Genomic DNA, 72,089 nt, shown 5'->3' with positions numbered 1-72,089 from the left:
AATTAACAAAATTGTAAGATATTTAAAGTTTACAACATGATGATTTGATGTACTTATACATTATGAAACCATATTAATGTATTTATCATCTCACATATTAACCTTTTTTGTGGGGACATTTAAGTTCTACTCTCTTTGCAAATTTCAATTATACAATATAATGTTATCAGCTATAGTCCAATAGCTTCTACTCTCTCTCATTTTCCTATGCCCTCGTTTCCTACCAGTCTATTTCCTACACAACTGCTAAAGGTCTCTCCAGAGTATGATTACATCACCCCCATGGTTATAACTCCTCAGTGGATTTTCCTTGCTATGAAAATCAGTATCATTACTCTGGTTTGCTGAGATCTTCCTCCTTTGGTTGTGCTCTGACTTGCCAGTCTCAGCTTGGGTCATTCTTCTTTTTCATCTTTGTCCTTAAGACTTCTTTGGGTTGCTTGAATAAGCCATACACTCTTTCACTTATGGATCTTTGTACATGCTCTTCCCTCTGCTTGGACCACTCTTGACTTATTTACTCATTCATTGAACAAATATTCATTAGATGCCTACTAGTTGCCAGGCACTATTCCAAGTATTGAGGATACACAAGTGAGTAAAATAAAGATTCCTGTGTTTGTGAAGTTACATTTTAGGAGGAGAGAGATGAAACATAATAACTACAATAAATAAATAAACAAACTGTCTAGTGTCTTAGAAAGTGATACTTGCTATGGGGGGAAAGAAGTAGAGAGCAGAGTAAATGTGATCAAGGGTGCAAGGAATGGTGAGTGAGTGGGTAGGTGAAATTTTTAATGGGGAGGGCAAGGTAAGGCCCATTGAAAGCCAAGGGTTTGTTGTTTTTCTATTTTGTTTTTAGTTAGATGCACCTCAACATAAAAGGGACTTTCTCAGTCTTCATTGCTTGAGTTCTCTATCCCTGAATGTCAACTAACAGACCCTAGGAGGGCTCCTTTTAGTCCTGAAATGTCTGGGTCTAATTTTCAATAGACCTTAAGGAATAAAGCTGATGGGTGTTTTAAAGTGGCCTGTTACTGTGAGTTCACACAAGTCCATCAGGCCCTTTGTCTCCACCTTCCCCAGCTTGCCTCTCTCATAGGCCTCCCAGCTCAAATTAAAAAACAAGTCCAATTTTCCAGTTTCTCATGCAAAAACTTTCCTCTCATATCCAACATCTAAATCATCAGCAAATCCTGTTGACTGTGCCTGCAACACATAGTTAGAACCTAACAACTTCTTAGATCTCTTCTGCTACTATTCTGATCTAAGTCACCATTATTTTTCTCCTTAATCATTGCATTGGCCTGCTGTTTGGTCTTTCTTCTTTCATCCTTGCCTTCCTTCAGCTAGTTTTTTTACATCCTCACTCAAAGATGTGTCTACTGATTTTAGAGAGGAAGGGGTAGAATGAGAGAGAGAGAGAGAGAAACATCCATGTGAAAGAGAAACATCAATCAATTGAACCTGCAACCTAGGTATGTGCCCTGACTGGGAATCAAGCCTGCAACCTTTTGGTGTACAGAACAATGCTCCAACCAGCTGAGCCACCTGGCCAGGGCCCTTCAGTTAATTTTAAACACAACAGCCACAGTGACACTCTTAAAATGTACTTCAGATCATGTCACTCCTCTTTTTATAACTCTCCAGTGGCTCCTCTCTTTTTCTGAGGATAAGGTAAAATCATGGCTCCCAAGTCCCTCTCTGATCTCATTATGTACTACTTTTCCTCTCCTTCTCTCAGTACCAGCCCATAAGCCTCCTTGCTCCTCCTTGAACATGATAGATAGGTTCTTACCACAGGTCCTTTGCACTTATTCTTCCCTCTGCACTTATCTCACATCTTTCTGCACTTATCTCACATCTTTCAGGTATTTACTTAAATATTTCCTTTTCAGTGAGCCCTTTTCTGGAAACTATTTATAAAATTTCAATTCACCCTCTAGTACCCCATCCCCCTGTCCTATTAATTTTCCTCCATAGCTCTATTCATCATCTCATATTATATGAGATCTGTCTGGAAAAAGTCCAGCCACTGTTAATATAACGAGAATGGTTTGCGCAACATCAACATAACCTGGCAACCAAGGAGAGTGGACTGGAATACGCATGAGTGAACAATGATGACTTTACTATACTAGTCAGTGGGGGTGGTAGGTGCCTTTGAGTGAGCATGTGTACTGTGTGGCCATTGCATTCAAAATGACTGAGCAAGTACAGCAACAAATCTGCATCAAATTTTGCATTAAGCTTGAACATTTTTCCAAGGAAACTATTTGGATGATTCAGAAGGCTTTCAGGGATGATACAATGAGAGCAGCACAAATAAAAGTGTGGCACAAATGCTTCAAAGATGGTTGAGAATCTGTTGAAAGTTATCCACATTCTGGGATGCCTGCAACAAGCAGAACACCTAAAAATGTTGAATGTGTGTGGGCTGCAATCAACAAAGATCCAGGACTCACAGTGCAATAACTAGAAACTGAACTGGGGATTCCAAAACCTACTGTGTCTGAGATTTTCATGCAGGATTTTGGCATGAAACATGTTGTGGCAAAATTCTGCAAATGAATTTTGCCACAACAAAGAGGAACACAAAAATGTTCTTCATCTTCTGTTACCAGAGCAGAAGGAACAGTGTGCTGCAGTTACTAATGACTTGATTCAAACCACTACCAATGAACCAGATTTCCTTAAGAAGGTCATAACTTTGAAGGGGATGAGGTGTCATTGTCATATGTACAATGTTTCTGTATCTTGTATCTTCTTCAATAAATGTCCCTATTTTTCATAGTACATGGCTGGATGCTTTATGGAAAGGCCTTTCATATACATTGTTAATTTTCTGCTTTGCTCCTCCAATGTAAATTTCAAAAGGGCAGAGATTTTTCTTTGTTTAATTCATTGATAAATCCCTCAGTGATTTAAACTGCCTGTCACATGTAAGTGCTAATAAATATCTGTTGGATGAATGAATAAATGTATTTTACATGTTTCCTACAACCCAGTCCCCCACAAACTATTCTATCACCGAATTCCAATCTCACAAACTTCCAACCTTCTCATTGAGACATGAGTTCACTTTGCATCTTAAAAATGATGTTCCAAAAGATTAGCCCCAGATGGACCTGGGTATGAATTCTAGCTCTGCCATTTGGTAGCTGTGTGTAAGATCCAAAACAAGTCACATCACTTCTGTGAGCCCCAGCTTCCCCTGTGGAGGGTGAGAATATTACCTGCAGTGCATAGCCCAAAGATGGGATCATACTACACACACTGTTCTGCAGATGTAGTACCTGCAGAAATTAGTTTTGTACCCACATCATTAACTCCCGGTCCTTAAATGTCTGTAGGATAGACTTTTAGAATTGAGTTGCTGGTACCAGTGGAATTTGATTTTTAAAAGTAAATAAATGGTGCCAGATTATTTTCCAGTGTTCTGACAGTTCATACTCCTACCAGCTATACCTGAGAATGCCTGTTTTCCCATACCCTTACTAGTACCAGATGCTATTAATGTTTTCATTTTTGCCTACCCATTGATTTCCATTTCCTTTATCACTTATAAAATTGAACATGTTTTCACTTATATATATATAACTTATTTGCATGCCCTCCTTTGTGATTGCCTTCCCTTTGTCAAATGGTCTTTTGAGTTTGTTTGTATTTTTCTTATCAATTTATAGTTTGGGGGTATGAACAGTGACTGCTAATAGGTACAAGTGTCTTTTTGGAGTAATGAAAATGTTCAAAAATTGGGTTACATGATAGTTCCACCACTCTATAAATATATTAAAAAGCTTCGGATATACACTTTAAACCAGTGAAATTTATGGTATATAAATTACATGTCAGTGAAGCTGTCAAAGATTAAAACATTTGAAAAGGTAATTTTAATGGCTGCATAAAATTGCCTTTTATGCAATTGTCATATTTTACTAATCACCTCCAATTGCTTCTAATTATTTCCAATATTTCATGCTTATAAAGATTGTGATAAAATCTTTGTACATAAATCTCTGCTTTGTCTCAAGATACATTATTAGATGGGAATTACTAGGGGAAAATACATTATTTTTCAGGGGGAAGTATGATTTCTAATAAAAATAGGAAAATAATTGACAGTGATTCCATCTGAACATTTTAGAGTTTTCTCATTAAGTTCAAACTCTCATATTCACTACCTCAAAACTGTTGTTGGCCTGCTCCTTTTCCTACTATGGTGACACCAAGCATCACCATAACTGGTGGAAGAGAATATTTCAGTTTTGCTCACACAAAAATGTGAAGTGTACTTATCTGTTTATCACCAGTTGTTTGTTACAGACGGATTGCTAGAAAAACAAGACGAGAAGCTAAATTGATTTTCCTGCTCAAATCTGTGGGGAATGGAATTTATATTAGTGTAATTTTTGAAAAAGCAGGAAGGAGTGCCTATCTGGTTTTTTAAAATATATTTTATTGATTATGCTATTACAGTTGTCCTATTCCCCCCTTCACTCCCCTCTACCCTGTACACCCTCTCCCGCCCACTTCCCCCCCTTTAGCTCATGTCCATGTGTCATAAGTTCTTTAGCTTCTACATTTCTCATACTATTCTTACCCTCCCTCTGTCTATTTTCTACCTATAATCTATGCTACTTTATTCTCTGTACCTTTCCCTCCTCTTTCTTCCTCCCACTCCCCTGTTGCTAACCCTCCATGTGATCTCCATTTCTGTGGTTCTGTTCCTGTCCTAGTTGTTTGCTTAGTTTCTTTTGGTTTTGCTTTAGGTGTGGTTGTTAATAATTGTGAGTTTCTTGTCCTTTTACTATACATGCTTTTTTATCTTCTTTTCTTAAATAAGTCCCTTTAACATTTCATATAATAAGGGCTTGGTGATGATGAACTCCTTGAACTTGACCTTATCTGAGAAGCACTTTATCTGCCCTTCCATTCTAAATGAAAGTTTTGCTGGATAGAGTAATCTGGGATATAGGTCCTTGTCTTTCATGACTTGGAATACTTCTTTCCAGTCCCTTCTTGCCTGTAAGGTCTCTTTTGAGAAATCAGCTGACAGTCTGATGGGAAGTCCTTTGTAGATTACTGTCCCCTTATCTCTTGCTGCTTCTAGGATTCTCTCCTTCATTTTTACCTTGGCTAATGTAATGATGATGTGCCTTGGTGTGTTCCTCCTTGGGTCCAACTTCTTTGGGACTCTCTGAGCTTCCTGGACTTCCTGGAAGTCTATTTCCTTTGCCAGAATGGGGAAGTTCTCCTTTATTATTTGTTCAAATATGTTTTCAATCTGTTGCTCTACCTCTTCTCCTTCTGGTACCCCTATAATTTGGATGTTGGACTGTTTAAAGATGTTGTGGAGGTTCCTAAGCTTCTCCTCGTTTTTTTTGAATTCTTGTTTCTTCATTCTTTTCTGGTTGGTTGTTTCTTTCTTCCTTCTGGTCCACTGTATTGTTTTGATTCCCAGTTTCCTTCCCATCACTATTGGTTCCCTGTGCATTTTCCTTTATTTCTTTTATGGTAATCTGCATTTGTTCATCTAATTTGCGACCAAAATCAACCAATTCTGTGAGCTTCCTGATCACCGGTGTTTTGAACTGTGCATCTGATAGGTTAGCTATCTCTTAGTCGCTCAAGAGGATGAGTTCTGGGGCACTAATTTGTTCTTCTGTTTGAGCCATCTCTCTCTCTCTCTCTTTTTTTTTTTATCTGGTCGCTCCTGTTATGGTGAGGGGCGGAGCCTTAGGTGTTCACCAGGACTGGGCACCCCAGTCGCTAGATTGTGACGTTGTATGTGAGGGCGGGGTCGAGAGGGAACAATGGTGGTAGCTCCGTTCTCCGAGGGACCTCAGTTCCTTCCCTGGGATCCTGGGTTGCACTCTCTGCCCTGCTCCACAATCGCCGCCTCACTGGGTCTGCCAGCTGCCGCTTGCGTACTCAGGGTCTACCCTCTGTGATCTTGCACACCCCAGATGCCTTACGCGCTCCCAGTTGCCTTAAGCGCCCAATTCTCCCTGTTCTCCACACTGGGACCCACGCCAGGCTGCTTGTCTCCGCCCCTCCTACCGGTCTGGATGAATGGGTCTATTTCAACTTCTTGGCTGTCCGACTTCCATTCAGACAAATTTTCTGTATGTTCTGGGTGTTATTGTGCCTCTAAATTGTTGTTGTTCCAATCTTGGTTGTGCGTGGAGGTACGGTGCATCCACCTATGCCTCCAACTTGGCCAGAAGTCCCCTATCTGATTTTATCTGCTGTTTTATACCACCTTCACATCCTTCCAACATATGCTGTAGAAAATGCAATAAAATAAGAGTAATAAGAATAATGATTGATACTATTGACTAGTAACCATAAGGTCTTTCTCTGGACAGAAAAGAACTTATCTTCTTGTTTAATTGTGATAAATGCTAAGAAAGAAATTCATCCAGAAAGATCGTGAAGAAAAGAGTTTTTATTTCCTTTTTGTTCCCTGACCCACTCTCAACCTAAGTCCTCCCTACCCCATCAAATCTTTAGCTTTGTCTGGGAAAATTGATTGATGGTGGTTGATTTATTGATTTCCAGGACATTAGCAATGCTTAAGAGAAGAGGCTTCATGCTATAGTGGGAAGTTTACTGGGCTAGCAACAAGAATGCTGGATTTTAATCTTGACTCTGCTATTTATCTGTTATATGACTTTAGGAGAAATCATATGCCTTATGTGGCTCTTAGTTGTCCATCTCTAGGTAATTTCTAGGGGCCCTTCTAATCCCAATATGCTATGGTTTTAAGAAACAATAAAATGAGGAGTCTTCCACTAAAGACTAGGGCAGGGAACAGATTTACAAGACGAGGTCAGAATAGAGAAACTAAGTAATACCAGAAATCTATTATGATCTAGGATATTTTAAATTATATTCTTAAGGTCATCGTTAAAAAATACACTTGAGTTTGCATGACTCTATGCACTTACTAAAAATCAGAAACTATATGCATTCGGTGCTGGATTTTGTAATATGTAAACTATACCTTGGTAAAGACTTAAAAACATACATTTGATTGTCATTTCATCTCCAAAAAATCATAAGTATGGTGTATAAAATCATGTGAATTGAGATTCTGCTCATTTACTCGAGTGCATGAAAATGGGTTGAGAGCAAAGAGACAACTTAATAATCCTGGGAGTTTTGTTGGCTCCCCAGACTTCAGACTCTGGGGAGATTGATGGAGCTAAAATGTCATTGTCACAAGGGAGGCAACTATGATTTCACTGACAAACCCTGTGATTATGGAACACAATGCTTAGTTACATTAATTAGAAGGGAGTGAAAGAGTGGAGCTGGGGCCCTGCTGGCAGGAGAGAGAAAGAGTGCAGGTCAATCCTTTCTAAAGTGCACTGGAGCATGCATGAAATGGAGAGAGGAGAAGCTGAAAAGTAGGTTGGAGGCAAAAACCAGTTTGAAGGCCTCTAGTGGTATGAGATTCATTGTACATTAAATAAAATTTTATACACACACACACACACACACACTTTAGCACTTTAGCGTTGGCTGGTGTGGCTCAGTAGATTGAGTACTGGCCTGTGAATTGAAAGGTTGCTGGTTCAATTCCCAGTCAGGGCACTTGCCTGGGTTAGGGCCAGGTCCCCACTGGAGGTATGTGAGAGGCAACCACACATTGATGTTTCTCTCCCTCTTTCTCCCTCCTTTCCCCTCTCTGTAAAAATAAATAAATAAATAATTTAAAAATACTTTAAAAACTATAAACACTATATAACTAAAAAATTTTGACAGACAATACAGGCACATAGTGAAAATTCAGATGGCATAAAGAAATGGTATAAAGAGATAGACAGTAAAAAGTCAGTCTCCTTCCCACCATTGTCACCCATTTGTCCTTCCCAGAAGCATCCACTATTATAATTTTTGTCTATCTTTCTGAAGATATTGTATTATCCTATATGTATACAAATACATATGTGTGTGTAATCTCACAAATGATAGGATACTATTACACTAATTTTTGTCTGTAATTGTTTTCACTTAAAAACAAACCTTGAAAATCACTCCTTATATTTATTTACTTGATTCTTTTTAAACATCTATATAATGTTTCTTTGTACTGCAATTTAACCAGCCCCCTTTGAATGACATTAAGTTTGTGTCAATGATTTATCTTCTTAAATTGAATTCACCACTCAGCAGCAAAACCTGCCCCCAACATGGTGTTACTGATGAAGGTTTTAGATTTTTTTGTTTAATATGCCAATTTATTTTTATTTGTATTTTTTCACTAAGAGTAACAATCTCAGTGTCCTCAAGACATTAAAAAAACTACGTATTTTAATGATGCAACAAAGAGGTGCAGGTAAAACCAAGTACAAATCACTTCTTTTTTCAATCATTTTTTAAAATTGTCATTCTACTACAGTTGTCCCAATTTTGCCCCCTTTGTCCTCTTCTGCCCAGCCCAGCCCCCACTCCCACAGTCAATCCCCACACTGTTGTCTATGTCCGTGGGTCATTCATACATGTTCTTTGACTAGTCCCTTCCCTTTCTTTCCACCATTATCCTCTTTCCTCTCCCCTCTGGCCACTGTCAGTTTGTTCCATGCTTCCATGCCTGTGGTTCTAATTTGTTCATTAGTTTATTGTTCATTAGATTCCCCTTAAAGGTGAGATCATGTGGTATTTGTTTTTCACCAACTGGCTTATTTCACTTAGCATAATATTCTACAGTTAAGGAGCTGAGTTGGGCTGGCCAGATAGCGTCTGCCAATATATAGCGTCTTCTGGGCAGAAGTTGCTATATATTCAGGTTCCAGTTTGTAAAAGGAGCTCAAGCCTTCAAGAACACTTCAGAGAAAAAGTGCAATGGCATGGAAAGACTTCAGGGTCTAGACTAGAATACTTGTGTTCCAACCCCAGTTTTGTCACTAACTAGCTGTGTGACCTTGAGTAAGTAATACTCTTACAGGTTCAGTTTTTCCTTGTGATTTTAAATAAAGGTACATAAACATCACACTCTTTTTAAAAAATATTTTATTGTTGTTCAATTATAGTTGTCTGTATTTTCCCCCCACCACTCCTCCAACCCCAGCCAAACCCCTCTCCCTCCCTTGCTTCCACCCTCCCCCTTGGTTTTGTCTATGTGTCCTTTATAATAGTTCCTGAAAACCTTTCTCCCCACTGTCCCCTCCCACCTCCCTTTGGTTACTGTCAGATTGTTCTTACTTTCAATGTCTCTGGATATATATATATATATATATATATATATATATATATATATATATATTTGCTTGTTTTTTCTTTTGTTGATTATGTTTCAGTTAAAGGTGAGATCATATGGTATTTGTCCCTCACAGAAATATCACACTCTTAATGCTATTGTAAGGATTAGATAAATTAGTAGAATTTCATAAAGTGCTCTAAGAAACAGACATAATGCCAGGTTAGCCAGAGCTTCAGGTAGATTAATATACATATGTACACAAATTGTAACCCAAAAGCTAAAAGATGGGCTGAGAAAGAATTTGCCTCTTCTTGGCTAGATAGACAAGTATATTAATTCAGAACTTAACAAAGAGCTTTTTTCTTTTTGAAAAAGCTCCTATAACTCTACAATTGCAATGTCCATCCTTGTCATGAACTGTTGGAAAACATACTACTACTTTCTTTAAAGAAATATTTTCCTTTTTTCCCCCTTCATAACTCTATATTACAACCCACTGACCAAGGATATAAGTTCATTGCTATCAGTGAGAATGAAGGACAGGATTTACATTTTAAGGGGGAAATGCTCTCTACTCACATATGCCAGTGCTACAGAGAAACTCTGCAGATGATTTTTAAAAAGAATTATACTATTTGGCATTTCATTGGAATGAGACCTAGAAATAATACTAGGAAAGAAAAACCAACCAGCACCCTGTAAGAAAAGGAGAGGGAGAGAGAGGAAAAGGAGAGAGGGAGAGAGGAAGAGGGGGAGGGGGAGAGGGGCAGAGGGGGAGAGGGGAGAGAGAGAGAGAGAGAGAGAGAGAGAGAGAGAGAGAGAGAGAGAGAGCCTAGAATGTAAGTTGATATAATATTTTTAGAGGGTAATTTGGCAATATACATGTTAAAATTAACACATATAGCCTGTCCTCCCTTTCCTTCCTGAAAAATTCCATTGTAAACCCATTAGGTGAGGCAGAGCAAGGTAGGCATCCTTGCCTACCTTAGTGGGGAATGTGGGGGGGGGCCTAGATTGGGGTATCAAAGACCAATCAGAGTGAAGAGGGTATCCCTGTGGAGGGCAGCCTGGTACTAGGGATCAGAATGCAAGCAGCTTGATGAAAGAGTCTCCTGGATGGGCAACCTAGTGTGGGAAGTCAGAGACTGAGGGGTTGACAAGGACATTCCCTGATGGAGTAGCATGGTGGTGGTATCAGAGCCTGAGCAGGATAAAAAGAGAGTCTGTGTTGGGGGGCGACCGGTAGTGAGGAATGAGTGGCCCCAAGCACGGAGAACTGGCATAGTGTCAGGAAGAATGTCAATAGAAGTAGGGGATTGGTTACTGTATTACTTATATATTTTCTGTGTAATAATTTACTGCACAACTCAGTGGCTTAGAACAACACTTATTACCTCAGTTTTTGTGTGTCAGGAGTCTGGGCACAGCCAGTCTGGCTCAGAGTCTCTCACACATTACAACCTGAAGACTCAGCTGAGAGTCTCTGCTTCCAAGCACATTCATTTGCTTGTTAAAAGAATTCAGGTCCTAGCCCTGGCTGGCGTAGCTCAATGGATTGAGTGCGGGCTACGAACCAAAGCATCACAGGTTCGATTCCCAGTCAGGGCACATGCCTGGGTTGCAGGCCACGGCCCCCAGCAACTGCACATTGATCTTTCTCTCTCTCTCTCCCTCTGTCCCTCTCTCTCTCTCTCTCTCTCTCTCTCTCTCTCTCTCTCTCTCTCTCTCTCTCTCTCTCTCTCTCCCTCCCTTCCCTCTCTAAAAGTAAATAAATAAAATCTTTAAAAAAAGAAAATATGCACAAAGTTAAAAAAAAAAAGAATTCAGGTCCTCACAGGCTGTGAGAATGTTGGCTGAGGGCCTCAGTTTCTCCAAGACTGTTGGCCAGAAGCATCCCTCAGCTCCTTTCCACATGGGCCTTTCCACAGGACAGGTAGAGAGAGAGAGAGAGAGAGAGAGAGAGAGAGAGAGAGAGAGAGAACTAGACAAAAGCCAGAGTCTTCTTGTAACCTAATATTGGAATTGACATCATACAACTTTTGCCAAATTTTGTCATTAGAACTGATTTAGTAGATCTAATTCACACTCAAGGAAAGGTGATTTATACAAGTGGATTAATACCACTAGGCATGGATCATTGAGGGCCACCTTACGAAAATGTCCATACTACCCAAAGTGATTTATAGATTCAATGCAATCCCTATGAAAATCTTAATGTTTTTTTTACCAAAATAGAAAAAAACTATTCTCAAATTCATATGAAAACACAACAGACCCCAAATAGCCAGAACAATTTTGAGAAAGAATAAAAAAGTTGGAGGTATGACACTTACTGATTTCAAAATATATTACCAAGTGACAGTAATTAAAATAGTATGACACTGGTATAAAAACAGACATATAGACCAATGGAACAGATTAGAAAACCCAGAAATAAACCCACAAATGTACAGTCCACAAGAGTGCCAAGAATACATAATGAGGAAAGAATAGCCTCTTTATCTATTGGTGCTGGGAAAAGTAGATATCTACATACAAAAGAATTAAATTGGACTCATATAATACACAAAAACCAACACAAAATAGATTAGAAATTTAAACATAAGACCAGAGACAATACATTGAAAGCATTTATTTGCAAAGATATGTGCAGCCCTGTTTATTGCATCACTATTCATGGAGGCCAAGAATAGAAACCACTGAATTGTCCTTTGCTACATAATTGTATAAAGAAGAGGCAGTACATACATACAACAGAATACTTACTCCTCAGCCATAAGATGAAATACTGTCATTTGTGACAACATGGATGGATCTTGAGAATACCATGCTAACAGAAATGTCAGAGAGAAAAATTATGAACTTTATGATTTTACTCATATGTGGGATTTAAAACTAAAAGTAACAAGTAAACAAACAAGAAAAACCAAAACCTCGTAGACACAGACAACAGTATCATGGTTAACAAAGGGAAGGCAGTGAGAGTAGAAGTGGGTATGGGGGGATAAGTAGTGATAGGAGGAGACTTGACTTTGGGTGGTGGGCACAACAAGGCAATATACAGATGATGTATTATAGAATTGTACACCTGAAAACTATATGATCTTATTGACCAGAGTCCTCTCAATATATTTAATTAAAAATTTTTAATCTAAAATTTTAAAATAAGAAAATATTGCCTTTATTCATAAAAAAGAGCAGCTTGTTAACCCTTTGATATATGGCCATCCAATCTATTGTATACAATATCTGCTAGTCTAGTTGAGATTGTATTATACATATAATTTAGTATTCTGTTTTTCTTCCTTTCCACATGTCATTTTCCTTTTAAAACATCTTTTCTCAACTCCTTTTAGAGCTAGCCCCAGATTAATTTTAGAGAAGAAGCAGAGTCATAAAACCCTTGGAAAAGAAAAGTGTGGGGAAAAAAAGATTGGAAGAGGAAAGTATGGATCTGCAATTACTAATAAATGGCTTACATTTACTTACTTAAAACTCTGAAAATCTAAAGTCTATTTTTTCATGTTTTCTGTATCTGTATTATATTTGTCCCTATTCATATTTGGACAGTTTTGTTGGGGTCAGTATGCTTAAGTGACTGTGTCTGGGGAACAGTGGGACATTTGGGAAAATTTTCCAAAAACCCTATTTTAGGGAAACCAAAAGAAAATTATTGCTGTTTTAAGTTACTAAAAAAGGATATAATAAGGTTGAGTAGAGTATTAGAATGTTAAACCCAAAGTATAGATTATGTGGCCTAAATCCTCTTAATTTTATGGATGGAGAAACTGAGCCCCAGAGAAGTAAAATAAATCACTGTAAGCCACACAGCTTTTGATGACAGAATGTGGACTAAATGTAGGTTTCCCAATTCCTAGATCACTCCTTTATAAAACTTCTGAAACCTTTTAAATCAATTAATTAATCCCCATAAAATTGAGTGAAGTAGGTTAATGTTATTTATTCTGACTTTAGAGCCATTTACTGAGAAAGTGATTAAATATCTGTAAGCCAAAATCATTCTATTGCAACTAATTATGTTTTTAATCACTTCAAAAAGCACAGACTTTTAATTGGGCTTATCATCTTAGGAATCAGCTTTCAGTTTCTTGGTAACCAGTTTAAAGATCACCACTTCTACCGTGGATGGTGTGGCTCAGTGGGTTGAGTGGTGGCCTGTGAACCAAAGGGTTGCCAGTTCGATTCCCAGTCAGGGCACATGCCTGGATTTCGAGCCAAGCTCCCAGCTGGGGACATGTGAGAGGCAACTAATCAATTATTCTCTCACACACTGATGTTCTCTCCCTCTCTTTCTCCCTCCCTTTCCTCTTCTCTAAAAGTAAATAAATAAAACCTTAAAAAAAGATCACCACTTATCACCTGGCATCTTAAATCCCTTTTATATTAGGCACAAGCCAGTATTTACTTACTAAAATAAAGCAAATACAGAGTCATTGTATTAGCTATCTCTCAGTACTCCTCCAAACAAATGAGTGAGAATGGGGAGTGTCACCACTGGAGTTGCATAAATTATTAGAATGCATCCATTTTCCTGTTTGTTTTCCTTCCAAATAACTTCCATAGGCTGCAGTTTTGTTTTTTCTTTTAAATTATATTTTATTAATTATGGTGTCATACTTGTTCCAATTTTTCCCCTTTGCCCCCCTCCACCCAGCACCCCCAGTCCCTCAGGCAATCTCCCCACCATTGTTCATGTTCATGGGTCATGTATATAAGTTCTTTGGCTACTCCATTTCCTGTACTGTATTTTACTTCCCCATGGCTGTTCTACAACTATTTGTACTTCTTTTTAAAATATATTTTATTGATTGTGCTATTACAGTTGTCCCATTTCCTCCTGCTTCACTCCCCTCCACCCTGCACACACTCTCACACCCACATTCCCCCCCTTTAGTTCATGTCCATGTGTCATAAGTGCTTTAGCTTCTACATTTCCCATACTATTCTTGCCCTCCCCCTGTCTATTTTCTACCTACCATCTACGCTACTTATTCTCTGTACCTTTTCCCCTCTCTCCTCCTCCCACTCCCCTGTTGCTAACCCTCCATGTGATCTCCATTTCTGTGGTTCTGTTCCTGTTCTAGATGTTTGCTTAGTTTCTTTTGGTTTTGCTTTAGGTGTGGTTGTTAATAATTGTGAGTGTCCTGTCCTTTAACTATATATGTTTTTTTATCTTCTTTTTCTTAAATAAGTCCCTTTAACATTTCATATAATAAGGGCTTGGTGATGATGAACTCCTTGAACTTGTCCTTATCTGAGAAGCACTTTATCTGCCCTTCCATTCTAAATGAAAGTTTTGCTGGATAGGGCAATCTTGGATGTAGGTCCTTGCCTTTCATGGCTTGGAATACTTCTTTCCAGCCCCTCCTTGCCTGTAAGGTCTCTTTTGAGAAATCAGCTGACAGTCTGATGGGAAGTCCTTTGTAGATTACTGTCCCCTTATCTCTTGCTGCTTCTAGGATTCTCTCCTTCATTTTTACCTTGGCTAATGTAATTATGATGTGCCTTGGTGTGTTCCTCCTTGGGTCCAACTTCTTTGGGACTCTCTGAGCTTCCTGGACTTCCTGGAAGTCTATTTCCTTTGCCAGATTGGGGAAGTTCTCCTTTATTATTTGTTCAAATAACTTTTCCACTTGTTACTCTTTCTCTTCCCCTTCTGGTACTCCTATAATTTGGATGTTGGAACATTTAAAGATGTTGTGGAGGTTCCTAAGCTACTCCTTATTTTTTAAAATTCTATCTCTGCATTCTTTTCTGTTTGATTGTTTCTTTCTTCCTTCTGGTCCACTCTATTGATTTGAGTCCCAGTTTCCTTCCCATCACTATTGGTTCCCTGTGCATTTTTCTTCATTTAACTTATCATAGCCTTCATTTTTCTTTCATGTAATTTGTGACCAAATTCAACCAATTCTGTGAGCATCCTGATTACCAGTGCTTTGAACTGAGCATCTGATAGGTTGGCTATCTCTTAGTCGCTTAGTTGTATTTGCTGTGGAGCTGTGATTTGCTCTTCCGTTAGGGCCATTTTTTTTTTCCTTGTAGTGCCTGTCACATATGAGGGGCGGAGCCTTAGTTGTTCACTGGGGCGGGTTTAGCCAGTCACTGGGTTTGACGCTATATGTGGGGGCGGGGTCCAAGAAGGAACAATGGCGCCTGTTCCTCTCCCCGTCAGATTTCAGTCCCTTCCACCACTTCCCCCAAGCTAACTGGGCCTTTCTGGTGCTGATTTCCACGTGGGTGGGCTTCTGCACATTCTAGGACCCCGTGCGTCTCTCCAATGAACTCTCCTGTGAGGCTGGGAGTCTCTCCCTGTGGCTCAACCCCCACAGCTGTTTTCAATCAGTGTCCCGAGGTTCTATTTCCCGGCACTAGGACCCTGGGTTGTGTGGTCTGTTTCATTGCCCAATTTCACCTGGTTTATCTGTGCGAGAACGTGGGATCGCCCGTACAGCCAGCCACCTTGCGTGCAGTGTTCGCTTCATAGTCGCCACCTCCCTGGGTCTGCCAGCCGCTCGCATGGCCAGGGTCCGTCCACTGTGGTCTTGTGCTCAGGATGCCTTACACGCCCTGGATGCTTTATGCGTTTGGTGCCACCATTTTTGTGTTGTGTGTGACCCCTCTCTGCCTGGCAGCCCAACTCTGCCACTCCTACAGGTCAGGATGAATGTGTCTATTTTAACTCCTTGGTTGTCCAACTACCATACAGTTCAATTTTCTGTCAGATCTGGTTGTTATCTTGTTTCTAACTTGTTAATGACCTTATTTTGGTTGTGCAAGGAGGCACAGTGTGGCTACCTACACCTCCATCCTGGCCAGAAGTATTTGTACTTCTTAATCCCCTCACCTCTTCACTCATTCCCCCAACCCCTCCCATATGATAACCATCAAAACTCTCTCTGTATCCATGATTCTATCTCTTTTTTTTCCAAAAACAACTTTAGTCATGAGACATATTTTTAAAAAACTCCCACCTGCTGAAAAAGAGCTAACAAAATAAACAAAATACACCTCCCACCTCCCTGTGTTCACTTTCTCCCATTCCCTCCAAATAAAAGGGGGGAAAGACAAAAAAACCCCTGAAAAACAAAAAAAGTGCCCCCAACCCCCATTCTGCAGACAAGGTAGTGCATTCCTCCAGGGGGTAGGGGAATTTACACTGGAGCAGCTGGGAGCAGAATGGAGATCTTCCAGCTACAGAAACCTGCAAAAAAGACACTCAACACAGAAAAAGACACACAAAAGGAAACAAAATAGATCACCAGGCAACCTGGAGGAACAAGGAGCCAGAAAAGAGGGGTGGGCTGGGTGGTTTGACCTGGCAGGACAGGAGCAGGCAGGAGGGCACTGTGAACATGAAGGAGAAGATGGAAGAAAAAACAAAAACAAAAACAAAAACAAAAACAAAAGCCCTCCTACCATCCATGCCTACCCATCCTTGAGCAGCCCCCAAGGGGGTGCAGTGGGAGCAGCTTGCACAGTAGAGTTGAGCCCATGGCGAATCCTCAGAGTGAATGAGCAGTCTCCTACCCCAATCCCTGGGCCTTCCCCTACTCCCCAAAGCAGGTCCCTCCTCAGCAATTAGTTATAGGATTCTCCCTGCTTCCACAGTATATCTTTTAAAAATATATTTTTTCCATCAAGGTCATCTTCTGTTTTTCTTTTTTTAAAAAATTATTTGTTCCCTTCTTTCCTCTTTTTTTCTTCTCCTAATACACATTTTTTTTTTCCACATTAGAAAGAGCTGCTTTGACTCCCTGTCTTGGTAGTGTGGTCTAATGTAGTAGGTGTCTTGTAAGGTCCAGTGGCACAGCCCCCCCATCACCCAAGCTGGGTACTTGAGGTGTACCCTTTGTGTGGGCTGAGTACACCCTCCCCATGTATTTCAGCCTTAGTTGCTGTTGGCAAATCAATGGGAGGGATTTACCCAGGTGAGTCAGCTGCAAGGATTGGTTATGATCGCTGACCACCAACCTCCACCCTTCATGGATGATCAGCTGTTCAGGGGCAAAGTGGTGGTGCTCTAATATAGTCTATAGCTGCCCACTGGGTGCACAGACCCTGGGGTTTCCCATCTGGTGCAGGACAGGGTCAGCCCTGACCTGTGTTCCACCAAGGGCCACCCAGCATGAGCTACAAAGCAATCTGCAGATGGCTGCTACTTGTGTTGGGTCTGGAGGTTCCCAGGCAAAGCCAAATGTGATACAAAGCTGGCTGCTGCTAGTCTGGGCCCGGGGCCACTTAGCCAGAAATACGGGGGCTGGAAGTTCACTGAGACTGGTTGTTGCTTGTTTGAGAGGACTTAGGAAGATATGAAGCCTAATCGGAGACCAGCTATTCCTATGGAAAAGCCATTGTTACCAATTTGAGTAGGCTGTAAATTGGGTGGGGCAGAGCCTTAAGGATTCCCCAGGGTGGGGCAAAAAATGTGAGCCAGGTTGATGGAGTCTCAGATATGCCACCCACCTCCTGCCTCTGTGGCTCTACTGGAGGAAGGGTTAGAAAAGGAACAATGGCCTCTTCCCAGCTCTTTCCCTGATGCCAGACACTTCCTTTCTTCCCCTTATGCTACTGGTTCCTTTCAAGCCGGTATCCCAGTGCTAGAGCTCAGAGAGAGTGCATCTGAGTAAGTCCATGTGTAGGTTCTTTAAGAGGAACTGCTTGGGACTTCAGTAGTTCCTTTCACCAAATCAAAGCTCACAGGTTTTTACAGCCAGAAGTTATGGGGGTTTATCTTCCTGACACTGGAACCCTGTGCTGGGGGGCCTGATATGGGGCTGGGTCCCCTAGTTCCTGAGATATCCCTCTCTTATTTTTATTCACCACACACGGGTGTGGGACTAGCTTGTTCTGTGTCTCTGTGTCTCCTACCAGTCTGGATGGATGTGGTTTTTTAGTTCTGTATTTGTTAGACTTCCATTAAACTTGATTTTGGAAGGTTCTGAGTGATGGTTGTTCTGTAGTTTCTTTGTAATTTGATGTGTTTGTGCAAGTGTGGCAGGAAAAGAAAGTAGAAAGTCTCATAAAGGGTCTTTCTGCTCTTTGTAACACCTGCAAGTTTTGTTGGGACAAAAGCTGAGCAAAAGTTATTTTTAGGTAAGGAGCCGGCTAAAAGACGTTGCTAACGCTATCTCAAGGCCGAAAAGCTGACCTTCGTTCCGCTTCTGCCTCTGTATGCTCCCTTGTTTTAGCAGATGAATCCCCCTCCCCTCTTTGCTCTGTAACAAGTATTTAAAGGAACTGTGACGAGTCTGGATTTGGGCTCAGGATTTGGAATTAACCCCTGAAGCCCCCCGGGTAATAAAGTTTGTGCTTCGTTATCTCCTGAGTGTGGGCAGATTTTCCACAACACAAGGAGGTGAGCTGTGTTTACCTACACCTCCATCTTGACCAGAAGTCTGGCCTGCAATTTCTTATCTACCTTTTTGCTATTTGGAATAAGCAGGGTGCACAATAGATTTCCTCATGTAATTTTTTGTGGTTAATTATTGTCTGAATATGATAAAATACTTTGTCAAAGCAGATTTTAATTAAAATGTGCATAGAAGATTCTTTAATCATTAAAGCAAATGAGTTGGAATTTTTAGTTCAAAATTTGAATTTAAGTGATTGCACTATAGACATAGGGAATTGGCAAGTTTGGAGTTCAGGGCTTCTTGCATTTCCTCTCTTGAATTTTCTTCCTTCTAGCATTCACTGCTATCATGCTGTCTGCTTTGGCATCAAAAAGAACTCATCTATTCCAAAAAGGACCTATACTGCCCAAATTAGTTCCTGCTACCATGAAAATGCCCGGATCCCCAGTGCCCTGGTCTCAGCGAGCAAGAGTAGAGGGACTGTAGACAGACCATATCATTTGATTTTATTGACAGGGAAACTGAGGCCTAGACTGGCATGGTCACTTGCTCAAGGTTAATGACAGAGTTGGAATTCAAGTATCCTGAGTAATGGTTTAACCTACATGAGTCTTAGCTTTTTCCCCTGGAAATGGAAATCAAGATACACATTCAAGTTATTATGAGGATCAAATATGACAAAAAGAAGTGAAAACACTTTGAAAACTGAAACTTGGTACAGGTACCTTCAATTTTTTTTATTAATGTATGCTGCTTCCCTTATGCAAAATGTTAATAACCAGTAAATGTTAACATGTGGCTCTTCCAAGTGACATTTTTTAAAATTTATTTTTGTTTTACAGTTAACATAGAAAATTATATTAGTTTCAGGTGTACAACATAGTGATTAGGCATTTATATAACTTACAAAGTGATCACCTCAATAAACATAGTACTCACATGACACCGTACATAGTTATTACAATATTATTGACTATATTCCCTGTGCTGCAATTTGCATCCTTGTGACTATTTTTATAACTGTGCAATTTATACTTCTTAATCCCTGTCACCTTTTTCACTCACCACCCCTCTCAGCCCCCATCCCATCTGGCGACAATAAATTTGTTTTCTGTATCTATGAGTTTGTTTCTGTTTTGCCTGTTTGTTTATTTTGTGTTTTCTAGATTCAACATAGAAGTGAAATCCTATAGCATTTGTCTTTCTCTGACTTATTTCACTTAACGTAATACCCTCTAGGTCCATCCCTGTTGTCACAAATGGCAAGATTACATTCTTTTCTGTGGCTGAGTAATATTTTATTGTACATATGTACTACATCTTCTTTATCTAATCATCTACTAATGAGCACTTTGGGTTGCTTCCAGATATTAGCTATTGTAAATTGCACTGCAATGAACATAGGGTTGTGTGTGTCTTTTTGAATTAGTGGTTTGGATTTCTTTGGATGAACACACAGAATTGAATTTCTGAGCCACATGGTAGTTCTTTTTTTATTGTTTTTTTCCTTCTTTTTTTAGTTCTTATTTCTTCATTCTGTTCTGGTTGAATGTTTCTTTCTTTCTTCTGCTCCAAACCATTGATTAGAGTCCCGGTTTCCTTCCCATCACTGTGGGTTCCTTGTAGATTTTTCTTATTTCACATAATGCAGCCTTCATTGCTTCCTGGGCCTTTTTTATGCTGTTGAAGTACCCAGTGAGCTTCTGGAGCATCTTGATTACCAGTGTTTTGAACTGTGCATCTGATAGGTTGGCTACCTCTTCATCGCTTAGTTGTATTTTTTTTCTGGAGCTTTGATTTGTTCTTTCATTTGGGCCATTTTTTTTTGTCTCAGTGCTCCTGTTATGTAGTAAGGGGTGGAGCCTTAAGTGTTCACTAGGGCAGGGCAACTCATGTTGCTGCCTTGTGACCCTCTCTGTGAGGGAGGGATCTGAGAGGGAACAGTGTCACTGCTCCGCTGTCTGCCGGTTTTCTGTCACTTCCCTGGCTACCCACAAACAAATTGGGCCTTTCTGGTGCTGATTCCCAGGTGGGTGGGTTTGTGCACATTCTGGGACCTTATGGGTCTCTCCAAGGAACTCTCCTGTGAGGCTGGGAGTTTCTCCCACTGCCGCTTCAACCCCCACAGGTGTTTTCAGTCAGAGGTTTCGAAACTTTATTTCCCCCACGCTGGAACCCTGGATTGTGTGGTCTCTCTTGCTCCTCAGTAGTTCCTACCAGTTTATCTGCATGCAAATGTGGGACCTCCCAGTCTGCAAGCCACCGCCTTGCCCATCCGCCAGCCGCCACCTTGGCACGAGTCCTCTCCACCCAGTTGCCTATCTCTGCCTCTCCTACCAGTCTGGATGAATGTTCCTTCTTTAATTCTTTGGTTGTCAGACTTCCATACAGCTCAATTTTCTGTCAGTTCTGGTTGTTTTTTGTTTTTAAATTTGTTAATGTCCTTCTTTTGGTTGTGCGAGGAGGCACAGTGTGTCTACCTATGCCTATATCTTGGCTGGAAGTGTATTGTTTTTTTTTTGTTGTTGTTGTTGTTTTTGAGGAACTTTTATTCTGTTTTCAACAGTGGCTGCAATTTACAATCCCACCAACAGTGCACAAGGGTTCTGTTTTCTCCACATCCTCACCAACACTTGTAGTTTGTTGATTTATTGATAATAGCCATTCTAACAGGTGTGAAGTGATATATCATCATGGTTTTAATTTTTTTTGGTGAATTTATTTGAGTGATATTGTTTAATAAAATATATAGGTTCAAGTATACAATTCTGTAATGCATCATCTATAAATTGTATTCTGTGTTCACAATCCAAAGTCAAGTCTCCTTCTGTCACCACTTACCTCCCCTTTACCCTCTTCCACCTACCCCCACTTTCCTTTCCCTCTGGTTATCACCATACTGTTGTCTGTGTCTATGAGCTGGGTTTTTTTTTTCTTAATCCTCCCAATGCTCCTCTCCTCTGACAGCTATCACTTTTTTTTTGTATCTATGAGCCTGTTTCTATTTTCTTTGTTTATTTTGTTCATTAGATTCCACATACAAGTGAAATCATATGGTACAATATTTGTCTTTCTCTGACTGGCTTATTTCAGTTAGTATAATACTCTCCAGATCCATCCATGCTGTCACAAAAGGTACAATTTTCTTCTTTTTATGGCTGAGTAATATTCCATTGTGTAAATGGACCACAGCATTTTATCCACTCATCTACTGATGGACACTGGGGCTGCATCCAAATCTTGGCTATTGTAAATAATGCTGCAATAAACATGGAGGTGCATATATTCTTTCAAATCAGTGTTTTGAGTTTCTTTAGGTATATTCCCAAAAGTGGAATTGCTAGGTCATAAGGCAGTTTCATTTTTAAGTTTTTGAGGAAATTCCATACTGTTTTCCACAGTGGCTGCACCAGTCTGCATTCCCACCAACAGTGCATGAGGGTTTCCTTTTCCCCACATCCTCTCCAACACTTGCTGTTTGTTGATATATTGATGGTAACCATTCTGACGGGCATGAGATGGTATCTCATTGTGGTTTTAATTTGCATTTCTCTGATGATTAGTGATGTAGAGTATTTTTTTATATGTCTATTGGCCATCTGCATATTCTCTTTGGAGAAATGTCTATTCAGGCGCTCTGCTCATTTTTAAATTGGATTGCTTTTGGGTTTTTTTGGTGTTCAGTTGTATGAGTTTTTCCTATAGTTTGGATATTAACCCCTTATTAGATGTATCATTGGTGAATATTTTCCCGCAATTGGAAGGGTATCTTTTCATTGTTGATGGTTTCCTTTGATGTGCAAAAACTTTTTAGTTTGATGTAGTCCCATTTTTTTTCTTTTTTTTTCCCATTGCCTAAGGAGACATATACAAAATAATATTGCTAAGAGAGATGTCAAAGAGTTTACTGCCTATGTTTCATGCATTTTCATTTTGAAAGAGGAGATCCTAAAGACACATTTAACCCTAGAGGAAAGAAAATGTAGGGATGGCTGGGTTGGGAAGGAGTGGTGGGGGGAAATGGAGACAAATGTATCTGAACAACAATAAAACATAATTTCAAAAAATGGGCAAAGACTCATTCTGGCTACCCCTTAAATCACTTAGCCATGTAGAGCTATATATCTTAACAGTAAGAACAAAGTCTTCTTTCAGAGACCAGTGAGCTAAAAACATTGTGAAGAGCCTGAAAAACTTCCCATACAGTAGTTCTAAGCATTTGGGGTAGGGTTTCATTAAATAAACCTTAAATCCCTTTTAACAATGAAGTCCTGTCATCGTGTCATTCCAATTGCATGAACACATACAGTTCTGTTCATGTGTTTTCTCTTCAGATCCCAGAACTATAAATGCCGTAATATGCTACAAATTTCTATCCTGATCTTATTGTTTATAATATATTTTTGTTGAGATATAATTGACATATAACACTATGTAAGTTTGAGGTGTACAATGTGTTGGTTTGATTTATCCTGATCTTAAAAAGAAAAGTAAAAAGGAAAGAGAACCTAACACACTCACAAAATAAGGACGTACTCTCACATATGCAGAACACTTTGACAAGTTGGGTTTTAATAACTTAAAGTAAATGTGAAGGAAAATAGTCATAACTTTTAGCCTTCAAATAGCCAAACTTGATGGAATGGGTCTGAATATTATTTAATGATACTTGTACAGAAGAGAAAACATTAATTTTCCTTCTACCTTTCTAAGTTTCTTTGGCTGCTATAATAATTAAATTAATTTGAGGCAGATTAGCATAAGAGAATAATCAAATTTATTACATATGTACATATGTGGCTTTCCTAACAATAAGGGACCCCAGGACAAAACAGGCAGTTGAGGCTTATATGCCATTCCGGACTAAAGAAGATGCAGGGGTTTGGGACTTCGAAGGGAAAGCAGGCAATTCATAGGTACATGAGAAGGAGCAATCATTTGGTAAACATTCTTGCCCAGAATCCAGAAACAGTGGGACAAACTTTGTTTGTAGATTCCCTCATGTGTCTGCCACACTTAGTTTATATTATGCTTACATGATAATTCCCTTCCTTTAAGTAGGTTTTTCTATCTGAATTTCTTTAGGCAGATAAGTGTGAGGTAAAAGGCTCTTCTGGAGTCTTTTGTTTCTTAAAATAACCAGATTAAAATAATCAGTATGCTAAAAAGGCATATTTTGGGGTGGCAAACTCTGCTTCTCTTCACCTGACAAGGAAGAAAATTCCAGTGTCAGTTCCCCCAATTCTTTAGTTATTTGGATGAATCTGATGTCCAAACTGATCATTCCAATTGGCTGCCTGATATCTCTGTGGCAATGGGAATGGAAGCAGAATTATTACACTCTACTTGGATGAAAGGACCAAATCAAAAATTTAAAAATCACATTTTTATACCTCCAGTACTTGATGCATAGTGGGTGTTAAGTTAGATGTGTTCAATGACTAAATAAAATACATGACTGTTGTAGGTCAGGACTAGGAGGGTAAGGAGCAGCTTACTCCATCATTTCAAAGGCTTAGAAGTGTGGGAGACCATGGCTCATTTGAGAAACAACAGGAACATTAGCTGACCTGAAGAATAGAGTGGACTGTGGTGGATGTGTAACAGCTAGAAATGAGGCTGAGCAGGTGAAACCAGATCACGAAGAGTTTTATATTCCATGCCATGGGTTTGGGATCTTATCCTGAAAGCAAAGGAGGAAGGGATGAAAGAAGGGATGAATAGAAAAGGCTTGGAAGCTGGGGTTGGCTCTTTAGTTGGAGCATGATGAAATGATTATATTTGTGTTTTAGAGATGACTCTGACTTCTGATGTAACATGGATGAGGAGAGGAGCATTGGGAAGCCAGCCAGGAGGGTACAAACAAGATGAGGACCTGAGCAAGGCAGTGGTAGCAAGCAGAGATGGAAAGATATTTAGGACAGAATGAGGGGCAAAAAGGTGCTGGAAGGCAAAAGCTACCACCTTGACAGAAGAGAGTGAAATTAACACCCCTCATACAGATAAAACCCAATGACATTTGCCACTAACCAAGTAAAAAACAGCCCTGTGATAGCAGCAGTGGTGAGAAAAAGCCCAGAGGTGAGTTGACAGTAAATCTGTGTCAGCCACATGATATGGTAGTCAAGAAAGCAAATGTCATCTTAAGGAGCTCAAGTAGAAAAGTCTAGTGTCTAGACAAGGGAAGTGCCAGTCCTGTATGCTCTGTACAGAGGGCCTTTGCCCTGGGGTTGGGAGCCTGGGGAGGGGGTAGGATAGACTAATTTTCCACCTTTCATTTTCTGGTTGTAAACTCAAAGAAGAAACTTGAACCCATGTCTTTGGAGCAACACATTTCTCAACCATCCTGCCTCAGGGATGAGGTGAACAACAGTACCTCTCTGTTAGCTTTCTTTAAAAAAAGAAAGATTTTATTTATTTATTTTTAGAGAGAGGGGAAGGGAAGGAGAGAGGGAGAGAAACATCATTGTGTGGTTGCCTCTCGCGCATCCGGCTGGGAATCGAAGGGAGACCCTTTGGTTCGCAGGCCCAAGCTCAATCCACTGAGTTACACCAGGGCTCTGCTTTTTTATATTCATTTATTCAAAGGTAATAGGTCGCCCTGGCTGGCATAGCTCAGTGGATTGAGCGCGGGCTGGGAACCAAAGTGTCCCAGGTTCGATTCCCAGCCAGGGTACATTCCTGGGTTGCAGGCCAGAACCCCCAGCAACCACACATTGATGTTTCTCTCTCTCTCCCCCCTCCCTTCCCTCTCTAAAAATAAATAAATAAAATCTTTAAAAAACAACAACAAAGGTAATAGGTCGTGTGGAGGTCCACGGGCTAGGTATGTTGCAGCCTCTGAATGACTGTTACTTTCTGCTAGGGTTAGGGATGGGAGGAGCCCAGACAAACTCTGGCCATCACCAGGAGCAACCACGCAGTAGGATAAACTTTGGCTCCGGCTTTGCTGCACGATGGGGGCGGGGCTACTTGAATGGTGTCTCTGGAGAAGGCGATTGGCCCCTTGGGAAATCGAAGGGGCGGGACTAGTCCATTGTTGCCATTGGTTCTTAGAGCAAGTTGAAGGTTGGCAGCGAGGGGGAGCAGCCTGTGCGGGCCCTCAGCTGGGTGAGGGGTGCACAGGGCGTTGGCACCAGGGTGCGCGCTTGCGTTGCTGACTTGGATGCAACGGAAACGTTTGTGTCATTCAACAGCTCGCCTCACTGGCCACAGTCTCATCGAGCAGCGGGGAGCATTGCCGGTGCAACTGCGGTGACCGGAAAGGGGCGGCGGCAAACCTGCTACCCCAGTGGCAACCTGAGCGGAGACGCAGTGGCTTCTGAGGCTCCCGGTAAATGCCTTCAGCTCTGCTTGCAGAGAAAGCGGCCACTTCCCGCTCCGGCCGGCCACCCTGGCCTACCGGAGCTGTGGGGCCTTGCAGACAGGGCTATCCTAGACCTTTCGGTGGGGATTAGGAAGGAGATGCGCAGGAGACCCGGGCTACCCTGCCTGCCCCTGCAGAGTCAGGTTCTCCAGAGATGTGGCCAGGCTCTTTCCCTGGTCCTCTCCCTTCACCCTAGACCTTGCCTCACCTCCTCTGGCCCTGGTGCTGTACTAGGGGGTGCTTAGGCTGCTGCTCTAGCCGAGGTCACTCAGGGCACCCACCTGGGGTACACTGGCAGTGGTATGCCCTTTGTGGGAACTGAAGGTGCCCTCTCCGGTTTGATCCACAAGCCAGAGATGGGGGTGGGGGGATGCGCTCTGCTAGGGGGACCTTGACTACAGCAACGTGTCAAGAGTCTCAGCTTGAGGTTTCCTGTACAGGTGCAATCAGACCTTTTCCCATCTGATTAAGGGAGCACGTTTCACCCACGACCTGGGGTCCTGACCTGGGTTGCGGGTGGGCAGTGGAGCTAGGGGAAGAAGCAAGTTGGAGAGGCCCACACTGTAGGAGAAACTGCCATCCCTGCAAGCGGAGGAATCGTGGAGTACTTGGGGCACGCATCTTCTTTACATTTGGGCTACTGCTTTTTGCAGTTTTATTTAAAGCCCACAACTACGGGAGAACTTTGCAATGCTGCTAATTCCAAGAAGTGACGTGTATTGGAAGACCGGGTTCTAGCATGAGAGACTGGTTACCCTTTGGGCCTTTTCATTTTCTCTTTCTTTTTCAGATTGGGAATGAGGTCTCAACTATCATGTTCATTTTGTACTGTTTTCCTGACTACCTCTGATCTAACTTTGTAATTTTATGCTGTTGACACTGTGTAAATTTATACAGCACAGCAGGTAGAGAAAACCACTCCATAGGACAACATAGTTGGCCCTCTCAATTTCTTTTTTTTTTGTTTGCTTTTAAAAGAATAAGGCATTCCAGTAGTCACACTTTTTTCCTGTGCTTTGTTTGGGAGGGAGGGAATCACTCAAAACATGGGGTAACTTGAAGCAGGGAGTAACTTGCATGAAGGTATTTTTACTCTGATTGTTGTTAAGCACAGAGAAGACGTGACAAGGGGAATAGGGATGCTGGCACTGGTGCCCAAAGGATCCCAGCTGTGCCTATCAGATGATGGGTGGGGCTGACTTGAGGTGGAGTTAACATTTGGGGGACTGTGCCAGCAGAGTCCATCTTAGCTCTGGTGGGTCATGCACTTTCCATATAGTCCAAGCCAAAGATCACACCTGCAGCTGGCCCATTTATCTGCATTCCCTATCATACACTTGTGTGAAGAGAGTGACCTTTTACTGGTTTCATGTGTCATTTCCAGCATCAGAAGGAAAGGTGAGTCACAGAGGTTTGGAAATGTGGAGATAATGGTGGTGGTGGTGGTGGTGGTGGTGTGTGGGAGGGAGGGAGGGAGAGAGAGAAAGAGATTCCCTTCAAATGCTGAAGTAGCTCTTTGCCACAGACATTTGCCACATGTTTATCTTCCCAGCATGCATTCCTGCCTTTGCTAGGAAGAGGGACTTTTGCTGAGTTGTTTCAGAGGCAGGGTGGTGGTATGTGTGCAACTCTGATTTAGTGTCCACTTGGGTCTATATGAGTACTATGTTATATCCAACGTGCTCCTGGAACTTTAAGAAGCTTTAAAGCCAAGCTGGGGGCTGATGTAGACTACTGCCTGGGGCCCAGTCTGAGCAAACATGGACTGCATGGAATCCAGTCATGCTTTGCTCAGAAAAGACAGTAAAGGGCTGACCCACTTACAGGAGGAAAGAAAACTCAACCGGAGTAATAACAAAGCTCACATTAATTGAACACTTATTGGGGATTAAGTACTTTACTTGCATCATTTCCCTTAAATCCTCAAAAATTGTATAAGGTAGGCCCTATTATCATCTTCTGAAGCTCAAAGAAGTTAGATAAATCACCTTGCTAGTCAATGGCAGAGGTGGGACTTGAACCTAGACTAGATCTGCTTGACATCAGCTCTTGAACTCGAAAGCATTTTGCTATTTACTGTTGCAGAGAAGGTTTCATAAAAGAGGTGGGAGGGGCCCTGAATCAAGTTCAGCCTTGGATGAGTGTGCTTCAGCCTGCACAGTGTTTTAAAAAGACATTCAATTAGGGGTCAACATTGAAAAACCAAAAGACACTCGTTTTAAAAAATCAGGATTTCCACCTTCTCTTGAAGTGCCAGAAGGCCTGGTTTGTATTTCACCTGAGGAAAGTAGAGCTGTGTACTATTGACCCTATTTAGTTAGTGTCTGAGCTAAGGTCATGGCCCCACAGTCTTGAGACCTACCTGACCCTGTAGGCTCCAGACCCCTACTCTAGGGAAACAAGGCCCCACTTGCAAGGATTCTAATTCAGGATTAGCTTCTTGTCTTACTTTGTAATTAGGGAATTGTTGGAAATGTGGTAGAACTGACTCTGAAATGTGAATAATCTTTGCACAAGATGCTGTGGATATCACTTGGGAAGGGCTGATGGCCAAGGACTGAGCATTATCCATAAGTAGTACCTGTCCTCTGTGCTGGGGTTTTGAAGCCTGCTGTGCTTGGGTCCCAAAGAGGCTCTCTGGCAAGCTTTGCTGTTCTCCTTTAACCTTCATTTGGACTCAGTTTTGCTTTCTGCTGAATACTTGGTGTGTATAGTATATGGGTCAAAATGGTAACAGTTCAGAGAAAGAAAACAACTTAGAAATGACTACCTAAAAAGTAGCCTGTTAAAAAAGGTTAATCTGGAAGTTTCTCCATATGTTCTAGATGGACAGGGAAAAGGAATTTCTGTATTGGTCTTTGGGGTGGAGTTCTTCATCATGCAGATGTGACCTGTGATATAGGTCATTTAGCATCTCTGGCCATCTGCCCACCAAATGGCAGCAATACCCCCCTACACCAGTTATTGCGACAATTACAACCAGCTCTCTTTGTGCATGTCCGCAGACTCTTGAAGGAGCACTACTGGCACATTGAAAACTACTGAAGCATAGTCCCAAAAATTCCAGTACTCTTTTCATGTGGAGTGTTAAAATCATTATCAATTTTCTATGGCTCACAGTATCCTATGCTTCTGATGGCATTCGCCATTTATTTCCTCAGATTCCAGTTAATTGTCTTAATTTCTTTCTCTTTCTGGTCTCAGTTCTTTGAGAGTGACTCATCATTGTACCCCCTGAAGAGTCTTACACTGAGTAGATGCTTAGTATGTACACCTGATTGATCTACAAATCCACTGATCAATGTTGATAGCTCTAGGAGCCTGAAAGGACAAAGAAGCCTGCATTGGCATTGTACAATTCATCTTTATGTTCTTTATTACTATTTTCACTACTATGTTCTAGGTTCTGAAGATAAAACGGTAAACCAGGCAGATGCAGTCCCTGCCCTGATGGAATTTGCAGGCTGGAGGTAGAGAGGATAAAGATAAAAAGACATTAACCAGTACCCATGTTAATTTGATCATTTCATTGTTATGGTGAAAGTGAAATGGGCTGATATGCCACAACGTACAACATGGCAAGGGTGGAAGCAGTGCTGTTTAAGAGAGTGTTCAGGGAAGACTTCTCTGGGCCACGTGTGAAACATGAGAAGGAACCAGCCATGAGAAAATCTTGAAGGAGAGAGCGCTTCAGCTGGAAGGAACCACAAGTGCAAAGGCCCTGAGGAGTGATGCCTTTAAAGAACAGTAAAAAGGCCAGTATGACGGGGATGGACAGAATAGGGCAGTAGGGAGCAAAATGAGTTGAAAGAGATGGGTGGGGGACCACATTTTGAGGATAAGCAGTTTAGATTTTGTTCAAAGCATGGTGGGAAGCCACTGGAGGATTTTGAACAGAGAAGTGACACAATCTGAATTAAGGCTTAAAAAAAAAAGCATTTTAGCTGTTGTGTAGCATGGATTCTCTGGGGGCAAGGATGGAACAAGAAAGAGTAGTGTGGGAAGCTGTTGCAGTAATCCAGGTTAGAGATGATGGTGGCTTAGAGCCAGAGAGTAGCAGTGAAGATGGAGGTGGATTTGGAATGTGTTGTAAAGGTGGAGTCAAATGGACTTGCTGAAGGATTGAAACTCGGGGAAGGGAGCAAAACTACTGGCTTTAAGCTCGAGCACATGGGTGGAGGGTGGGTGGGTCTGTTGGGGAGATGGGAATCACTGGGTGACTTCCAAGAGTTCTGTTGCATTTGTTAGGTTGAGGTGTGAATGAAACATTCTGCGGTGACGTTGAAGAAGCAGTTGAATATCAATGTAATGGTTGTCTGGAACTTCACCCTATATGAAAATTAAGTGCAAATTAAAGTCACTTTAAGTTACCATTATGTACGAATAAAAGTAGCAGAAATAGAAATGATAGTGATCCAATGTCAGCAGGGCTGCACGGGCTGCATGGGCATCGGGCATGTTAATACTGCTGATACCGTGAGAAGTTGACTGAATCCTTCAGGAGAATAATTTGATAATATGTAATAAGCCATATGAACTTATTCCTACCCTTTAACGTGGTAATATATGTTGACATGGAAATCATTATTTAATCTTCACCCAGGGATATGTTTATTGATTTTAGAGAGAAAGGAAGAGGAGAGAGAAACAGACAGAGATATCGATCAGTTTTTTCCTGTATGCATCCTGACCTGGGATTGAACCTGCAACCTAAGTATGTGTCCTAACTGGGAATTGAATCACAACCTCATGACCTTTTGGTGAATCACAAGGTGATTCTCCAACTAACTAAGCCACCCAACAGGGGCTAGAAATTGTTTTTGTTTTTGTTTTAAATCTGGACAAAGATTTTCATAGTGGTACCCTTTCTTTTACTAGGATAGAGCAGTAGTGGTACTCTTTTGGAAAGAGTAGTGCTCTTTCAAAATAAAGAATTGGAGCCCTGGTCAGCATGGCTCTGTTGATTGGAGCATCCTCCCACAGTATCTGAAAGGGTCGGTGGTTCAATTCCCAGTCAGGGCACATGCCCAGGTTGTGAGCTCAATCCCCTTTTGGAACACATGCGTTGGTATTTCTCTCTCTCTCCCCCTTCTCCTCTCTCTTGAATGAGAATAAAATAAACCTTTAAAAAGTAATCAGAAAATGCAAATTCCCATGAAGATGGAATATCTAGCCAAGTATAAAGTAACTCTACAGAGTTTCTGCAGCATTCTCTCTCTATAGAATTTCTACAGAAATTTGTTACAGTCATGAAAAATGAGAAATGTATTCATGATATCAATATCTGAATTTATCAAACAGGTGCAAAACCAAATCATGATCTATAACTACACTGTATAAATCTCAATGCTGTTCATACAGAAAAATTATAAATATACAGTTGTCTTATTTTTTAAACCACTTCACCCACTGTTTTTTAAACACATCAAAACAATACAATATTTATTTACCATCTCCAGCAACAAAGCTTTGAAACTAGGAAACAACCCTTTTGTAGAAAGCACTCTCCTTCCCACCCGCACCTCGTTATTGTTCACAAATACAAAGTACACCGAACATCTGCTTTATGTGAACAAATTTTAAAGCATAGAGATATACTCTATTCTGTAAAGAATTTTAGTCAGTTAAGAAGGCTTGTACCATCAGGCCTGTTAAATAAGATTTTTCCTGTATTATCTTTTGGATAAACTGCCGATATCTATCTATATGTATAAAAATCCCCTCCTAGGAAGAATGAATTTGATTCTCCTTCAGTAGAGGACAAAAATAAATAAATAAATGTAACCTTAGAACTTACAGGAATTTTAATCTCTGAATATAAAACAAAACAAAGCAAAGCAAAGGGGAATTACAACTTTTTAACCCTGAGTGCCACTGCACCACTTCTGGCACAGCAAACAAGGCTGTACTGTGCAGAAAGAAGAGGGGAAAGTAGCAACAACGGCAAGGATAGAAACTCAAACCAGAGAAGAAAACAAAGAGAAAGTTAATAAAATGTGCTTTGAGTGCTGCTGGAGATACAAATGGCACAAAGTTCACAGGTCCTTCTTCAATACAATACTTCCAAACTCCAGTGAAGTAACATTTTTAGAAATACCTGGATTTTCCCCAAGTCCACCCTCAAATTATCTGTAAGCTAACACACATGGAAATTACTCACATCTTGCTACACTGAGGATACACTGCCAATAGGTGGTCCTGAGATATGCAACTATACACCCATAATGGGAGTTCACATTCCAAATCAGTGACATTATCCTGTTCATCTTCAAAGTTATTCTCTACCAGTGCCTCAGTTCTGTTTCAATACTAGAGCTGTCCCTGGGGCTAGAGGTGCACTGATTGAGAGTTCTCCTTTGGCTCAGATCAGGGAAGAAAATAATTGCTCTAGATGTCTATAGTGGACTATATGGAACACACCAACCTCTAGACAGACTATTTCTATAAACTTTCAAGTAAAGGCTACATACACAGTACGCTTTGAGTAGGTAGGAACCAGTACATTTTCACAGTAATGTATCCTCTTTTTCAGGTTAATCCTGTTTTCCAATTCTGACTTTAAAAGGCTATTTCTTACAATTCTGAATCCAGAAACACAATATTCCCCATGCCCTTAAACACACTGATTCGTTCACCACTAGTTCAACAAAATCATGTTCCAAACCTCAGCTCAAGAACTTGGTAAGAAAAGCTTCCTTGACCCCTCTAGATGGACCTCTGTTTTGTCCCAACTTCATCACAGGCATTCCTCTAAGCAGGATAATTACATTGTATTGGTATTTCTTTATCTTAAGAGAATATACCATCCTTTAACTCCCAATATTCCCAGATCTTCCTCAGTACCTGCCTGCACATGGCAAGTATTGAAAAAGATGTTTGACAAATAAAAAGATTATTGTTTCCAAAAGTGACACAAAATTACAAAATACTGTCCATAAACATCATATACAGCCTTGGCTGGTATAGTTCAGTAGACTGAGCGCCAGCCTACAAACCAAGGGATCATCAGTTCAATTCCCAGTCAGGGCACATGCCTGGGTTGCGGGCCAGGTTCCCAGCGGGGGGCAAGTGAGTGACAACTACACATTGATGTTTCCCTCTCTTTCTCCCTCCTTTCCCTTCTCTAGATATAAATAAGTAAAATCTTTTAAAAAACCTCAATCATATACACAACCCTGGCCAGTATAGCTTGGTTGGACATTGTCCTGCAAACCGAAGGGTCACCAGTTCAATTCCAGGTCAGAGCACATGCCTGGGTTGTGGGTTCAGTCCCCCGTAGGGGCATGTACAAAAAGCAACTGATGGATGCTTCTTTCTCACATCGATGTTTCTCTCCCTCTTCTTCTCTCCCTCCCCTGCCTCTAGAATCAATGAAAAGAAAAAAATCATACACACATACCTACATATCCTAACTCTTCATTCTACATTCTCTTTATTTTTTCTTATTTATTGCATTTAATCCACTTTTGACTTTGTTACTCTTTTCTCTAGTAGTGCTCTCTTGCCAAGATGCCATGACAGCAGTCCACCATGAAGAGTTGACATGAATTGTGACTTCTCCAGTCTTTCCTCCCTTGACCACATTTTTGCCATAAGGTATTGGGTAATATCCTATTCTGCAGGACTTGTATTCAAATAAGTTTACCTTGGGATTTTAAAAAGCTTGGGAAATACTGCTCTCAGAAACTTCTTAGTAGTGGTAAGCATGGCCTCATGTAATAGCTGCTTTTGCCCTGCAGGTGGCAACTTGTGGGCAGGAAGTTTGCTGGTAATTTTCAGATTGGGAAGATAAAACAGAAGTAACGCTGATGACTTCATGATATGCATTTTCCACAAATTGTATTCTGACTCTTGAGTGACTGAGGCAAAAGTATGGAATATAGTCAGCCACATTCCTTTAAATCCCTGATAGCTTTTGTGTTTTTAATGTGAAGAAGAGAAAACAATGAGTCTACTTCAGTAATACTGTAGTAAATTAGTCCAAGTTATAAATTGATATTCCTGGTTGGAAATGTCTGAAGAGACATATTCCACAATAGACGTCCCCCTGGTGCTAACAAAAGGGCAAAAAACCCCCAAAAGATTAGTCAGCCAGGTCTGCAACTGCCCTGTGTATATTTAAAAAATTGCTTCCTCCCTTGCCATCATGGAGTGACTCCCATACTCACCAGCAAACTTATGTAAGTGCATTTGTACAGAAAGGCCTAACACCTTTCTTTAGGTTACTTTATTTTTTAAGCATTTTTAAAGGTTTTGTTTATTTTTTAGAAAGAGGGGAAGGGTCTAGAGAGAAAGAGAGGGAGAAAAATGTCAATGTGTGGTTGCCTCTCGCGCACCCCTTACTGGGGTCCTGGCCAGCAACTCAGGCATATGCCCTGACTGGGAATTGAACTGGAGACCTTTTGCTTTGCAGTCCCACACTCAATACACTGAGCCACACCAGTCAGGGCTATTTTTCTTAGCCTCAGAAACACTTAACTTTCACAAACATTATCAATAAAGGAAACATTGGCATTATCTTTTAAAATAGGGAAGTGAAACTGAAAATAAAGTTGCCCAGAGATGAATTAACATGATTCTGGTTTTCTGAATTTCAAGATCAAAATTTCCCATTCTATATGCTACTTTAGAGCAGGTTTTCTTTGAACAGTGGTAGAAGAGGTTTGTTCTCACTAAGATGCTCATATTTCATGGTCACAAATTCATCATTGCTAAATGGCTGCAGATCTCCAAAAGTCCCTTGCTTTCTGTTTCCAAAACCCACAGTGCACCAATAAGCCCTTTAGGACCATCTTAATTAGGGAAATGAGTCATATGGTGGGTCCTATCTCCACTATATCATATTATCACAATACTGAGAGGGCCACTCATTTTAATAATGTGATTTCAATTTTTTTCAAGATCAGAGTATATGGTCAGCCTCAGTTTTAAAATTGTTTTCAGGTTAATGGTGTGTCGGAACACATGAATGTTTATCCAAGACCTGTTAACTGAAGAGCCAGAGAATAGTTCTGTTTGGTCAAGACTTCTTAGGGTTCTGTACTAGCAAAAAATTTGACAACTGGCTAGGTTGATTTGACCCAAATACACCTTGACTGCCCCACTAACTATAAAAATATGTTGATATAATTTTGTACATCTTAAATGCTTACACAATGACTAATTTTAAGGTTCAAAGACCTGGAGAAAAAGAAAGTTAGCAAAGAAATACTTTGAAAGATGATCTTGAGTTGTGCAGGTGGTCCTATGTTTTTCACTGTTTTTTAAAAAGGGCCTTATTCAAATGTCCTTGCTAGCACTCTGACAACACATATTTATGAAAGTGAGAAAAAGGGAGAGAGAATGAATGGTGGGTATTTTACTTACAACTCAAATATTTTTAAAGTTTTAAAGTTATATTTCTGATAGTAAAAAACAAACATATATCAGGAATCTCTGTAATATCTTCTGAAATGAAAGAAGATATTGGAGTGACCTTAGATGCAGACTCTACAGAATGTGTTGAATTTTTACTTCAGCTTAAAACAACCATTTTAGGCTTATGAGAACATCTCAAGACTGTTTCATTTTCTCTCTTCTCTTATTCTACTGTTATTGAAGTCAGCTCTGTTACTAGGTATAGAGGCAAACAAGATGAGGTAGAGAGATGACTAGAGAAAGCAGACATATTCCCTGAAAATCTGTTAGAAAAGTTCTGGCATGGGGAGTATGTTGAGTGAAATGTTTTCGTAAAGCTTTGTACACAAGATACTGCTGGAATGCGCACTGTAAACATTATTAAATAACTATAATTTTTTAAGGTTGGAGAAACTTTCATTTGCCTCTGCAAAGATATTAAAGAATAAGCGATTTCAATAGTGTTGTTTTAATCAGGTGAGAAGAAAGATGTGTATATATGGTGGTAGGGGGTTGGGGAGGTCATAGAACATAATAGAACAGAGGAATAGTTAAACATTTTTAGTTAAAATTTAAGTTTTTGGCCCTGGCTGGTGTGGCTCAGTGGATTGAGTGCCAGCCTGCAAACCAAAGGGTCACCTGTTCAATTCCCAGTCAGGGGACGTGCCTGGGTTGTGGGCCAGGTCTCCAAGTAGGGGGTGCACGAGAGGCAACCACACGTTGATGTCTCTCTGCCTCTCTTTCTCCCTCCCTTCCCCTCTATCAAAAATGAATAAATAAAATATTTTTAAAAATAATAAATAACATTTAAGTTTTTGATAATATACAGAGGCTGTAACTTTGGCTTTTGGCATTCTTTGCCATCAGGGCTTGGTTTATACTAGGATCTTAAACCTTTGTTGAATAATCAATGCATATGACAATGACTGGTGAAAATGATGGGGAAATGTTTAATAAATCCTCCCATTTTTCTCAACTGAAGCACAGACATATTAAAAGGGAATTTAGAGGGTTAATTAGGTTGTACTAAGAGATCAGTTTTAAGTCATAGCATAATAACTTGATGTCAGTGATTCCACCTCTTTTGGTATATGTATCTACTAAATAATATAGCTAATTTTAAAAAGATCATTTAAAAATATGTTTATTTTGTTTAAATGAGGTTAAAGACAGGGATTGTGTGGGGATAAGAGCACCTACCTTTTTAGATCTGTTTTCAAGAGCAAAGTAGGGCCCTATGCAGCTTTAACTACATTCAAGGATTAGCACACTGGAACTTGGAGTTGAGAAAGGATCCTTATTTAGAATAAAGCATATGTTAAAGTTGAGTATTGGATGTCACTGAGTGTTTCCAGGAACATCTGTCTGTTTTTACTGTAAGATAAATCACTATGACTTAGACATTCTGCAGCCAGATCAGTGGTTGCTGAGAGTGGGAGAAGGATTACAAAGAGGCATGAGGAAAACTTTTGGGGGTGATGAGCATTTTCATTATCTTCACTGTGGTGATGGTTTCATAGGTGTGTATACATATGTCAAAATTCATCAAAATGTACATTTTTGGTACATGTACACTTTATGTGACCATATATCGATTGTGTTTCAATTAAGCAGCTCTTAAAAATATCTTCATGCATCTAGTGTTAAACTGGCCAACTGCTCTTTTGTTATTGAAAATCCTATTAGAATCTCACAGGGTTCAGTTGTGATTCACACAATCTGTGGGTATGGGTTCAGATTCCTCTCAGCATTTACAATGATGGCAGATAGAGGAGATATCTAATGGTTGAGGGAGTTGCTATTGTGTTACTCAGTTTTGATCCTTTTTTGTGCAAGTCTATACTAGCAGTTGTGAATTGCTTCCTTTTAATAGTTTGCTATTATGTGAGTTAACTCTTTTCAATAGAAGAAATTAATACAAAATTAACATGTTTATTGTAAACATTCACCTTGAACTGTAAACATTCACATTTACCTTGAACAAGATGTGTTCAAGGTAAAATGGGAAAGTCCATTCCTCTCCTATACTTCCAGAAACATCTTTCCAGACTTTGCATGTAGAGGGGTATCTGTGTGTGCATGTGTGCACACATGTACAGGGGTTAAAAAATAATTTTCCTCCCACTTTCTAAGTTCTTCTAGCTGGGTTAATAATGAAATTAACATGAGACAGATTAACAGGAGAAAATATCCAAATTTAATTACAGATTTACATTGGGGGCCCTCATAAGCTACGAGACCAGAAGACACATTGGGCAGTTGAGGTTAACATGCTTTTTTGGACAAAGAAGGGGAGCAAAACAGAGGTATGGCACTTCAAAGGAAAAGTAGGCAATTTACAGGTAGACAAAGAGCAAATATGTGGTAAACAAATTCTTGCTGGGCCACTCAGAAACGGTACACAGAGGAGAGTCTACCAAACAAGCTTTGCTAGAATTCCCCCTGTCTGCCACATTTAGTTTATATTATGATGTTAAGGTGATGCTCCCTTCCTTTAAGCATGATTTTCTATCTCCATTCCTATAGACAGGTAAGTGGGGGAGGGTCAAAGGTTCTTTCATTTTTGAATAACCAGCTTAAAATCAGTACCCCAAATGGCACATTTTGGGGTGGAAAAGCCTTGGTCCCCCTCATGTGTTTTATATTGCTTTTATTTATTACATTACATTTACAAGAGCAAGATCATATTACACATTATTATTATGCAAAATTTTTTCCCTCTAAAAATACCATGGGTACCCTTCCCTATCAGTAACCACAGATCTACCCTATCTTCTCCCTCCCCTTCCCTTTCTTCCTTCTTTTCTTCTTTGTTCTCTCCTACTTCTTTCCACCTCCCTCACCCATACCTTCTTCTTCATTTTTTCGTTTGTTTTGGGCCTGAGGTCTTAAGGCAAAAGCACTGCAATGGGAATTATCACTACTGTGATCATCAGGTACTATACATCAGGTACTGTCAAGTTGATGTTTAGTGACCTGGCAGAAGTTGCCAATGACATTGCTGTAGTATTGAAGCCACGGCATGTGTAAAAAGCTTACTTCTTGGTACATACTAGGTCCTCAGTAATTTTTTTTTAATGAGAAAATTAGTTCTTTATTCTAGAAGAGTATTTTAAGATGAAATATTGATGAACATTTAATTTTATGATCTGAAGCCCATGAACGACTGGGGAAGATATCAGAACAAATATTTATTTTGTTGTTGCTGCTGTTGGCAATGAGGAATTTGAGTTGAGGATTTTAAGGGAGGCCAGCTTTTTTGTTTTTAAAAACAATTTGGTCCTCTTGGGAAAGTCAGAAAATAACATTTTCTAATCAAGGTGTAGAGTCCTCTCACTGGAGAAATGACTGTGAAAACATAAATTATAAAGCCGAAGTTATGGACTGGCAAGCCAATGAGGCCTGCAGATATGTTTATTCACACTTCACAGTGCTTTTAAATTGTGTTGATTGCTAACATCTCAAAATCCAATTTCACCCAAAGACACTTATCTCCATCTTCTCTGAAATAATAGGACTATGTGGCCACACTAGGCCCTCCTTCCCTCATTGCAGCTAGAGCTGAGGAGCAATCCTCCTTTAGATGCAACATGTCCCTCAGTCTCTGTCAGCATTTTTTGCCCACTGAGACCATCTTGTTCTTCATGTAGTCATTAAGTTGTGACCTTTGCTGTAGAATTACTACTTATTTTTGCTTCCATGTGAAATGGAAATGATAGTAAACTTTTAATGTTAAAAAAATACAGTAGTAGCCCTGGCTGGGGTGGCTCAGTTGAGTGAGCACCAGCCTGAGAACCAAAGGGTCACTGGTTCGATTCCCAGTCAGGGCACATGCCTGGGTTGCAGGCCAGGTCCCCAGTTTGGGGTGCATGAGAGGCAGCCACACATTGATATTTTTCTCCCTCTCTTTCTCCCTCCCTTCCCCTCTGTCTAAAAATAAATAAAACAAAATCTTAAAAAAATACAGTAGTATGTCAAACACTGTAAAATGGTATTTGACTCATTTCTGTACACATTTGAAAAGAACTTCATTTATACACTTCAGGAAAGCCAAGAGAGCTGGCTAAAATACAGAAACTTGTTCTATTGTGTAGAAGCCAAGCTTGTGAAGGATATAAGGCATATATTTAATCTCAAAAAGTTGATTTTCAGTAGTCTTTGTGAATTTAATCTTAAGTAGAGTAAGAAATTGAAGTTTTTTGTAAAATTATTTTTCTTTTTTAGGGAGGGGTAAAGAGAGGGAGAGAAACATTCATGTGTGAGAGAGACATCTATCAGCTGCCTTTTGCACACCTCCAACCAGGGCCCTGGCCTGCCACCCAGGCAGGTTCCCTAACCAGGAATTGATCTGGCATCTCTTCGGTTTGCAGGCTGGTGCTCAATACATTGAGCCACACAAGCCAGGGCAAAATGAAATCAATTTATATTGAGCATAACTTTATTTTATTTTTAAGTATATTTCATTGATTACACTATTACAGTTGTCCCAGTTTTTCCCCTTTGCCCCCCTCTGCCCAGTACCCCCATTCCCTCCAGCAATCCACCCCTTAGTTCATGTCCATGGGTCATACATATAAGTTCTTTGGCTTCTCCATTCCCTATACTATTCTTAACCTCTCCCTGTCTATTTTGTACCTACCATTTATGCTTCTTATTCCCTGTACCTTTTCCCCCATTCTCTCCCCTCTCCCTCCCCACTGGTAACCCTTGTGAGATCTCCATTTCTGTGATTCTGTTCCTGTTCTAGTTGTTTGCTTACTTTGTTTTTGTTTTTGTATTTAATAGTTGATAGTTGTGAGTTTGTTGTCATTTTACTGGACATAGTATTGATCACCTTCTTTTTCTTAGATAAGTCCCTTTAACATTTCATATAACAAGGACTTAGTGATGATGAACTCCTTTAACTTGATCTTATCTGGGAAGCACTTTATCTGCCCTTCCATTCTAAACAATAGCTTTGCTGGGTAGAGTAATTTTCATTGTAGGGCCTTCCTTTTCATCACTTTGAATACTTCTTTCCAGTCCCTCCTAGCCTGCAAAATTTCTTTTGAGAAATTGGCTAATAGTCTTATGGGAACTCCTTTGTAGCTCTTTGCTTTTCTCTTGCTGCTTTCTAGATTATCTCTTTATCTTTAACCTTTGACATTTTAATTATGATGTGTCTTGCTGAGGCCCTCCTTGGGTCCAACTTGTTTGGGACTCTTTAGGCTTCCTGGATGTGTATGTCTATTTCCTTTGTCAAATTAGGAAAATTTTATTTCATTATTTTTTCAAATAAATTCAATTTCTTGCTGTTCCTCTTCTTCTTCTGTCATCCCTGTGATTCAGATGTTGGCACTTTTGGAGTTGTCCCAGAGGCTTCTTATTATCTCCTGTTTTTTTTTTTTTAACTCTTATTTCTTCATTCTGTTGTGGTTGACTGTTTATTACTTCTTTATGTTCCAAATCGTTGATTTGAATCCTGGCTTCCTTCCCTTCACTGTTGGCTCCCCATAGATTTTTCTTTATTTCACTTAGTGTAGCCTCCGTTTCTTTCCTTATACTTTTGCCATACTCGATGAGCTCTCTGAGCATCCTGATCACCAGTGTTTTGAACTCTGCATCTGATGGGTTGGCTATCTCTGTTTCACTCAGTTATTTTTCTAGAGTTTTCATCTGTTCTTTCTTTTGGGCCATATTTCTTTGTCTTCTCAATTTGGCAGCCTCCCTGTGTTTATTTTTGTGTATTAAGTAGAGCCGCTTTGACTCCCTGTCTTAGTAGCATGGCCTATTGTAGAAAAGGCACCTGTAAATTGTGTAGGGCAGAGCCTTAGGTAACCACCAGGGTGGGATAACCCACTTCACTACTTTGTGGCTCTGTGGGGAAGACAGCTCAGAGAGGGGACTTTGCAGCTACCTGGCTTCTGAGGTTTTGCCCAGCACCTGCCCCGTTTCCAGCCACTTCACTCACTCCTTTTATGTGACTGGCACCTTCCAGCTGTTGCCCTGGTGTTGAATCCCAGAGTGAATGGGTTTGCATACATTTTAAGGCCATGCTGGCCCTTTAAGTGATGTTTTCTGAAAATATAGTAGTTTTGTCTGCTGCCCCAACAACCTCTACTGGTTTTTAAAGCCAGAAGTTATGGGGATTTATCTTCCATGTGCTAGAACCCTGGGCTGTGTAGTCTGACCTGGGGCTGAGATTGCTTGCTCCCATGGTATCCCTCCCAATTTTTATCGACCACACATGAATGTAGGACTTCCCATGTCCCTTCTGCTCCTGCAGCCACATCTTCACACCACACCTGTGTCCTCATCTCTTCACACCGTCTCCACATTTCCACCTCTCCTACCCATCTGGATGAATGTTGCTTCTTTAAATCCTTGGTTGTTGTCCTGGCTGGCATAGCTCAGTGGATTGAGTGTGGGCTGAGAACCAAAGCATCGCAGGTTTGATTCCCAGTCAGGGCACATGCCTGGGTTGCAGGCCACGGCTCCCAGCAACCCCACATTGATGTTTCTTTCTCTCTCTCTTTCTCCCTCCTTTCCCTCTATAAAAATAAATAAATAAAATCTTAATTTTAAAAATCTTTTAAAAAATAAATAAATCCTTGGTTGTTGGACTTCCATACAGTTCAATTTTCTGACAGTTCTGGGTGTTATTTGTTTTGAGATTTAGTTGTAATTCCTTTTGTAATTGCACAAGGAGGTGAAGTGTGTCTACCTCTACCTCCTTCTTAACTTAGTTAAAAACAAACTAAGCAAACAACTAGAACAGGAACAGAATCACAGAAATGGAGATCACATGGATGGTTATTGGTGGGGAGGGGGAGAATGGGGGAAAAGGTACAAGGAATAAGACGCATAAATGGTAGGTACAAAATAGACAGGGGGAGGTTAAGAATAGTATAGGGAATGGAGAAACCAAAGAACTTATATGTATGACCCATGGACATGAACTATGGGGTGGGAGGGAATGCTGATGAGAGCAGGGTGAAGGGTGGAGGGGAATAAAGGGGAGAAAAAATGGGACAACTGTGATAGCATAATCCGTAAAAATATACTTTAAAAGAAAAGAAGCAGAAATTCCTAAGTCCCAGTATTAGTGTATATTATTTACCTTGGGATGGCTTAAAAGATTTTGTTAATATGAAATGACAGCAAGCACTCATGTTTGGGGGATTTTCTAGTTCCAAAGTAGAGAACAAATTGACTTTGACACTTTTTAGAAAAGGTTCAATTTAGTTAAAATCAGTAGACTGGAGAAGTAAGAATCAGTATGTGCACGTAGGACTTAGAAACCAACCTGGACAAAGGTTGCTAAATTAGGTTCATGGGTTAGAACAATCAGCTGGGTGCATGTTCAAGAATGTGCTTCATGTGTTTTACCCTTACTCTGTTTCTCTGCCAACTCCAGCAGGTTTTATGGGACTTTGCATTTGAGTTCTATTCTGTATTAGATTGGAGATATATAATCTTAGGTTCTCAATGTATGGGCAACTCGTTTAATATTCCTGAATACATCTGACTTTCCCTGTCAGTAAAATAGGCATGAAAGTACCTACTCACAGGTTGTTTCATGAATCAAATGAGATAAAGTAGAATAAATAATAGTCATATCTTATATTGAGAACTTCCTGTCTGCCAGGCACTATCCTAAGAATTTCACATGTACTCACCTATTTTATCCTCCCTGAAATCCTATTATTTCTATTTTAGAGTTGAAATCAAGAGAGTATATGGAAAATCTTTGAAACATCTAAAACGCATTAAACAAATATAAGGTATTGTCTTTTTAAAGATTTTATTTATTTATTTATTTTTAGGGAGAGGGGAAGGGAGTGAGAAAGAAGGAGAGAAACATCCATGTGGGAGAAATACATGGATTGATTGCCTCCCATGTGCCCCCAACCTGGGACCTGGCCTGCAACCCAGGCATGTGCCCTGACTGGGAATCTAACCAGCAACCTTTTGGTTTGTGGGAAGACACTCAACCTACTGAGCTACACCAGCCAGGGCTAAGCTATTGTCTTAAGTCTCCCTATAGTATATTTTTTCTTCCCAATTTGACCTAAGTCCAGCAAATGCTAGTACCAAAGTCCAAATTTCTGTTTTGCTACATTTGTTTAAAAATGTTCCTTTTCACCCCCCAGGGTTTCCTGAGGATACGATGACAGTCACAGTGGTATATGATAACTCTGAGGCAAGAGAGCTCTGTGCAGCTCAGCACCTCTACCTCAAGCCCATAGCAAAACTGATGATCAATGTGCTGCTCCCAGAGAGTACTGAACCTATGAGGCCTTTCTCGAACTGGGAAGTTCTTGACCAGCTGAAGAACCTGATTTGCCCTGATCAGTTCACCACAGTTCGGCTCTCCAAGAGTACAAAGAACTTTATCCGATTTGAGGGGGAAGCTGAAACCCAAAGTTTGGTTCAGATCCTGAAGGCAAAATTACATGGGAAGATCATCAAGCTAAATGGTTTGAAAACAGACTTAAAAGTAGTGGCAACAGATGCCCAGGGAGAGTGGGAGCACTTACCCCAGAAACAGGAGGCCTTATCAAGTGATGGGGCCAATGAGCTAGACTGCAATAAGAGCCCACATTCCATACATTTCCAAGGCTTGCCCTGCAAGTGGTTTGCACCTAAAGGTTCCAGTGGGGAGAAGCCATGTGAAGAGATTCTTCGGGTGGTCTTTGAATGTTTTGGGAAGATCAAGAATGTGGATATCCCTATGCTTGACCCCTACAGAGAGGTGATGAGTGGTGGAAGCTTTGGGGGTTTTAGCTTCGGCTTGCAGACATTTGAGGCCTTTATACAGTACCAGGAGTCAACAGACTTTATAAAAGCCATGGAGTCCCTTCAAGGGATGAAGCTTATGCTTAAAGGGGATGATGGAAAAGCTCTGGCATGCAACATTAAGGTAAGAAGTAGCCAGTTTCTTTTATTTCCCACTGTTCAGGTGGTCCTAAGTAAAAGCTAGAAGGAAGCATCTAGAATAAATTTCCTTAGACACCACTAGGCTCTGATCAATAGCTCATGTAAAGATTTGTGTTTGTCATTAATAAATGTATGTTTAGGGAGGAAAATAATCCTGATTTGAATATTCTTTTGCTGGCAGCATGCTGCCAGCTGGGGTTTTAAAGTAATTGTTGTTATAATCTGGGGCTCTGCCCTAAATTCTTGAGGGCGTGAAAGAATGCTTCGTGGCTCTTGTGGAAGTACTTCATGTGCTTATTCTACTTGACAAGTTGCTGAGAGAGAGGAACACATGCAGTTTGAAATCACAAAGAAAACAATTTACTTTCTCTTTATTATTGGGATCACAACTTATATTTTCATGCTATCTGTCAGGTAAATTCCTCAAACATAATCCCCACCAACTTGGATTCTTCCCTTTCAAAATCAGCTTGTCTATGCAGTCATGTCACCTCACTGATGTCAGGCTGTGTAGTCATCTCCTTGAAATCTTAGTCCAGCAGAGGAAAAGATGCTGTTAAACCTCCCTTTCTCTCTAAATTAATTTTTAGCATGAACTTGGACTTTTAGCTTTAGTAGCTTCCTACGTATGAGTGTGCATATGTGTGTTATGTGTGGAGCTACTTATGTTAAAATGTAATTTTAAAATTAGGAGCTATTCAGTCAGGCAAAAGATATGGCACACACTATAATGGCCACCCATATACCACTGCCCAGCTTGCACCTATCAGAACCTGTGCCTGTAATGGCATTATGATGTCACCTATGACTGTGATGTAAGCTCCTCAAGGTTCTGCCAAAGAAATTTCTGAAGCCCACAGGACTGTTTGGAAGCTACCGAGAAGCAGTTGAACAGTATGGGTACTGGGATACAGGGAGAACATTTTTCATTTACTTGGTTGTGAATTGACTGTGCCCATGTTAGTTTTATTTCTCTGGCCTGAGATACACTGGCAAACTTGTCTAATGAAACTGAAATATCTGGGGGCAGGTTACGTTTGATACAACCAAACACTTCAGTGAAGGAGCTATAAGGAGGAGAAATCAAGAAAGGCTAAAATTACAAGAACTGGAGGAAGAAAGGAGAAAAGAAAAGAAGAGAGAAGAAGAAGAAGCTGAAAGGTAAGGAGACCAACTTTAACAAGAGGGTTTTTTTTAACTTTTGATTTATGGATTTATCCCTCTGAGTGAATGGCTACACTTGATAGATTGCGTGGATGTGGGGAGGAGGGCAGGAATTGGTTCAGATTGGAGAACTCCCTGAAAGCCTGAAAGTCTTTCAACTGTGCTGTTACAAAACCAAAATGACAAAAAACAGTTGAAAACAAGAGACTTTAAAAGAAAGTGTCCTTGTTAGGGAGAACAAGTAATGAAAACTAATGGTACTAGCCAGATTAAGCTGTCTAGAAAGTGATTTAAAAAAAGGACCAGGAACTTTTATATTGAAAATTCTAGCCTCCCAAATGTTTAAAATTCACCCATTTACCTAAAATTTGCCAACTTTTACATAGCCTACCAATGTAAAATGTTTTTATTAAACCCTCTTTTCAGTTCTAGAAAAGGTTTTCTTCCATAGGTTGGTCAATATTCAAAACTAACTCATAGGCAAGAAAGCATGGATTGATTTTTTGGGGACTATTTTTCTTGTTGGCCTAAATTCTTTCTGTGAATTTAAAGAGACTCCACCTTTATTTTTTTTAAAGATTTTATGTATCCATTTTTTAGAGAGGGAAGGAAAGGAGAAAGAAAGAGAGAGAAATATCAATGTGCGGTTGCTGGGGGCCGTGGCCTGCAACCCAGGCATGTACCCTGACTGGGAATCGAACCTGCGACACTTTGCTTCGCAGCCCGCGCTCAATCCACTGAGCAACGCCAGCCAGGGTGAGACTGCACCTTTATTTTTTTGAGCGTATCATTGTTTCCCAATTTAGGGGCTTGAGACTAGAAAAGGCTATTGGATTGTCAAAGGTTTTCCAAGAAGGTACAAATGGGCCTTCAGGACTCTGAAAACCAGTTTTACCTCCTGGCCCCTCCACTTGCATGTTTATTCTTCCAAATTTTCATGTAAATTACAGCCATTCAAGAAGGGAGGTAAAGAGTAGTCTTCCTTGTTTTGCCTCTCATTTCTTTAGCTGGCAAGGTGATAGAAGTTACTTGAGGTCATGTCTGTGAAACTTGGCCAGAAGTTATGCCTAGTCCATGTAACTATTCCCCCTACTCAAATTTCTGGGCTGAACATGCAGTTGAGATAATCCTCTGACTTTTGGCTAAGTTCTTACTCAGATAATTGTCCCTTTTTGGTCTTTCCATGTTTCCATAAGGGCTTAACCAAAACAGTTTAAATTTTCAGAAAACAGCAGTAAAGAAAAAGCCCATATTCTTCTAAGCCAGCATGTTTTTATGATGGTGTACTGTGTTGTATGATATGCACAAAGGACCAGTTCTCACACTTAAGATTTTCTGAGTGCCTTGACTTAACCTTTATTTGCCTACGTGAAACCAGCTCATGGAAGGTTTTGATCTCAAGAAAAACTGAAATCATCATTGTGAAAGCAGCTCCAGTAGTCCCTCCTTGTGGTTTGAGAAAGTGGGGGCTAGAGACCCCTCCTTTGAACTCTGTAGTCTTTTTTTGAAATTCTCTGTGTAAGGTTTCCTGTACATGCTTCTAATTGATCAACTGAATCATGTGTCTTTCTCCTTTGATGGACATGTCACAGTGTTTTTATCCTGAGTTGTCTCTGTCAGGCCTTGGGGTGACCAGTGAAAGATTCCTGGAAACCTCAATAATCAATTGTTTGTCCATGTTGTCTTCTGACTCTCCCCACCCACAGTGGTGAAAGAGTGGGGTAGAGAGCAAATGCTGAATAAATACCTTCTGAATGGTTGACCTTTAATCATTGTCCAGAAAAAGAAAGGAGGAGGAGAGGAAAGCCCAGGAAAAGTGGAAGAAGGCCAGGGTCAGGAGGCGAGCCCTGAAGGAAAGGGACAGACATCGGCAAAGGAAGCGGGACAGAGCCAAAGCTGAGGCGACTCGGGAGCCCAACTCTTCAAAGGAGTGTGAGGAGAGGAAGTCCCTTCTGGCTCAGAGGCGGGTGGAGGCCTTTTGGTTGCTACTGGTGCTCCTGAGAAAAATTGCAGTAAGGCTCTTTCCCATTTGTTCATTGTTCATTTTCTTTCTGAGACACAACTCTTTCAGTTAAGCAGTCACCTATTTAAAATCGATTCCATGGAAGACACATTGCATTCATTGGGGTTTATTTTCAATAGGCTCATTGATCTCTAATAACCCCAATTGTGGGTTTACATTACAGGTACCCAAATTTTCTCAAGGACTTATGTCTCACTTTTGCCATCTGTCACACACACTTTGTACTGCTAAACTTCAGGCTGGTTTTACCCAGGGTGTTATGGCTAGCATATTTACTTTTCTAAATTCCCAATGGATGTAACAGAAAAATACCAGGAGGAAGAAATGGATAGTGTGGGTGTTAGTTTTGTAGTCTTCCATTAAGTTTACTTGTCCATTTTCTGCATCAGATTTGAATAAGAAGGAAGAGCTTTGAACAGAAAACTTTGTGTAGCAAGCTCACATTAGTCTAGTCTTTGAGTATTTGCTAAGGAATTTTTTACATTGCAAAGCAATTGTTTTGTTTGGAAAGTTCCAATTTTAGAAGTTTTTTTACCCCACTTACTGACCTCCTAAAGATAACCAGACTCAGCAGATGTTCCCAAGTAAAGGTCAGAAAGGCTTTCAAACTGATCACTTAAAAATCCATATTCAGTGTTTCTTAAATACTGTACAAAGAGTAAATGACATTAGTAGACAGAGCTCATTTAATGTGTATTTGTAGCCTCAGTCTTTTTCTCATTAGTGTGGACAAACAGTGAAATCAGGATCAGAAAAATATTACATTTTCATTTATAATAAGGCTACCTGGATCTTTTTTAGTTTAATGACTACCAAGGGTGACTCCTTTTAAAGAATTTATCTATTTAAATATGTGTGATGCTTAATTCTTGGTCCCATTGATACCTTATATTGATTACACAGTCTTCACATTCTAACCACAGGTAATGGGTAAGCACTGTACCCTGATTTGCACCATGTGTCAATAGAAGTATGTTTCAAACTCTTCCAGCAGGGTGGGACTGTGAGCAACACTTTTCACCTGCCCTGTGGTTGTGTAGAACATATAGCATCACAGACAGAACCACTGCCATTTTTACTTGCTGTGTTGTCTCTGACTGAGGGTGGGCAGAGACACCCTGACCTGCGATCCATAGGCAGAAGCCAGAATGAAAAACAAAAAGACGGGTTATCTTTTAAGCCAGTTGACTGTCTTGCAAACCCACATTTTACCCTCCAGTCTTTTCTTGTTTTAGAGTTTTCTGAGAGGGCTATAGACCATTTCTTATTCTTCTTCATGTCCCCAGTTTGTGAACAAATAAAAAAGGGTCATGTGCTTTGAAGGTATGTAAACCATGGTGCCTTGTAACATAAGGATGGGCACAGACCTAGTAAAAGCAGCTCATATTAGATGGAGACATTTAGTTTTGTATCTTCTGTTTCCTCAGTGCAATATTCTTCCTAATTTGAATCTATGCTGTGTGTTATTAGAAACCTCTTACAACAATGTCAGAAATTGCAGTATTCTTTGAAGTTTTTAATTTGTTTAGTTTTTTATGTCAGATTTTTAACCTTTTTTTTTTTTAAGGAATCCACACAGTTTAACCCACAGGAAGTAGAACTTGCAGGCTGTAAAGCTAAGTATGGTCTGGGGAACACATTGGAAACTCTGAAGAAAGAAGAGTTAAATATTCAGTATCTTCAAAATCAGGAGGAAATGCCCAGATATCAAGTTACAAATGAACGAAAACCAGAAAAAAAGAAAAGACCTCAGTTACATAAATCTTCCCACTACCACTGGAGGAAAAAAAGAGAATATTCTGTTAGAAAAGAGAAAACGGGAAAATCATTAACCAATGAATACAATCACAGTGTCTCTGACCAGAAAACCTCGCAAATTTTGTTAATTAAAGATCAACCTCTTGAGAAAGAAGACCACCTCAATTCTAATGAATACTATCATTCCAAATTTTCTGAGAGAGACCATGACAGAAAAGATAAAATCTATGAAACATATGACTTTATTGACTTTTCATTAAACCATTATTATCAGACTCCAGAATATCCCTCTATCTGCCTAGAACCAAGTCACCCAACAAGCACATGTCAGTGGCAGAGGTCTGTTTATGCTAAGGGAAATGGATTTCAAGTCAATTTGAGAAAGTGTAATTGTCACTCAACCATGTTGAGCCAAACACAAAAGCTGCAAAGGAGAGAACAGGTTCAAGAAGATGATTACTGGGCAAATAGTCATACTCGGGATCTTGCGCATAAACCACAAAAAAGAGCAAAAGTCGATTATGCCAAAGAATGTTCTAAAGAGTTTAAAAATCATTACAAGGATACAGTCAGTGAAGCTCATGATCAGCTGACCCCAACTGATGGAAAAGGCTACCTGTTGGAAAAGACCTATGCTTACCAGGTCAGAGATTCCAAATCCGGAAGTCAAAGTCAAGTTTCATCATTCAAAAGGTCAGAAAACTTGAAGCTGGAGTTCACAGATTTCTTAGAGGAAATTAGTAGTGATTCTGAATGGTTCAGTGAAACCCTTTCCATAAACAAAGAAGAGAAAGAGAAATCTGTGGCCACATATGAAAGTACCCTAGAAGGAGGATCTCTTGATACTGATGAAGTCATCACTTACAATCAACAAATTAGATCAAGTCAGCCTACCTTGTATTCAAAGTGGAAACATTCTGGGGAGGAAAAATTCTCTGAGTACCAACTTGGGAAACCCAGTAAGAGGTCCAAATATGAACAGAGATGTTTGTGGCTTGAGGATGAAAACAATTCCATGCGAGCCAAGAACAGTAACAGCAAAAAGGAGGAAAAGCCAGCTCCCAAATACTTGTTTTATCAGGGCAACTTCCACAAATCCAGTTCCAGTGACGTGTTAGATGACAGCACAAGAAAGAAGAGTAAGTTTAGTGATAATACATTTGGCCAGAAAATTAACTACAGGCCCTTTTATGTGCCAACAACATCATCACAATGTGCTAATGCTTTCTGTTCAAGGTGTTTTCCTCAAAGAGAGTTTCTGCAGAAGTCAGAATATAACCAGGGTGTAAGAATGTTTAAAAGACATGCGAATTCCACAGAGTTCATGCCGACTTTGGATAACTATCCTAATAGACGTAACAGTCAGGAGCACATTGACTGTGGAAGCTATACTTTAGGAAAAAACTACACTAGCTCTATATATTTTCAAATGTTTTGAAGGTCTCTTAGATCAGGAACACCCTTATTCACAATAAACGATTTGCAAGAAGAGCATTTAAAATTAAATATAGCTATGTAGTTAGCAACAAGATCTAGAGAGCAACATTTAAAAGCTTGAGCAAGGTCAAATGAAAAACCTTATTTCTCTTGTCAAACTATAAAATATAGGTCAAAATCACTACAGTTGTATTGGCAAGCTTTAGGAATACAAAACATCCAGTTTCTGAAGCTCAGTAAAGCAAAGTACTTCCAAAAGTTCTTCATCCCCAAACCAACATTTCTACAGTTCAACTGCAAATATAATTTGGTGCCAGTGAAGGAGCAAATTAACATTGAGAAGTATTGAGATAAAGCCTCTTTTGCCCTTTAGCTGTCCATAAGGTCATCATTTAGCACCATTTATTTTCAAAAAGGGCAACATTGGATAAGGATCTTTTTACATGTTCTTTGATTTGGTCAGAACACCATGTACAATAAAATTTCCTCATTTTCATCTATCTAGAAACAACTCTAGATAAAAGAAATGAGACAATGGCTAGAACATAGACTTCTTCATGACATGAGAGGGTTTCATGAGTATCCATTAGAAAGAAATTAATCTTATTAATATGTTCATACTACTCAAGGAATTGTCCTTTTAGAAACAAAGTCTTGGAAGGAGAATCTAAAAGAGGCTCAGACAGCCCTTTGAGGGACAGTGGACAATTAGCAGAGTTTTTTTGAAGAACCTCATGTCATTCCAGCCTAGAAAGGCAACAGGATTGAAGTGATACACCAGGGGTATTTGCAAAAAGAAACATTGAAAGATCCTTGGGCACCAATAACGGCACTTGGGAAGAGAGGAGATGACAGTATTCCATTTCAGGTTATCTAATCCTTTCACTCAGGATTGGGTGATATCAGTTTGTAAAAAAACACTGAATATCTCCAATATGACTTTTATTAAACAGTAACAAGTGCCTCCTCAATACTCAATAATGCCATGGGGTTAGGAAGAGTCGATGACAATGCCCATAGTTTTCTGGCCAGGGCAAGTCGTATATGTGCAGGATTTCTAAACTCTTAAACACTTTATCTTTTTACTTACTTGTTTTGGACTTCTTGAATATGTTTTTAAATTGAAATATTTTATAGATTTGTAAAGACTTCATCTTAATTCAGTGCATGTTCTATTGAAAGCTTGGCTGATTCATTCTGTCTTATATTGGATTTAGGACCTCAGGGGCAGCAGATGACCTTTTTTCCCTAACAAAGCTATACCTGACTTGGCAATCAATGGAAGACATCAATGGGATTAGACAATCATCAGCAGGAAAAGGTGGTTTTAATTCACAGAAGTATTGGAAGGCAACATTTTCATATCCCATGATTTATTTCCAATAGTCTTAACATGATAGAAAAGTACCAGCTGGTAAAGCCGAGGTAGAATGCCAGTCACTGTGGTTGCCCAGAATGATGAGGCACAATGTGTGTTCATAACCAGCCTCTTGAGCAACCTGATACCTGAGGGGGCTACACAATCTTGTAATTCATCTAAAGCAAGAGCCATTGTTTGTTTCATTGATCTCTTCTAATCATATTCAACAGACGTATGCTAGTATATGCAAAAGTTCAGAAATAAATGTAACAAAGCAGATTATGTTTACTATTAAGATAATAACCAACAAATGATTTGTTGGCTCTCTTGTCTTCAGTTCCACTTTCAAGCCAGTGACTGCCATCAAAACTAAGTTTGGCTTGTCAAATCTGAAAAATTGCTAATGCAGGCAAATGCCTTTTCTCTTTCAAGACTAGCAATGACTATTAATGTTCAAAGTACTGTTGTCCAAGCAGCTTTTAAACTACTAACGACTTGTATTTTGTCAGACAGCTATCAGAAACTAGACATTATTTTCCTCCACTGGTACTCTGCCTCCTTATTTTTTTGTGTTTCATGCCATTAAAGCAAAGAATGTTATGGGAAGCAGCTGTGCTTGTTTTGAAAAAAACCTCAAATTCTTGTTATGTGATAATTTTTTCTTTGTTGGGATTTCAGTCATAGAAACAATTTGCTGCTCATAAAGACATAAAAGAATAAAAAATAAATTGCCTAAAACAACATGTGCATTTTTTTTTGTACAATATAACTGGTGCTAAGTTTCGTCTATGTACTGTTTTTGTCTTGTTTTGTTTTGTTTGCTAGCTACATACCACCCTGGGACCTAAAAGAAAGTAAAAATACTGCTTTTATGTTTACTTTCTATACAATCTTGGATTTTTATGTTTTCTGGTAACACATTCTAGATTTCAGTAAACCTCTTTTTTTGAGTAGGACTTAAATGAGAAAGAATCATTGAACTTTTCAACTGAATGGCTTAGCAAGGAATGAAATAGAATTGAAAATATTGTTATCACTTTCTATTAATTAACATTGTTCTTTGCTGCACTATTATTTAATTAACTGGGGCAAAAGTATTTTTTCATGTCTTTTTTCTATGTCCTATTAAGTAAGTCCTGAACTTTAAACTGTCATTTTAAATAAGTGTTCTCATGTTTTTCCTTGTATGTGCCACAGATAGGGTTTTAAGAAAGCTCAAAATTTGTCCATGTGTTTTTGTTCAATTTGTTTGAATTTCTCAGGTAGAATGCACATTGGTAGTTTTGAAAATAACAACCAAATAAATGTATTTGTTGCAAGACAGTTTAAAAATGTTAACTTTTACATAAATGCTCATGATTCCAACATGGGGGGTAAGTTTCTACCTATAGTATGCTGCCTTGCACTTAATGTTGCTGATCCTTTTTCTCATTTGTGTTGTTAGAGAAATAATACATGTTTAATTTTTAGATAAATTAAAAATAAAATTGTCATAGTGAATAGAGTCTTGGTTCATTCACCATACTATTGGCTGGAATGTTTGATATCTATAATAACATTTTCTTGGAAAATATACATGTGTTGTTTCTTTGCAACTTTTCCCTTTATGATGCTAGTTTATGGGACTTGACTCTCAGAGATGACAAAACCACAGCTTTATTCTGGATAAGTTGAAATCATGATATGGGGATTTTTGACTCTTCTCCCTTCAGTCAAGGTTTTATCAGTGCTATGGAAGAAGAGTAAGAAATGGACTCCACGGTAGCTCATTTCATCCCTTCAGCCCTTGGTGGAAGTGTTAAAGTTATGCAATGCCCTCAAACAAGTGTGGCTGTGGGGTATGGAGTCTAGTCTGAGAAGTTAGGGGCCTCAGTAATCCCTCTTTGTCCATTCATGAGTTAACTGTATTTTGACATGAAATGTATAGCAAACTGCCTCTTAGTATTATCTATATAAGGAAGGCAGACTATGACTTAGAGTTCAACCTGGGCACTTGAGAAGTGAAAGGGTCCTTGTTGGGTTCAAAGAACTCCTTCTGAGACAGAAAAGGCTGTATGGATTTTTGTTGGATCTCAGATTTGCGTAAATTTGGCCCTCCTAGGTAAGGTGCATGTGACATAATGCAGAGAAGTTGCAGATTTGGATAGATACTGAAAACACTTAAAGAATGCTGCTTAGGAACCAGAGACACTGGTACTGAGAACAGTGTCTCTGCACGAGTTTGACGAAAGCAGGTAGAGCAAACATGTTCACCTGACCTTTTCCCCACTGGCCTATGGTGGTTCCCTCATCTTGAATAGAGCCTTTTACATAAAATGGCTTATGAGTAAGTGAGCTGGATTTGTGAAGTTTTTAGACTAGTACTGCCTTATGGTAATATCCTCACATGTGATCAAACGGTGTTCATTTAATTCTGAATGGAGGAAAATCAGGTTATTTGGGATTGAAGCTTTAACCAGGCTCTGGATGTTTTCCTCTTGACCTCAGACAAACCTGTTTAACTTTGTAAAAGGAGTAGCCTAATCTTAACATCTAAAAGAGATTTCAGGTTGCAAATGTGGCCCAAGGTCTTTTCTTTCCTGCCCCTTCCCCAAAGCATATGGAGGTATAACAGGTTGTCTGGAACATAATAGGCAACTCGATTATTTGTTGACTGAAACCTAGTTGGGGAAAGCACATTTAAAAACAAAACCAGGTAATAATATGGTTTAACAACATAAAACATGCAAAGCGGTGAGCCTGCTTTGGTTCAGGAAGTACATATCTTGGAATAAAACTGCCAACATTAAAAGGGAAAAGCACTAATATTCAGAGTAATTGGTTGTCTGTGTTTATACAACTGACTGTATATGCAAATCTGATATCCCCCTTTTGACATGAAGTGAACTAACTTTGCTACTGTAAGGATTCCTGACTACCTTCCTGATCAGATGGTGCATTAAAACAAAACTATGCCTTGGCGCTTAGCAACAATGCCTTCAGTAAAATTATCCTTTTAAAAAGCTTTTAAAATCCTCATTGATTTTAGAGAGGAAGAGAGATACAGAAACATCAACATGAGAAATATTGATTAGTTGCCTCCCGTACATGCCTGACAGGGAATTGAACCCACAATGTTTTGGTGTGTAGGGAATGCCCCAAACGAGCCACCCAGCCAGTGATAAAATTTCCTTTATATCCCTTGCTACATATGGACCTAAATGGAGGTCTGTGTTTGAGTTTAGAAAAGTTCTGATTTTCAGGGGACATTGGGAAGGGTTCACGGGAACAAACTTAAAGGACACATGGTCAAAAACTAGGGGGAGGGTGGTAATGGGAGGGAAGTGGGGAGGGGTGGGAGGGGGGCTGGATTGGGAGTAAAAAGGAGAAAACTGTATTTGAACAATGATTAAAATAAAATAAAAAAAAAGAAAAGTTCTGATTTAAAGAGGCAGGATTTGACAAGTCACAAAAACTCAATTGAATCCATTTTATTTTTAGAGAGCAAGGGAGGAACATCAATGTGAAAGAAAATCATTTATCTGTGGCCTCTCTGCCTCTCATATGCACCCCCACTGGGGACTGAACCCACAACTCCGGCATGTGCATTGACCAGGAATTGAACCAATGACCATCCCTTCGCTTTACAGGACAATGCCCCCAACCCAACCTAGCCACACTAGTCAGGGCTTAATCCCCATTTCTAACAGCTGGTATAGAGTTTGTGGTAGGAGAGTTCTATGATGTTTTCCCCATTTACTTGTTTCTTTTGGAATACAAAAAAAAAAATCTACTCAAAAGCTAAACTCTTAGAATTTAGCTAACATTAAATGATTTAATCCGGTTCCTGAGATTGTTAAAAAAAAAACACAAAAAACTCACCACAATATATTGGGTAAAACCATTTTATTAACTGACCAAAGCACTTCATTTTGTTTTCTGATTTGAGGTAAAACCATTAAACATGGTTCACAAGAAAATACAAGGAAAATACTATTCAACTACAATTACAAGTTTGAAACCTCACTAGTTGTTCACACAACACTTACAAATTCATACAACTGTACAGTCTACTTAAGCTAAGTTTATTGTTAATAAGACCAGTATCAAAGACCTAGACACTCCACTACTACTCTTGCAATGGCTCTAGTTTTGCAACAACATAAGAGTTAACTGTTACCTTATGAATATACTTTACTTCAAAAACCACTTGGCTAGTGATGTGTATTGTTTCCTCATTATTCAGGGGTGGGTGCAGTCTCTTAGGGGAGCAAATACCTGTTCTATACGCCCCTCATGTCAAATCACATAAAATAACCATTGCCCCACCATGAACAGGGATATTGGGAAGATAGTCCTATGATCTTCATGTATTTGGGTTTTTAGGCAGGCCAGCTGATTCTCCCCAAAGCTTCTTTTGAATGTTCAAATCATGTTTTAATCCTCACTGTGTAGAATTGTTAGTGAGGGTGTCCAAGTGTCTGAAGGAGAACAACAATGCCATCTAGAAACAACTAAACCCAGCTTTGAGATTTCATTTTCTTCCTGGACAGCTCTCTTTAATGAACATCAAAGCCTTTGGGACACTGCAGATTTGCTTTAATTCAATTGAATAACCATGGCTAAAAGTTGATCCTTTGTCCTTGGTGCTTGCAGGACTTTGCAAATTTTACATTTCTACCTGTTTGGGAGAAGTACCCAAGTCTTAACCTGTCTTTCAGGAAAAACAAATTTAAATTCAGCCTGTAACTACAGAGAGAAGGAAAACAGTACTCACATTTGTATTACAGCACTGTAGCTCACTTTCTGGATTTATGACACACAATCATCATGCAGTCTAAGTTAACTTTATCAGTGTCACTAGTGATGTTAATTAAAAAAAATTTACAGCAAGTTCAAAACTTTTCTAAATATTGAAATCACCACATTTTAAGACAGACTGGAATGTTACAAATGGTTCTGCAAAATACAAAAATAGATATGCTTCCACTGAATGCTTTAATCATTTTTCCGAGTATTCTCATCTTTTGGTTCTTCATCATCGGAGTACACGGTAGGCTCCTCTCCCTCCTTTAGCAGTTTGCCCACATGATGATACTTGACTGGAGGTAAAGAAAACACAGATGGTCATTTTCATGCTTAATAGGAAATCAATACCACAGTTCATATTAAAGTTTTGATCAGAGGCTGACAATCTACTGAGGAATGTGTGGGGCTTCTAAGAGTTTTATTCAGAAAAAATATGAAACAGGTAGTGATGTGTGTCAATGAGTGTTCAAATGTGTTACATAAGGGTTTAGAAGGCTTATTATGAGTTAGTTAGAATATGCTTTAGAAAATGTGCAGAAGGATTTGGGGAGGGATTTCCAAAAAATGAAACCACCATATACAAAAGCATGCAAGTGAGAATCAACATATCTGGGATGTAGTGAAGAGACCAGGTCAGCAGGAGTAGGAGTAAGGTTGGCTAAGCAGTGTGGGAAAATATTATGAAGGATGTGGAAAGCCTGCCTGAGGAGTTTGGACTTATCCTACAGGTGGCAAAGGGCACAGGAGGTTTATGACAAAGGTATCACCAAGTAAAATAGTGCTTTGGCAACAATGGTATCTGTGTGGTGTTGAGGGCAGATTACAGTAAGGAGAGACCAGGAGGCCAGCAGGCACTCGAAGGAACAAGAGCCAGGAGTAATGGGGCATGTCAGTGTGGGAGTGGAAAGGAAGAATATGAAATAATTTAAAGGAAAATTGGAAACATAAGTTAATGAAGTGAAAACTGGAGATTCCATGGATTGAAATGGGGACTCTGGAGGGGAACATGACATTACAAGGACTGGAGAAGGTAGTAATGGCAAGAAGCAGGTCCCTGGAAATCTCAGATAAAGTTCAATCACATTGTGGGGATAGAAATCATACTGCTGGAAGCAAGGAGGTATAGAAAGGAAACGAAGCAGTGGGTAGGAACAACCACTTACTAGACAGTTGTCTGACAGTGGAGGGAATGAATGATAATCTAGTAGATGGAGACAACAGTAGATAGAAATTTTCCCCAACACGAGTTAAAAGCTATACACTGTTAAAGGTAGTGGTAAAGAAGGCAGAGCACTGGAGATGGAGGAGAAAACAGATTTAAAAGGACAAACTGGAATGCAAGACTTGGGAATGAATGGAATCAGCAAACCACCACCATAATGGCTGTATCACTGTGGCCAAGCTAATGCAGGGTTAATCATCTCAGTGTCAGAGGACAAAAGGACAGAGCCTCCTCTTTCTGAATATGGGAAGGAATTAAAGGAATACCCAACCTGTCTAACCAGGTAACCAGATCTGCTTTTGTGTGAAATAATCACCAGGAACAACTGGAACTTCCCTATCTAAATATATTATAAAGGTTCCTAGGGTGCTTGGGACTGTGCAAGACAAAAGCTGGGTGGTACTTGAGAAACCTGCCTTAAGGGAAATCTACACGAGCCCTAGGTATAGCTGAAATTTCACAACAGTATTAGGGGCTAGCCTTAATTCAAGAGGGGAAAACCCACACTTTTTACCCTACCAATGAAAGGAAACCCTAGAACATAGAGCTTTCTAAGTTGTAAATGACAGCTCATTGGTTTCATATAGAAGAATCTATTGTTACAAAGGCATCTTATGGATGCAAAAAATGAGGGACTATTTTAGATAGCTGAATTATGTTTTCCAAGTAAAAAGACTTGCCTCTAGAATTGAAAGCTATACTTAGTCTGCTTGGGAACCAAACTCTAAAGGTAGAGCCATATCTGGCTAATTATTAACCAAGAACTCTCTCTGAAGTCAGCTTTGGTTTCAAAGAAAATGGTTGGATTTAGCCAAAAAAGCCAGTAATATTTAACTGATTATAGGGAACAGCAAATAGAAAAACCATATTTTAAATTAAAAAAAATGTTCCTGAAAATAAATGATCATAGTCTTCATATACTGCTTCAGAGCTGGAAAAGATTATTCTTCAAATTCTTAACAATGAAATATTGCTAACGGAATAATTAAATACTTAGACTTGATAAAAGCCAAATGTTTCAGTGCTCAAAATTTGAACTTAACCTCCAACCTTACTTCTCCCAAAAGACTGCAGCCCTTAGCAGAGGCCAGGAAACAAGTGTATCCTTTTCTTTTTTTCAAAATGCAGACACCATTGTTGCCGGGCACATTATAGGCATCATTTGTAGAGATGTGGCCTATAGTTAGGCTCGATTAGATTAAAAGAAAAGCTGTTTTGTATAATACAAGTCTCCCATTCTTCAACAGAAATGTGGGCTGCTTTTAAACAGCAAGCTCTACAAATGAGGACTTATGAAAATCCCTTTCTGTAGTCAAGATGGCTGCTCTCTTCTCCCCTCACACCAACCACCAAATCCTAGTGTGGAATCTATGCAAACCTCTCAAAAACTGAAAAACCAGAAACTCAAGTTTCCATAGAGAACGAGGCTAAAAGTTGATATGCAACCATGGCAAGTGACTCAGCACTGCTGCAATTACTTCAAGCCATGAACTTGATCCATCTAAGATTCAGGAGCCTATCAAAATGCTCCCAAGTTTCAGGCTGTTTAGCAATAACTATTGGACTGCCCTGAATCCTATTACTGGTTGAAATTTGATCCAGGCACAATTTAGAAAAAAAAAAGTGCTTACAAGTGAACTGAGAGTCCCAGTCATTCAGGGTCTCCTGCTGGGCAGGAGTGAGGTCAGAAAGGTCATCATACTCGTCCTTCAGAGCTTCCTTATCCAGGCAAAATGTGGCGAGGCCCCTGGATGCATCTCTTCCGGCAAAGACCCCATAGGGTCCCTCTTTAAAAACAAAACAAAACCAAAGACCAATTCTTTATTACAGTTCATTTCTCTGTGGTTCACACACAGAAAATGGCTTCCTTACCATCAACATAGAAAGCCCCCTTTTGCAATATCCAATTCCTTTTGGAAACTGTAAGTGATATTGATACTTTGAATCATTATGTAGTGGAGACTAAAAGGCCTGTCATTAACCTTTCCAACTAAATCAAAGTATGGTATACATTATTATCCAATTCCTATGATTTTCAAATAGCTAATAAAAAAAACCATAAATGATTATCTCCTGGCAAGGGGGCTGGTAGGGACTGATCCCAGATAATCTGAGTACGCAGGTCAGAACTCAGCTTTAGGGGACTGAACCCAGAGTTTGGCTCTGCTCTAGGCACCTAGGCTACACAACAGTGAAAATCAGGGTTTCTTAAGATAGTGTACACTAAGGTTTTCATAAGTGAGAACAAACACTTCCTTATAATTGTCCAAAGTATCTTTGGTTGCGAGACTGCATTAAATATTAACATTTGACATCTGCAGGAGAAATTTTTATGAGTATCGGTGGTTCAGAATCTATCCACATGTTACATAATCTCCACTGTCAATAAAGAGCTAGCAGAGACCAGCTGTCACTATTTTTGGTGGGCTTGAAGAGAACAAAGAAAATCCTAAAACTTTCATGGGAAATAGAGGCTGAATCAATACCACAAAATAATTCTATAAAACATTAGAATGCTATTATATATATTATGCTGAACTTTTACCTAAGAGAGGTGAATCATTCTGTAGATAAAGTAGGTGTTCAGACTCATTTAAATATTGCACAAGTAAATGAAAAGAATCCAGTGTACTTTAAACAGTGTTTCCCCAAAGGCTGATTGAGTAGCAACCCTGACATTAAAGTTCGTTGGTAACCACTATGCCAAGTATGAGTCGTTTCAATAGAGCCTCATCAGCTGAAACTACAATCCATTAGGATTTTTAAAATGATGAAATTTATGATCAACTTTAAAGGCAAATAAGATTAAAAATGTTTTTAATCATTATATGCTATTTCCACCAGAGAAAGTAGTAAAAATAAAAAAGTCAGTTTTCCTAGTGGAAATGGTAGCATTTAGTGCTTGAAAATAGGCCAATTGTACTGGCTTGGACCTCACTATTTCAGAAATTATGGTCACAGAATACTTACAGTGTGAGGGAAACATTAAAAGACTTTGGAAAATATTCATCAGAATATATATTCATTGTAATGTAAGCTCCACAAGTCTCCACAAGCGGGGCGGGGGGGGGGGAGTTCACTGCCATAGTCCCAGCACCTACATAACTGCCATGCAGAGAATAGGCACTGGAATGTTTAATTCTTAGGAATCCTTTGTGACATTAAGTATCCTTTCCACACAATGTCACATATTCATGGGCTCACAGGATGACAGTGCAGGACAGACTTAGAGAGATCCCACAGGGGCCACCCTTATCATTTTAAAGAGGGACAACTAAGGCCCAGAGAGAACAATGTTTGGCACCAGGCCACACAGCTGGTCAATGCTCCATCCAGGACCAGAACCCAGGTTGCCTGTTTTGTGCTTTTTGCACAGGCCTACATTCCTTAATGACTTTGCAAACTGAAAATTATTTGATGGCATCTCACATGCATGTGTTTGGGTTTTTTTTTTTTACTGCTTTATGGTATAGCTCAGTAATAACAGGTATTCGCATAACTGTTTATTGATAACGCCTCTTGGTGTGCCACCTGAGTGACAAATAATATAGGTGTGATTTTCAAATTATTCTGACAATTACACATCTGCAGAAACGATCCACAAAGAAAAACTGCTAAGTGGGAGAGTTTCTTAAGAATCATAACACATCTGATTTTGATTAGTTAGACTGGGAGAGTAAAACAAAGTGGGCGTGGGGGTGGCCAGATTGCTGCCTTCTATACTCTTCCCTCTCTCCAGAGCAGCAGGGAAAAGAGCATGGTCAGTGTGCACATACTTGCTGACCTCCATGGCTTTACAGGAGTCCACATTGGAAGAGCTAAAATCTCTTCCTCCTCTACTGCAAATATGTATTCTATTTAGCAGGACTTTCCAAACCTGGCTGCATCTCGAACTGGCCTCAAGAAGCATGTTAAATGCAGATTCCTGGGGATCTTCCCCACCTTGAGTCTTCGGTTGTTATGGTGCTTAGGCAGGAAATCTGTATTTTCCTCAGGCGCATCAGGTGATTCTGATTCAACCCGGCTTGGAAAGCCTTATCTCAGAGGCCCCCTTCAAGCCTGCCCCTTTCAACAGCTCAGCAGTCTTCCACCCCTCATTTCCCTTCTGGTTGGCTTTTCCTGAATCTCCACACCCAGCAGCCTTCATAGCCCTATCCCCTTTGTTTGTCAGGATCCTCCCACATCTCCCTCCCTCCATTTTCAATATTTTTGGTTTCTAGTCTTTTCTCTCCTACTATAGACTAAAATACTGTATTACCTTTTCATTTTTCTACATTCCCATTGTCCACCACATTCAGCTTTTATTCCTCCCTCAACCAGCTCCTTTCTCCCTATGGAATCACCCTTGTTCACCTTACAGCTTTTCCCCATCTGCTAAACAGTGTGCGTGCGCGCGCGCGCGCGCACACACACACACACACCAAACACATGCCACACACATACCTGACACATGCCATACTCCAAGCACCCGCACGCGCAGGCACACACACATCTGACAAGCCACATACACTGACTACGCACACACGGCGCACTCACATCACTCACCCACCCCCCCCCCCCACGCACGACGCTTATACCTGCTGCTAATCCCATCTCCCTTTCCGTCTCCCACACCCTCACATTCCACCAGGGCTACTCCCGGCGTCATTGGCCTTAGCGTCGTCTCCCAGTCTAGGCCTCCCTCCTTCCGCAACCCCCCAAGCCGCCCTAAACACCACCCCCCTCCTTTTAGAAATCCCCAAACCAGACACCTTCGAAACTCCCCTAACACTACATTCTGCTGCGTGTCCCTCACATTCCTTTTCCAGCCTTGCGATCTCACCCACCACCCCCACCCTCTGGCTTAAGACATCAGTCTCTCCACACACACCCCCATCCCGGCGCGGGCTGCACGGGGCAAGGAATTTGTATCCCCACTGGCCCACAGCCCTTCTAGAGCGCCCCTTGTCCCCCGCCCGCCGGGGAAGCCGCAATGCCACCACCGCACGGCTCTCTGCCTGCCCGCCCTCACTGGCTCGGTCTTCATTCCCCTCTCGAGAGCGCCCCGCTCCCCCCGTGGTCTTCCCGGACTCGTCCTCGTACTGGGGCCCCATCTTTGTTTCCGCGACCCCGGGGCCAGAAGCCGTACCGGGCCCATAGAACTTGCGGCCTTTGGTCACGTCGAACACCTTGCCGTTGATGGCCATGAGTATGCGCGGGTCCTGGATGCCGTCGAAGCGCCGCAGTTCAGCAGGGGTGAAGTCTCGCCGCTTAAGGCGGGGCAGTGGGGGCGGCTCGTCGTCGTCGCTGTCGCTGCTGGCCGCCGGCTGATCCCCGCGCACAATCTTGTAGAGCAGGAAGATGCAGAGGCCGAGCAGCAGCAAGTTGAGAGGCGACGTGAAAATCTCGTTCAGCAGCCCGCCCTCCAACTCGCTTGGGTCGGCGCCCGTCGCCACCACATCCTCGGCAGCCATGATCACTGAAAGCAAGGATTGGGCCGGATTTGGGAAGGCTCCGGAACGTGCTGCTTTCTCCTCCCTCTCCGTGCGAGCTAGTGGCGCGCTCCGCTAGGCGAACTGGGACTAATCAGGAGAGGAGGTGGAGCCAGGAGGGGAGAAGGCGGGGCTGAAATAGGCGGAGTCTCCCAGCCTCTTCTCCCCCGAAGCTGCGGATGCGCACTGCCGGGCCGAGTCCGTCCCAGCCCAGCTCAGGCCTCCCACCTTCCAGCGGGTCGTGGCTCCCCTCCTCCACCCGGATCCCGCCTTCCCTGCGGCTGAGAGAGCTGAGCCCACTCAGTTTCACCTGCGAGGCCCCAGCCCTTCCTGGCGCCATCCTCATGCATCCTCCGGCTCAACCGAGACGCTGCGCAGTCCTCCCGCGCACCCGCTTGCTCCAGACACACCGACCCCCTCGCAGAGGTTTGACTCCGCTGGGCTCTGTCTGAGGCCCCCCTTCGCCACCTGATGCGCGCCAAACACCGACTCCATTTCTCTTGCTTTAAGATTCTCCCCCGCCTCCCATTCTAAAGCCCCATTCCGTGCCCCCCTCGCCATCCCCCAGGACCACGAAGCTCTCACAGCACACAAAAAACTTACTCTTCGAGCTTCTTTATCCACCTTCAAGACCCACCCTACCCATTCTCACCTTGGGAACCCCCATTTGCTCTCTTTGACAACCTTTCTCAAATTTTCCCTCCTGTGCAGTGGGGCGGACACCTCCAGGATAGGTGAAGTCACGCATAAGTCCCCTTTTGACAATTCTCGTAATATCTGGGGAAACTGACCCGGTAGCCCGATTTACTCTGGGCTCATTCTCAGTTTCTAAACTCTCTACAATCACCGGTTTTCTCAGTCCCAACGCCTCAGCAAGCAACGTTCTGTTGTTGCTCTTTTTTTTTTAGGGGGAGGTGCTTAGAATAATGAGCAAACTTTCTTTGTTTGGCAGAGTTCTTCTGTTTGAATTCTGTCGAGCTGCCTTTGGCAGTCACAATAACCCTGTACTGAAGCCCAGACCAAGGCAGGAGGTTTGGTTCCTTTTTCTAGGTATTTCACCCGGCCTTTGATGTGCCTAACTGTCTGCACAGGAGCAGGCCTTATGGAGGCTGTCCATACCCTTTAGAGTCTTAATCTGGCCTCCTTCTTTATGGCGGCAGGGGGAGGGGAACGGAAGAAAGGATTGGGGGAAATAATTAAAACCAAGCCTTGCCCACATCTGCATCCCAGAGCTGTACTTTTCCATCAGGAATTCTGTTCACTTGCTCATAATTTACTCCCCGTCCCAACACGCAGGAGGCTTGAGAGAATTGGCTTCTTACCTCAGAATTTTAAAAATTTCTGGCACAAACTGCTTCTATCCCTGCCCCCCATCCCATCTTATTAAATTATTTAAAGTGCATGTGAGCTGAACAGTCTTTATGTCGGCCTATGCATTTTCTTTTCACAGATCTAAATTTAGGATTAGATGAAATGGTCCTCTCAGATCTTTTGTCAAACTTTCCAATTTAAGCAAAGGGAAACAGGCTCAAACTCTGATGTGCTTAGACTCTGATTACCTTTTTCAAAAAACCTGTGTGGCCAAGACAATTTACAGACCAACAAACCTGTGAAAAAATATTTTCGTTTGCAATCAATATGCAAAGTGTAGGTAGATATCTTTTAAGAGCTCATTTTGATAAGAAAATCCAGAAGGTCCTAGTCATTAAATGGGCAAAAATAGAAGTAGGTAGCTCACAGAAAAGGGATATGAAAGGTGAATAAACGTATAAGTAATGTTCATTCTCTTTAGTAATGAAAAATGGGGATACCACTGTCACCGACCACTTTCTCATAGGTAAGATAAAAGAAAAAAAGGATGATATATAATGCTGGCAAGAGAGTGGTGAGACTCTTGTCTCACTTTGGGGGACAGTAATAATTGGTGTAACCTTGTTATCCATAAAAATATTTTCTATCCATTACTCTCACTTCTAGAAATCTACTCCTTGTTTCAGTAATTCCACCCCTAGGACTCCATCCCCAGGAAATACTCAGAAATGCAAACAAAGATTCTACTACTAAGATGCTCACCAGAGAATTGTTTTTAATGTGGAAAAACTGGAAAGAACCTGAATGAATGTTTGACTTTAACAAATAGATAATTAAGTGGCTTGAATTGTGACAAAACCATAAAATAATGTATGACACAACCATCTAAATATTATCATGACATGGGAAAATGCTTATGTTTTAATCTTAGAGAGCAAAACAGGATACGAAACTATATACATTATAAAGTCAACTATGTCAAAAATGCATAAAAGGAAGCCTGAAAGGAAACATGCTAAAATGTTAACTGTTGTGATTGTTAGTTTCTTTTTTATATTTTTCTAGTTTCCACAATGAACATAGGTCATTTTTAACCTCTGAGTGGGGGGATAGTTTATTATTTGTTTTCTGAAAAAATATAGAATGGTGATACATGTTCACTATAACAAACTTAAACAATATGTATGTGTATAAAGTAAAAAATGAAACGTCTCACTGTCCCACTCCCCCAATAATCTTTAAGTCAGGCCCACACATTAGCAGTTTGGTTTATATTCCTGCAGACATACAAAATACACACAGAGATTTTTGTATTAGCAAATTGGGAAATTCTTAAAATAAATGATTCGTCAGTTTTTTTTTAAGATTTTATTTATTTTTAGAGAGGGAATGGAGGGAGAAAGAGAGAGAAAGAAACATCAATGTGCGGTTGCTGGGGGTCATGGCCTGCAACCCAGGCATGCACCCTGACTGGGAATCGAACTTGTAACACTTTGGTTTGCAGCCCGCACGCAATCCACTGAGCTATGCCAGCCAGGGCAATTCATCAGTTTTTATTCTAATAGAGATGCAAAGTAAAAAATAAGAACAAATCATTAGCTCTACCCAAATAACCCCGTTGGAATTTTTAAGTCACATTTATTTAAGGTAATAAAATACAAACTATAGAAAGATCCAAAAGATAAATTGAAGCCCCTCTGCCCACCCTTGATTGTCTCTACTCAAATGTAACCACTATTAAAAATGGAGAAAAGTGGTCAGAGAAATACAAACACTGTATGATACCTCTTATATATGGAATCTAAAAAAAAAAATGAAATCAAAAGACCAGAGAGTAGATTGACGGCTACCAGGGGCTGAAGGGTGGGAGAATTGGACAGATGTTGTTTAAGGCTACAAATTTACAACTAGTTGATAAGTCCTGGAGCTCTAATGCATGGTACAATGAATATAGACAACAAAACTTGCTAAGAGACTAGCTTTGAATTGTTCCCACCAGGAGAAGAAATGATAATTATATGACACTGACAGATGTTAGCTAACTGTACAATGGCAACCATATTGCAATATAAATTTATCAAATCAATATATTGTACACCTTAAACTTATATGTCATTTTAAAATTATGTCTCAATTTTTTAAAAGCAGGGGGAAATCTTTTTATGGTGGGCTACAGGGGATTTATAATTTTCATTTGTCACAGTACAGAGTACATTCTGCTACAGTCTGTAGTCCCTTGGAGGGGTAAGGGTAAAGGAAGTCCTGATTCACACAGAGGGTAGAAAATATGTGCAATTTAAAGCCTCAAGAAGAGATAGAGCTTGCAAATATAAATGCTTTCAAACCAAATTTGAAGTGAAATAAAGTGAGCTGTTAGGTAACACTGTGATGCTGAGATTGTTAAGGAAAAGCATCCTACCATTCTGCTGTATGTCACAATATTGGGTGGAAATGTCTTGACCAGAGTGGCAGTTTTCAAGTTCTGGGGAAGTAAGCAAGGTGCTCCTGACCAACAAGTCCTCTCCAGAACATGTGAGTTGCATTATGTATGTTCTTTGGCTTCAAATTAATTTGTACAGCCTATGTACTTGAACTGAGGGCTACTTATTTCCCAAGATACATGTTGTCTTCGAATGTTTCCAAACTTCCTGCCTCCCTTAAATTATTTCAAAAGGTTTTTAAGAGCTTTTAAAGAGGAATAAGACAATTGGCTGATTAGCTACAACATGTGTGGGAAGTAATTCAACCTCACTAGTAATAAAACAAACCCAAAAGAACACATTAACAGCATACCATTTTTCATCATTCAAATTATTGGAACATTCTTGCTTGCCTTTTGTTTCTTAAAGTTTTTTAAGAATGGTAATACTCAGTGTTGGTAAGCACGTAGCAAGAGAAGCACTCTGGCACACTGCTTTCTAGAATAAAAGATTCATTTTGTTCAACAATGTGTTTAAGCTCCTAGACTAGTCTGCCAAGTATTAGGTGATCAATCAATATTTGTTGAACTAAAGTATATTGTAAGTGGGCACAGACCTTTTAGAAAGCCTCTTTCACAATATACATCAACAGCTTCAAGTTGTTCATAACCTGTGACCAAGAAATCTAACTTCTACAAACTTTTCCTAGGGAAGTACTCAGAGTACTAGGGAAGTACTTTTAATCTCAGCAGTTGAACAGAGATTTGTATGGAAAAATTGCAAAGTATATATATTTAAAGGTTTTATTTATTTATTTTTAGAGAGAGGAGAAGGGGGGTAGAGAGGAAAAGAAACACCAATGTGTGGTTATCTCTCACACACCCCCTACTGGGGACCTGGCCCACAACCCAGGCATGTGCCCTGACTGGGAATCGAATTGGTGACCCTTTGGTTCACAAGCTGGCACTCAATCCACTGAGCCACACCAGCCAGGGCGGCAAAGCATAATATTTAGTAGTAAAAAACTGGAAACAACTTAAGTATCCAGAGGTGTTCACCACATCACTTAGAGTAAAAGCCCAAAGTCTGTATAGTGGCCTACAAAGCCCTGCAGGATTTGCACCACTCCACACTACCCTTACCTTTAGGACTTTAGGAGCTTGGTTTCCCACTTCCTTCCCTTGTTACTGTACTGCAGCCACAGTGGCCTTCTTGCTGACCCTCAATCAGGTATATTCCAATTCCTCTGTATCTGTGATTCCTTCTGCTGGAATGGTTATCCCAAATGTCCTCATGGATCATTCCCTCACTGCTTTTAAATCTCAATACACCCACCTTTGACTCTCTATCCCTTTCCCTGGCTTTGTTTTTCTCCATTGCATTCACTGCCTCCTAATATACAGTATCATTTACTCACCTTTGGGTTATCTCTTTCAATTTGAAAAGAGAACAGAGACTTCATCTATTTCCCTCATTGCTGTACCTCCTGTATTAGAATAGTGGCTGGCATATAGTAGTTGCTCAATAAATATTTGTGGACTTGAATTGATTCATATATGGAAACCTATTATTTTTTTACATATTTATGAAATCTACCTTTATTGTATTTTTTTCCATTACCATTTATCACCGTTATACTCCCCTCCCCCTGGAAACCCATTATTTTAAATATACATGCACAGATTATGCATAATTTTTACTTTCATTTTTATACAGTGAGCATAACTAGTTTTATTATTGTAAAAAGCAATACAAAGTCCAAATTTTTAAAGCATAAAAAACAAAGCTCTAAAGTCTTGAGTAGTAGAAGTATATGGATTTCATTTTTTTTATTCTCACCCAAGGACATTTTTTATTGCTTTTAGAGAGAAAGGGAGAGAGAGAGAGAGGAAGGTAGAGAGAGGAACATCGATGTGAGGGGGAAACATCGATTGATTGCCTCTTCTACTCGTCCTGACTGGGCACAGAACCTGCAACCTAGGTATGTGCTCTGACCAGGAATTGAACCTGCAACCTTTTGGTTATGGAACATGCTCCAACCAACTGAGCCACACCAGCTAGGGCTGGAATCCATATTTTTAATCTCAGAGACTAGAGTAGACAATACTTGGTAATGATATATTTTTTTAATGTTTTATTTATTTATTTTTAGAGAGGGAAGGGAGGGAGATAGAGAGAGAGAAACATCAATGTGTGGTTGCTGGGGGCCGTGGCCTGCAACCCAGGAATGTACCCTGGCTGGGAATCGAACCTGGGACACTTTGGTTCCCAGCCCACGCTCAATCCACTGAGCTATGCCAGCCAGGGGTAATGATATTTTGAAGAGACTCAAAATGGGCCTGTTCATCCACATCCACTTGACCATCTTCTATTGATACTTGATCTGTGCTAGGCTCTGTGGCAGAGGCTAGGGGTGCAAAGTCTTGCCCCTCAAGGAAGGAGCTCACTGCCTAGCAAGAGGAGACAATCAAAAGGTAATAGATGCTATGGTTGAGGTCCACACATTATCAGGGGAAGGTAGGCAAAAGAAAGATGGAAGTCTGATCTAGGAAGATTCATACAGGAGCTGACATTTGAGCTGAGTCTTTAAAATATTCACCAGGTAGATAAAGAAGGGATGAGTTTTCTGGGGAAACCAATGGTTCTCAGCTTTGGTGAGTATCAAAATAATCTGGAGGAAGGAGGGTACTTATTAAAATGCCTGTTCCTAGGATCAGCCCCCAAAGATTCTGATCCATTAAGTTTAATGTAAAGCCTGAGAATTTGCATCGTTAGTAATAGGTGTCATTGTTTGAGCACTTATTATGTGCTATGGATTCATGCTAAGTGAGATAAGTCAGAAAGACAAATATGTATGGTCTCACTCCTGCGTGGAATTGGGGATAGGGAGATGGAAGGACAGGACAGATGTCGTTTAAGGGTATGAACTTGCAACAAGTACTAAATAAATCTGAGAGAGCTAATGCACAGTACTGTGAATATAGAAAACAATATTGTCTTATAATCATCAAACTTGCTATGAGACGACTCCCTAATTATCCCAACCATTAACTTGCTTGGCTGCTCACTATTAAGCTATTTTACTTCCAGTTTCAACAAGTGCACAAGCACCCGAAGTGATTCCAATCCAGGTAAGAAACAGAGAAGTAGAGGAAGCAATCTGAGAAAGGCACAGAGATACCAAACAGCATGCCGCATTCTAGGGAAACCCTTTAATGACTCATTATCAGTGAAATCAAGTCCAAAGTCTTTAGCATAGTTTACCACTGTAGTGGACTACCCAGACCCAAAGACTCACTCATTTCCCCTGCTTCCCAAGTGCTTAAGTGTTAGTAGCTCACAGCTTGCAACAAATCTTCCTCCTGAGATTGCATTGGGCTGAAAAGAGCTTCCTAGCCCAAAATCACATCTCCCTCTCAAGACAGCTTGAAGGCAATGAATGGTCAGTACAAGTGCGTAAAGGTCTGTCTTCATTGCCCCAACTGAGAATGGCTCTGTGGGGCCAGCCCAGCCTCAGAGCTCCCTGTCAGATTGACTGAGGCTGTGTTGTGACTGCACCACAGCTCAACTTCTACCTCTGCCTGATTCTGATTCCTTGCCTTACCCTTCAGGTGTAGATTCCAAGAGTACTCCCCAATAAACTTTCTGTATACTAACCTCCATCACAGAGTTTGTTTTCCCAGGGATCCTAACCCAAGACTCTAACCTTCCATGATCTGACCATCAGCTACAGGTCCAGCTTTATCTCTTTCTACTTCCTCTTTATTCCCAGTACTCCAACTATCCTGAAGCTAGGAGTGATGTAGTCAACATTTATTGAGTGCTACAGACACTTTACATATATTGCCTTGTTTATCTCACAGCGAGTTAGGTTCTATTACTATCCTGTTTTTATAGAAGAGGAATCTGATACACAGAGAGGTTAAGTTACTTGCCCAAAGTCATACAGTTAGTAAGAGGCAGAGCTGGGATTCAAACCCAGAAGTCTGGCTCCTGAGTCCTTGCTTTACATGAGATCATTTTCTTTTATTTTTTTTAATTAAATTTATTGAGCTGACATTGGTTAATAAAATTATATATAAGTTTCAGGTATACAATTCTATAATACATTATCCATATATTGTATTATGTGTTTACCACCTCCTCAAGTCTCCTTGAATCACCATCATTTTGCTTTTTAAAAGTATTATGCTGGTAAGAGCACTGAGGACATATTGGAAGGGTAGATACTGGAGTAGGGGCACCAATGAGGAGCCTTACTGCAGGGGAAAACAAGGGCTTAAGGTTGTGACAGTGAGGACATAAGGGCAGGGATAAATATGATCTATGTTAAGGGGTTGGATGGGACAGGGCTTCGGATTCTACCACTACTTCTCCCATTCCTTCTATATCCACTTTATGCCCAGCCCCTTGCTTGAGTAGTTGGGTGAACAGTGTATCATCCAACAAGAGGAGGTAAACAAGGGGAAGAACAAACCTACAGAAAGAACCTTGTAGTCAGATGAGGGTTGTATCTTAAAGCGTGGCTCATGCATCAGCAGTGTTAACATTAACTGAGGGGTTGTTAAAAATGCATGATCTTGGGCAGTATCCCAGACCTACTGCATCAGAATCTCCATTTTTTAAAGATTTTATCTATCATTTGAGAGGGGAAAGGAGGGAGAAAAAGAGGAAGAGAAACACCAATGTGTGGTTGCCTCTTACACACCCCCTACTGGGGACCTGGCCTGCAACCCAGGCAAGTGCCCTGACTGGGAACTGAACCCGGTGACCCTTTGGTTCATAGGCCGGCACTCAATCCACTGAGCCACACCAGCCAGGGCAGAATCTCCATTTTAACAAGACCCCCGTATGAGTCACATGCACTTT

General features: G+C 40.4%; 2 protein-coding genes across 2 annotated transcripts; one reads left to right on the top strand and one right to left on the bottom strand.

The window, feature by feature from the left end:
• The first annotated feature begins 25,691 nt into the window (after positions 1 to 25,691).
• On the top strand, positions 25,692 to 51,173 carry LOC123805120 (A-kinase anchor protein 17B-like). The gene is made up of 7 exons (XM_045817571.1): positions 25,692 to 25,918; positions 33,443 to 33,547; positions 43,046 to 43,110; positions 43,480 to 44,249; positions 45,297 to 45,427; positions 47,211 to 47,442; positions 49,021 to 51,173. The coding sequence occupies exons 4-7, from the start codon at positions 43,497 to 43,499 to the stop codon at positions 50,647 to 50,649; spliced, it is 2,745 nt and encodes a 914-aa protein (XP_045673527.1). The 5' UTR covers positions 25,692 to 25,918; positions 33,443 to 33,547; positions 43,046 to 43,110; positions 43,480 to 43,496; the 3' UTR covers positions 50,650 to 51,173.
• A 4,703-nt stretch (positions 51,174 to 55,876) lies between these two features.
• Positions 55,877 to 63,566, bottom strand: PGRMC1 (progesterone receptor membrane component 1). The gene is made up of 3 exons (XM_045817553.1): positions 63,147 to 63,566; positions 59,650 to 59,805; positions 55,877 to 57,089 (listed from the first exon to the last, which is right to left on the bottom strand). The coding sequence occupies exons 1-3, from the start codon at positions 63,469 to 63,471 to the stop codon at positions 56,986 to 56,988; spliced, it is 585 nt and encodes a 194-aa protein (XP_045673509.1). The 5' UTR covers positions 63,472 to 63,566; the 3' UTR covers positions 55,877 to 56,985.
• Between the last annotated feature and the right edge of the window lie 8,523 nt (positions 63,567 to 72,089).

The sequence above is a fragment of the Phyllostomus hastatus genome, unplaced genomic scaffold, assembly GCF_019186645.2.
Source record: "Phyllostomus hastatus isolate PE091 unplaced genomic scaffold, TTU_PhHast_1.1 phas_scaffold_28, whole genome shotgun sequence".
In the NCBI taxonomy this organism is placed as follows: Eukaryota; Metazoa; Chordata; class Mammalia; order Chiroptera; family Phyllostomidae; genus Phyllostomus; species Phyllostomus hastatus.
Note: the sequence above shows the minus strand (reverse complement) of the source record. Positions and strands in the feature narration are given on the sequence as shown.

Bases quoted from the DNA above. Each gene is read 5' to 3' on its own strand.
- LOC123805120 (XM_045817571.1), top strand. From the start codon at position 43,497: ATGACAGTCACAGTGGTATATGATAACTCTGAGGCAAGAGAGCTCTGT. The intron at 45,428-47,210 runs GTAAGGAGACCA...ATCATTGTCCAG, and splicing joins GAAGAAGAAGAAGCTGAAAG to AAAAAGAAAGGAGGAGGAGA. The intron at 47,443-49,020 runs GTAAGGCTCTTT...TTTTTTTTTAAG, and splicing joins TGCTCCTGAGAAAAATTGCA to GAATCCACACAGTTTAACCC.
- PGRMC1 (XM_045817553.1), bottom strand. From the start codon at position 63,471: ATGGCTGCCGAGGATGTGGTGGCGACGGGCGCCGACCCAAGCGAGTTG. The intron at 59,806-63,146 runs GTACGGCTTCTG...TTGTTTTTAAAG, and splicing joins CCGCAAGTTCTATGGGCCCG to AGGGACCCTATGGGGTCTTT. The intron at 57,090-59,649 runs GTAAGCACTTTT...CTTTACCTCCAG, and splicing joins CTGGGACTCTCAGTTCACTT to TCAAGTATCATCATGTGGGC.